The sequence below is a fragment of the Bombina bombina genome, chromosome 3 (genome assembly GCF_027579735.1).
Source record: "Bombina bombina isolate aBomBom1 chromosome 3, aBomBom1.pri, whole genome shotgun sequence".
In the NCBI taxonomy this organism is placed as follows: domain Eukaryota; kingdom Metazoa; phylum Chordata; class Amphibia; order Anura; family Bombinatoridae; genus Bombina; species Bombina bombina.
Window position 1 is genome coordinate 602,015,511 of NC_069501.1, and position 72,089 is coordinate 602,087,599.

At 38.5% G+C, this 72,089-nt stretch overlaps 1 protein-coding gene across 1 annotated transcript; it reads right to left on the minus strand.

The window, feature by feature from the left end:
- Nucleotides 1-5,565: 5,565 nt before the first annotated feature.
- On the minus strand, nucleotides 5,566-54,169 carry LOC128653736 (cell cycle control protein 50B-like). The gene is made up of 8 exons (XM_053707202.1): nucleotides 54,069-54,169; nucleotides 44,097-44,319; nucleotides 43,063-43,176; nucleotides 40,007-40,114; nucleotides 39,708-39,798; nucleotides 28,774-28,917; nucleotides 27,492-27,695; nucleotides 5,566-7,914 (listed from the first exon to the last, which is right to left on the minus strand). The coding sequence occupies exons 2-8, from the start codon at nucleotides 44,301-44,303 to the stop codon at nucleotides 7,727-7,729; spliced, it is 1,056 nt and encodes a 351-aa protein (XP_053563177.1). The 5' UTR covers nucleotides 44,304-44,319; nucleotides 54,069-54,169; the 3' UTR covers nucleotides 5,566-7,726.
- Nucleotides 54,170-72,089: the final 17,920 nt, after the last annotated feature.

A 72,089-nucleotide genomic window follows, 5' to 3' on the forward strand; every position in this document is an offset into this window, starting at 1 on the left:
TGGGGGAGGGAGGTAGTGTCACTGATGACGAGTTCAGGCTCCAGTCTCCAGACTGACGAATCAACAGGTAGGTGTGTCACTGCTCCAGTAACGGAATCCACAGAGGAAAAGAAACAACCGTTAACTCCTCAGACGCCAGGGTAAATCAGTACAGCTGGATAACGATCTGTCCTTGCTGATGAAACATATAGTAAAACAAGAGGAGGGAAAGTTTGTAATTAAAAAGCAATACTTTATTCCAAAAATGGATTAACAACAGGAACAAGCACAAAGTGGAGGCTGAGTGGGTGTAGCGCCTATACACCAATATAGGTGCTACACCCACTCAGCCTCCACTTTGTGCTTGTTCCTGTTTTTAATCCATTTTTGGAATAAAGTATTGCTTTTTAATTATGAACTGTCCGCTCCTCTTGTTGAACAATATCGGAACTCTGAAAAGTATAAGCATGCATACTGTATGTACTCAGTACTTGGTTTGGGCCCCTTTTGCAGCAATTACTGCCTCAATGCGGCGTGGCATGGAAGCTATCAGCCTGTGGCACTGCTGAGGTGTTATGGAAGACCAAGATGCTTCAATAGCACCAAGATGCTTCAATAGTGGCCCTCAGCTCTTCTGCATTGTTCGGTCTCATGTCTCTCATCTTTCTCTTGGCAATGCCCAGATTCTCTATGGGGTTCAGGTCAGGCGAGTTTGCTGGCCAATCAAGCACAGTAATCCCACGGTCATTGAACCAGGTTTTGGTGCTTTTGGCAGTGTGGGCAGGTGCCAAGTCCTGCCGGAAAATGAAGTCAGCATCCCCATAGAGCTCGTCTGCGGAAGGAGGCATTAAGTGCTCCAAAATCTCCTGGTAGATGGCTGCGTTGACCCTGGACTTAATGAAGCACAGTTGTCCAACACCAGGATGACATGGCTCCCCAAATCAACACAGACTGTGGAAACTTCACACTGGACTTCAAGCATCTTGCAGTGTGTGCCTCTCTATTCTTCCTCCATACGCTGGGTCCTTGGTTTCCAAATGAGATGCAAAATTTGCTCTCATCAGAAAAGAGGACTTTGGACCACTGAGCAACAGACCAGGTCTGTTTTTCTTTAGCCCAGGTAAGAAGCTTCTGACGTTGTTTGTTGTTCAGGAGTGGCTTGACAAGAGGAATACAACATTTGAAGCCCATATCCAGCATCCGTCTGTGTGTGGTGGCTCTTGTGAAAGTCCCCAACACTTTTGAATGGCTTTTTCCTGACAATCCTCTCCAGGCTGCGGTCATCCCTGCTGCTTGTGCACATTTTTCTTCCACATTTTTCCCTTCCACATAACTTTCTATTAATGCGCTTTGATACAGCACTTTGGAACATCCAACTTCTTTTGCAATTCCATTTTGAGGCTTTCCCTCCTTATGGAGGGTGTCAATGATGGTTTTCTGCACAACTGTCAGGTCAGCAGTCTTCCCCATGATTGTGATTTCTACTGAACCAGACAGAGACCATTTAAAGGCCCAGGAACCCTTTGCAGGTGCTATGGTTTAATTATCTGATTAGAGTGGGACACTTTGAGCCTAGAATATTGAACCTTTTCACAATATTCTAATTTTCTGAGATTGTGGATATGGGGTTTTCATAAGCTGTAAGTCATAATCATCACAATTATGACAAATCACGGCTTGAACTATCTTGCTTTGCATGTAATGAATCTATCTCATATATTAGTTTCACCTTTTAAGTTGCATTAGTGAAATAAATGAACTTTTGCCCGATATTCTAATTTTTCGAGTTTCATATGTATGTTTTATTACTATAAGAAACAACCCCTCCCTCTTTTTCCTGAAGATCTTGACCAAATTAAGGAGGCCCAGATTGTCACAAAGATAGATTTCTGCGAGGCTTACAAACTTAATGAGGATTATGGAGAGGGACAAATGGAAAACAATGTTCTGAACTTATGGGCATTTAAAATATATAGTGGTAATGCCTGTTTGCATTATGCAATGCCCCAGCTTCTTTCCAACAATTTCTCAACAACATTTATAGGGATTTGGTACATTTCTTGTTATCTACCTAGATGGCAGCCTCCTTATATTTTCTTCCTCTTCAGCTATCCACACTGAAAATGTATGGTTGTACTCTCCAATCTGTTTACTCAGTTTTTGCCAAGCTAGAAAAGTGCCAATTGTTAGTTTACACTGTGGAGTGTTTGGGGTCCTGCCACGTAGACATACAGCCATGAACCAAAAAAAGGTTGCTGCTGTCCTGAATGGGCCCGCTCTGTCCAATAAAAGTCAGTCCAGAGATTAATCAGCACATTTTTACAGGATTTTCATACACAACACCTATGCCATTTGTGTCCTTTTAATCTGCCTCACGCACCCCCAGGCTCCTTTTACCTGGACACCTTCAACTCAGATGGCATTTTATAAACTCAAGCACTTATTTACCATATCAACTATTCTAATTAAACCAGAAATTAAATTGGCACTTCTTTTTAGAGGTAGATGCCTCCAATACATCTATAGGGGACAATTCTCTCTCAATGAACGGCACCAAAGGAACTGATATATCACATTTTATTCTTCTTTAGGTGCCTGTCCCCTGCTGAGAGGAGCAATGATGTAGGGTATTGAGAGCTGCTAGTCATTAAAATGTGCATTGGAGAAATGGTGCCACCTACTCAATGGCACTTCTCAACCCATCACAATTTTTACAGACCATAGAAACTTGGAATATCTTAAGACTGCCAAAAACATTCACCCCCATCAAGAGCTATGGGCCTTATTTTTTTCACAAAATGTAAATTTGTCATCACATATTACCCTGATTCCAGAAATAAAAAAAAAAAGTTGATGCCCTGTCTAGTCTTCCTAAAACCGATGTTTCTTCTCATGATATATCCAAAACTATACTTGGTCAGGGTACTCAAACCTCACTCACAAAATAAAGTCTGCCTGTTCATCTACCCTGATTCTGACAAAGCCTTTAATGTCCTTTGATGGTCAGTTCTTCCACAAGGTCCGGATTTATGTGCCTCACTCCCTCTGTTTGGAAGTGCTAAAGGATCACCATGCCTCCCCATATGCTGCAAATGGGGGTATCAAACAAATGTTGGAAGAGGTCTCTTGCTCCTTTTGATGGCCCAAGCTCCCTACTGAAGTCTGTAATCCCTTCATATGAAGTATGTGCCTGTGCTACCACATTACCAAATTTAACCCCCAGGAAGAGGATAGAATAAGGAGATGCTTAGGTGTTAAGTCCAGCGCTCTAAACACAACCCCCTTTTTTGCACACATTACTATGGGTCCTGATGGTCCTCTCTAAACTTTGCCTGTTCCTGAAAGACTTTGGTCTACACATTACCTCGTGGAAATGGATGAATTAACTAAGCTTCATCACTTTATTCCTGTAAAGGGACTTCCTTCTGCTTTGACTACAGCTGCACTGAGAGAAGTCTTTTGGCTCCTTATTCTTCCCCAAAATGTATTGTTGGACAGAGGCTCCCAGTTTACATCACAATTCTGAAAGCATTTCTGTTCACTCCTTCTCATTACCTGTGTTCTCACATCAGGATACTACCCGCAAGTGAAGGGGCAAACAAAGAACCAACCAGAATTTGGAACAGTTCCTACACTGCTTTTGCTCCTATCTGGATGATGATTGGATTGCCTTACTGCCCACGACTGAATTACATATTATAACCATGTGCATCAGTTCCTAAAGATGTCCCTTTTCTACACTGCTTATGGGATTTCACTCCCAGCCCCTTCCAAATGTGCCTCTTACCACTTCACTTCCTGATTTGGCTCAAAAGGTTGTCACCCTCAGATTTCCATCTTTTCCAGCAGCCCTTACTGTAGATCTAGGGTCGGCAGAAGTTCTACACCATCAAGACTTTGTTACCTGCCCCCACTTACAGTTGTGGGGACCAAATAAGACTTTCTACAGTGAATCTGTGACTAACAAGTCACACAAAGAAGCTGGGTCCTTCCTATGTAGGCCCCATTCCCAATGGATGCTATGCTTGCTACTGATCAAACAAGTGTAAAGATCCTAGTAACTTCTGTTCCTGTTTGTTCTGCTTGGCTTGATCTTGAACTAATAATTAGACTTTGTCTTTTGCCTCAACCCTTGTCTATACACCTGATCCGTATGGGGTACCTGGTTTATGAACGTTGGCTCACAAAATACGGTTATACTTTTGTATTATCCTTGGGCACCTTTGCTTCTATACTATCTGATCTACTAGCTATAGACCTCAGTTTGCTCCTGAGAAAAAGGTAAATTTGTATTTATCATTACACTAGCACTACTGCCTATACAAAGAAGCAAAACAAGACAGACAATCACAACTAGAAATCATGTGGGTGTGAAAATACTACTGTGTGTGCTACTGGATATGAAAGGGAAATAAAGCGCTGCTTTGTGCGTTACTGGCAGGGATAAAATCATCAGTAGTAAAAATGATATATGGTGAGGCCTAATGTAGAGCTTTGGGGAGGGGGCATTGTGTGTCCCCAACTACCACTAGTTGTCCAGTATTTTGTGGAGGACAGCTTGCAACCCTAGTGAACCCTGCAGGCCAGTGTGAAGCATTGTAGCAGGACACTGTACACCTGGAGGACTCCCTCTGTTTCTCACATTCCCTCCTAGCACTGGCCTAAGAAAATTTTTGAAACAGCCCTTAAAAAGGGACACTGAACCCAAATTTTTTCTTTCATGATTCAGATAGAAAGTTGCTTAAAATTGCATGCTCTAATTTACTCCTATTATCAATTTTTCTTTGTTCTCTTGCTATCTTTATTTCAAAAAGAAGGCATCTAAGCTAAGGAGCCAGCCAATATTTGGTTCAGATCCTGGACAGCACTTGTTTATTGGTGGGTGAATTTATCCACCAAACAGCAAGAACAACCCAGGTTGTGAACAAAAAATGGGCCAGCTTCTACACTTACATTCTTGCTTTTCAAATAAAGATACCAAGAGAATGAAGAATTGATAATAGAAGTAAATTAGAAAGTTGCTTACAATTGCATTCTCCATCTGAATCATGAAAGAAAAAAATTGGGTTCAGTGTCCCTTAATACCTGCATTTTTCATTTTGTTGTATTGTCAGTTCTTTGATAGAGGTTGTGGCTGAGATTTACTTGATCTGTTTCAAACAATATTGTCTATGTATAGTTCCTGCTTTTAACGTTGATTTCAAATTAGAAGTCCGTCACTACTACTGTATAAGCATGAGAATATTTTTGTGATTTAATGATGCTTACATGTGAGCCAATGTGTACAAATATATAGAATCACAATGTGATTCATCGATTGTGTGATGGGTTGGGTATATGGCTTAGTTGGGTTAAGGCTTTGGAGGGGTTAATATCAATTAGTTGGGGCAGGGCACCAAATATGCCCCTAGCCCTTTTGCTTTCTAGCAATACCCTTGGGCTTTAATAATAAAGTCATTTTCAACATATATGGACTGCAGTAGAAATCACAGAGAAAGATTCTATAGAAGCTTACTACAGACCCATCTATTAGCAAACCAGGGCGTGGTGTGTGCCTGTCTGGTTCAGTAAATGCAACACAAAATATTTTATTCAGGTCTGTATAAATAATTTTTATTTTCTTAAAAATTCAGAAATACTAATCAGGTGACAATGAGAAAAAAAAATGTATTAGCAGAGACTGGAAACTATTTTTTTTATCATTAAATGACACATAAGGCAAGTAACACAATCATATAGTGTCAACAACCTAATGTGTAGAAGCATCAAAACAGTTTTATGTAAACAAATAATCGTAATGAAAATAAGCTGTAAACAGAATAGCTTTTAATTATCACAGTAGAGATTGCCTTAGAGGACATTAAAAGCGAAAGCAAAGTCAAAATTGAACATTCATGATTCAGATAGGGCATGCAATTTTTAACAGCTTTCAAATATTATCCTATTTGCTTTATTCTCTTGGAATCCTTTGTTGAGAATTATACCTGGGTAGGCTGAGGAGCAGCAATGCAGTACTGGGAGATAAATGCTGATTGGTGGCTGCACATGTATGCCTTGTATTTGGCTCAAAATATATAGTAAGCTTGTTCCCAGTAGTGCATTGCTGGTCCTTAAAAAAAAAAAAAAAAAAAAGATACAAAAAAAAAGAAAGAAACACAATTCATAATGAATTAATTTGTTCAAAATTGCATGGTTTATCTCACTCTGAAGTAGAATTTGGACTTTACTGTCAGTAAAGGAACAGTAAACAAGACTGAAATATAAAATGCTTAAAAGGGACATGAAACTCAACATTTTCTTTCATTATTTAGATAGAATATACAACTTTTAAGCAGTTTACTTTTATTATCAAAATATGCTTCTTTCTCTTGGTATCATTTTTTGAAAGAGCAGCAATGCACTACTGGTTTCTAACTGAACACATGGGGTGAACCAATGACAATCAATATATATGCAGCCACCAATCAGCAGCTAACACACAGGTTCTTTGCTACTCCTTAGCATACCTAGATAAATCCTAACAAGAGAAGGAAGCAATTAAATAATAGAAGTAAAATGGATAGTTGTTTAAAAGTTTATCATAGCTGTCTAAAATTATGACATTACTGTCCCTTTAATTATGGATAGTAATACAACATTGCAATAAATTTTATTTTGCCATCTTTTCCTAAAATTAAAGTCTTAACATTATGGATATTCCAGTCCTTAAAAAAAACAAAACAAGAACATGGCAGGCTTCATTAGCCTAACAGTGGTACATATGTCGCATTAGTTTATAGTTTTGTATCTAATTTCTATTGAAGACAATCAATTGAGATTTTGCTAACTGTACTATCTTCTTCAAATTCGAGTCCACATTGGATCCTCCAAATAAGGAAGTTTGAAGGTGGATTTTGACCATTGAAAAGCAGTTTGAGAAAACAGTGTTAATCTATTCTAATAATGTTCGGACTCTGCTATTACGTTAATCTATTGGAAGACTGAAGAAAAGATTGTAATTATTAGGCTTTACTGTCCCTTTAAACCGTGTGAGATTGTTACCCTAAACGCTGTCCCTAACTAGGCTCAGCAAATGATAAGGAGAACAGGGTTTTAAAAGTTGCACCAAGGCTGCATTCAATACATTAGGAATACTAAAACGTAGCACATATTTATTATGGTAAGACATACCCATATCCTTCAGTCAAAACTACATTTTATTATTAAAGGGTCATTATAGTGCAAAAAATGAATTAATCTAATTTGTTAGGGCACATCATTTTAGCATGAGTGACGCAGCATGGGTCTTTTATTGGTTATAGAACCGTTTTCCCCCCTTTTACAAAGTGGATTTTATAGCTGAATACCAGCAACAAAAAGTACATTTTTTTATATCTTTATTTAAAAGAACAAAATTAACCAGAGAGTCCAACTCCTAATGCCTACAAAGTTACACATTCACTAGAAAAAAAAAAAAAAAAAAAAAAAGGAAAATGTATATAATATTGTTCCTTACAATTACACAGCTCTAAGTCTGTGAGTTTGTGTCATACAGGATATATATATATATATATATATATATATATATATATATATATATATATTTTATGATATGATCACATAAAACTGTTGCATCACATTTATGAGATTTACTGTTTGAAATGCATGCGTTGTAGTAAGGGTATAAAAAAACAAAACAAAAAAACAAGAAACAAAAAACAGATGAGGCGAAGAAAATTATTATGTCACATTCCAGTGTAGGAGACGTTCATAGATTAATGTCATTGCTTTTTTCCTGGTACTTTATGTATACGATTAGCATAATAAATGAAACAAAAGTACATAGTGATCCAAATACAAGATATGCAATGCCTAAAAATGGATTCTTTCCACCCATCCAAGATACACTGCTGAATACAACTTTTTTTCGTCCACCGAAACTTAACACAGGATAATCTGTTACGCTTGAGTTAAGGTTACTGTTTCGCATAGTAATAGGGAGTAGGTTGAGGACAGAAATAGCAATCAGTTTAGAGGGTATTAAACAGCAGTATTATTAGTTTTCCCACAAAAGGAGTCAATTCAAGGGCTGGTAAGTTGAGATGAGAATATTTATCAAATTAAAAAAAAAAATTTGCATTGTGGAATGAAGCACTCTAATAATTCATACCAAACATACTATTCAGGTTTGTTTTTTCACATTCTTTAAACTCTACATTAAAAGGGACATGAAACCCAAACATTTTCTTTCATGATTCAGACAGAGAATACAATTTTAAACAACTTTCTAATTTACTTCTATTATCTAATCTGTTTAATTCTTTTGGTATCATTTGTTGAAGGAGCAGCAATGCACTACTGGTTTCTAATTGAACACATGGGTGAGCCAATGACAATCGAGATATATATGCAGCCACCAATCAACGGCTAGAACCTAGTTTCTCTGCTGCTCATGAACTTGCCTAGATAAACCTTTCATCAAATGATAACAAGAGAAGGAAGCAAATTAAATAATAGAAGTAAATTGGAAAGTTGTTTAAAATCGTATTCTCTATCGGAATCATGAAAGAATTTTTTTGGATATCATGTCCCTTTAACCAAACATTCTATAGATTAACCTATGAAAATGTAAAGTAATAGGAAAGTCAATAATAAACTTGCATAATTCTTATATAGCATGTAATTTTAAGACACTTTTTAAATTCACTTCTATTTTCAAATAAACCTTGTTCTTTTGGTATCCCTTGTTGAAAAAGAATATGAACATATCTTACATAAGTGGGTATTAGCTGCCGATTAGTGCCTGCACATATTTGTCTATTGTGATTGGCTCACTAGATGTGTTTAGCTAGCTCTCAGTAGTGCTTTTCTGCAAAAGGATACCAATAGAATTAAGCAAATGTGATAAAGTAATTGGGAAAGTTGTTTAAAATTGTATCTTCTATCTAAATCATGAAAGAAAAAATTGGGGTTTCATGTCTCTAAGAGAAATGCAGTGAAGTCAGATGTCTAAATGTAACGGAACATAAAAGTGTAAGAAGAAAATGCTTTTAAGGGCTAGATTTATTAACGCCCTACGGCTGCAAGTTCTCATAAGAACTTGCTCGCCATATTTATCAAGCAGCGGTCACCAGACCACCGCTTCTCTAACCTATTCACCACCTCTAAGGTGGTGAAATTCAATCTCCTTGGTCTAGTCAGACCGAGGAGATTGACAGCTCCTGCCTGCGCTTGATTGGCTGTGCGCGGGCAGGGGGCGGGATTGCATGCAAGCGCAAAATTGCGCTCGTGCACAATAGCGAATACCTGCGGGTAATTTCGCCCCGCCACAGGTGAGCTGAGGCGTACAGGGGCGCGTATACGTGCCCCTGTACGCCTCACCTTTAATAAATCTAGCCCTATGTGTTCTATGCAAGCAATAGTGCAATAATACTAAAATGCATAGAATCAGTTTCAGAGCAACAATCTACTACTGGGGGCTAGTTGAGCTAAATGACAATGCATATATGTGCAGCCACTAACAAAATACATTTGATAATAGATGTAAAGTGATGTAAATCTCTAAAACAAACATAGAATAATTAGTAGAGATGTGCAATCATTTCATCAAAAAATTTGATTTTCGTTTTACAAAAACAAAAATCTGAATACATGCACCAAAAGAAAACAAAACAATACGGACGAAAAATAGTCAGTATTTGGTTTCCTTTATTTTTTTATAAAAGGAGTTATTACCTTAACGTGCTTTGGAGAGCATACTAACCCGCTCCTCTTCTTACCAGTGCCCCGGCTGCTCTAACGGGAGGCTTAGCACACTCGGCTATCAGGAACTACACTAAAGTTAGTGCAGGTCCTGGGAACGGAGAGCATTAATAAGACTGTCGTTAGCGGGGCTGGGGCTCTAGCATGAAGAAGAACGGGTTAGTGCACTCTCCAGAGAATGTTAAGGTAAGTATTGTTACTAGTGTAGCTAAAAGGTGAAATTTCTTTCCTAAGATACAGTGAGTCCACGGCTTGAGTAATTACTGTTGGGAAAATCACTCTTGACTAGCAGGAGTAGGCAAAGAGCACCACAGTTAAACTGCTAAGTATCACTTCCTTACCCACAACCCCTAGTCATTCTCTTTGCCTTCAGTGCATGGAGGTGATGAAGTTAGGGTGTCTGAAGATTTTTTTTTTTAAATTTCATCTACAAGCAAGTTTTGGGGTATAGCCGTATTCTACGTCATTCCTTGCAGTCGAGTAGTGGTGGCTTTAAAGCAGTTAGGAACTTGTAAAGAGGTACTTAGTGAGTTTTCCTAACAATTGCTGCTCTAGTTTAGAAAGCCAAGTTGGCTACTCTGTTCTTTCTTTTTCAAAGGGCTCTGTGAAGAACTGTCTTCTCATACCTTGTAACTACTGTCTACATGCCGGACAGCGGAGCACGTAAATGCTTTTTCTTCCAGCTGGGGAGACCATGCACTTAAATTAAAAGACACTGCTTTTTTATTGGGACATAGATAATCCTGTTGTATGGGTTACACTGGGGCATGAAGCAGGCACTGTAGCATGTGTGAGACTAACATTTAAACACTTTTTTTAAAAAAAGAAAAGGGTAAAATGTTTTTAGTAGGCTTTATTTTTGACACATTTACTTGTTAAAACAATACAGGTTTAAACTGAAAGTAAGGCTGAATTTTCTATTTCAGCATCTTATACATTTCCCCTTTGCTTTAAAATAAAACAATGCAATATTTTAAACTCTCCGGTTTGAAAAAAAAACGGTTATTTCTGGTACTCAGTGTACCAGGAAGCTATTTTTAGTGCCTCTGTGTCGCAGCAGTAATTTGAGTTCGGCAGTTGTGGTCACATGACCGGCTTTAATTCATAATGTTTCTGAGGAAAAAGTTGTTCTCCATTTCTGGGTGATCCGGTCTTAATTGGTAGCGGTAAGGCACCTCAGTAATTGAGGTGTGGGGTTGCCTGAGGGGTATTTTAGAAGTTTATTTGATGTTATTTCTTAACTTTTCTCACATAATTTTAGCTGGGGGTCGATCCTAATTTGGGATAAAATTTAAAGTTAATTTTTTCCTTTTCTTATTTTAATTGAATATTTAAATCTTTGAAACTTATGTGTACAAGTTTATTTACTGTTTCACATGTCTGATATGGAGCAAGAGCCTGCTCTCATGAATTCATGCTTATTATGTTTAGGTGAACAAATTGCAGCTCCTATGCAATTTTGTTCTTCATGTGTCAAGAAAACTTGCAAAATAAAACGGTAATTTTTTTTTAGCCTAATGTCTCTCAGGATGATGCTGTTAAAATAATTTTTTTATTATATTATATATATTTATTGTTTAATTGAGGTTAGGATGGTTGAATATACAAATATATATATATATATATATATATATATACATTTTTCCTTGGATTAAGATATCCATGGGAGCATATGTAGGATTATTGCCTAGCTGTTTAAGACTCCTTATCATCATATATGTACTATATATACCCCTATTTGCTATGGTCTGTCTATTTACCAATTCTTAAATCTGAATTATATCATTGATATGTAGTATACATTACATTTTGTTTAACATGATCACTGCATTGTACTTTATATTCTTTATATTCTTTGTATCAGGACTGTGGCCAGTAACAGGCACCTTAAATGTAATTAGCACTTTAAGAGGAGTGACTTTGTTTTAAACTCCCCTTTGTTTTACTGACGTCACTTTAATCAATATGTGTATAAATTGCACCTGGAGTAGGCTCACCTATGCTATGATTACGGCTTACAGCCGAAACGCGTAAGCAAGCCTATCCCTTGGTGCTTATGTGTGCGCTCTAAACATACACTTTTTGCTCTTTGACCATCTGTTTTTAAAGATTTTTTTCTAATAAAGGACTTTTATTTCACTGAACTTCAGCCGTCCGCTTTTGCTTTTTTACTGTGGTAAGGTTTTCTATAGCCTGATACTAGCGGAACGGCTCCCTGCCAAGTCCCTTCTCCACTGCGATGAATAGGCTCCTGGACTGAGAGGAATTTTGGTAGTTTCCTACAATACATAATACGCTATATATATGGAACTTGGATTTGCCCCTCTTGTGAGAATCGGAGTGGTTTGAACATTGCATTATAAGCCTTTGACCATTACAACTCACAGCAATTCATCTGTCCGGGAAGGATCCCCTGTGACATCAGAATACAGCGAAAGAAGCTGTCATCTTTACTGCATGCAAGTGATACACCCCCTGCCACCTGGATTGGCCCTCTGATTGGAGCAGTGTGAGAGATTGATCCGTGACGTATTGACGTCAGCGTGTAGACAACACGCCTCCCGACCTGGTTTGGGAGCCGATCGAAGTCACCACTGCTACACAGCCTGGTCCTGTGGATTCCTATTCGATTGAGGTACGGAGTGCCCGGAACTTGCAGTAAGTCTATGCGGACTCTTGCTTAGGTGGTGAGACACCTTTTTCTGCTGTTAAGGAGTTACTACTGTCTACCTTTCTGAGTGTGAAGTATTATCCTGCGGGAAACTACATATAGATGGTCGGTCCTAATAACATCCTATTCACTCTAAGGAAAGTTACCCCTCTCTCCAGTGTGCACTATAGGGTAAACGTATACCCATAGTCTCAGAGCCAGGACTTTAATTCATTTATTTATTCATTTTTCAGTGTGGAATCCACCCACTCTCTCTTTGCTGGTTTTGTATTATTAGGTGTAATCAGGCTACACCTGTGGGGAGATTCCATCATGCAGGGAAACCAAGGTGGTCAATTAGTACAGTTTTATTCGTTACTACCTTCAGAGACTGTTACTGATCCAGGTCCTGAATTATCAAGGATTTTTTCAACAGACAAGTCCTTCTCTACTTTGAGTGAGCTATTTGATGACATTGAAAGACTTAAAATAAAGGAAATTAAACTGCAGTGGGATATCTGGTCTTTGAGCAAATATATTGAAATACAGATCATACCACGTGGCCTGAGGGTTAATAAGTTCCCTACCTTTGATACAGAAGATAAAGATTTTATGGAGGCCTGGAATGACATACTGTCGGACTGCTCTTTAAGACTTATGGCTTTACTATGTGATTTTAAAACCAAGCTCCTTAGTCTGGTTAGAGAAGAGATAGGTTTGTTACAGTTAGAGTTGAACTCTAGACAAAATGAGGTTGATTATGGCAAATTTGATATTGTACTAAGAGATGTGATGATTAGTATCAAGAAACAGGTAATTGATATCAAACACGCTAAGTACATACGTGACCAAACTGATTATAACACCAACTCAGTATACATATGGAATAAAAGTAAACGTTCTCTCAATAGGAGATTACAAAACAGAAATAGGGGAAATAGGGGCCGCAGAAATAGAAGGGGACCACAGGTTAGATTCTCTGACACAGAGGCTGAATCAGGGGATGATGGGTCAGGTACCAGTGGGGATGAGGCAGCTTCCACTAGTGGGGTAAAAAGTATACTTAAAAATACCCCTACAGCATACCCTGTCGTTCAAAATGTAATCAGCCATGGGGAGATTGTTAGACCTAATATTACACCTATACAGACATCTAACATAAATGTGGCGAGTAAATATTGTCCAAGTAATGTACCGACTACCTCAATAGAACCAAGGGCCACTAATGGTAGTGGCCCACCTCCCACACTTGAAGGGGAACAATCACAGTTGGAGCAGGTTTTTTCCTTGCCCCAGACCAACCCGGACAGAGGGGGGAAGACAAGACAGGGGAGGCAGGGGTACAAGCTAAGGGACAACAGACAAACAAAATACAAATGAGTTGTGTTATTAATCTTTCAGACTGAGTTGTCTGAAGCCCAATTACGGGTGCTTGGACTCGGATTGGGATTTGTTCCTACAACTGACTTCAATTTATTTAAAACCATCATTGATGTAAACCGGCTTATCCGAAACATCACTTTGAAAGGTCATTTTTCAGACACTGACACTACCACACTAGAGAACCCTACTCCTAGAAAATGGGTGAACACTGACCTTAACACTGATCTTCCATTTGTGGAATCCTGTGATCTTATTTCTCTCAACAACCTAATGAAAGAAAGCACTAGGTCAAATGACCTGGAATGTGTTACTCGTGTAAAAGGGCTAAAGAGGCCCTCCAAGTTCTACCCCATACACAGTAGGGGTGGTATCTTGGAGGTCTTCTTTGGAAGGGTTGAAAGAGATCTAACAGCTCTAGCTAGATCCAGTAAAAGGAATGAACAAAATCTGAGCAAAGTAGAAAGAACAGCACTTGAACAACTGTCTAACAATAGAGATATTGTAGTGCGTAATGCTGATAAGGGTGGCTCAGTGGTGGTATTAAATAAGGTTGATTACATAAATGAAGCTCTAAGACAACTAAACGATGTTGATTCTTATATGATACTCTCCAGCAACCCCACTAAACGTTTTCAAAGGGAGTTGAAAGACCTTCTGGATGATGGGGTGGAACAAGGTTTCTTGGATCAGGAAACAGCAGCATACATATCCGTGGGATGCCCGGTCATCCCGGTGTTCCACCATCTCCCGAAGGTCCACAAGTCCCTTGAAAATGTCCAAGGCCGCCCCATAGTCAGTGGGATTGGGTCTCTTTTTGAGCACCTCTCCCAGTGGTTGGATATGGTACTCAATCCCTTTGTTGAAGCTTTGCCTAGCTTTTTGAGAGACACTAAACACTTGATCAATTTGATTGACGATATAAAGTGGGATAGTGACTTGTATAGCTGGGTGACTATTGATGTCACGGCCCTATACTCCTCTATCCCTCATGATAGAGGACTAGAGGCCATTGCATTTTTTCTACAGGAGTGGTCTGACCTCTCTGAAGATTTTCAGGCCTTTGTGTTGAGAGTTACCCGCTTCCTTTTGACCCACAATTTCTTTGAGTTTGAGGGCACGTTCTATCTCCAAAGGCGGGGGACAGCTATGGGGGCCAAGTTTGCCCCCTCCTATGCCAACCTGTTTATGGGTTGGTGGGAGCTGTCCCACGTCTTTGGAGATAGAAATGCCCATAAGTCCCAGATTATATTCTTTCGTCGTTTTATTGACGACTTGATTTTTATCTGGAGTGGAAATGAGGCTGCTATGACAGATCTCATACTAAACATTAACTCCAACACGATAGGCCTCAAATTCACGTATGAGATCCAAAAGGCTAAGATTAATTTCCTGGACATAACCCTCAGTGGTAGTAGGGAAGGTAGAATCTATTCTAGCCTGTATAGGAAACCAATCTCTAGCAACTCCTTGCTACACGCAAGTAGTTGCCACCCTAGACATGTTCCATATGCCATTGCCAAAGGCCAGCTCATCAGGGCGAAAAGAAATTGTACTGATGAAATGGAGGGTCAAGTCCAGATGAAGGAGGTTCACAAGCGCCTCTTGCAGAGAGGGTACCAACGAAAAACTGTGAATAGGGCCTTTAATGATGTTTCCAAATTACATAGATCAGATCTACTACAAAATAGATCTAAAACTGCAGAGACACATAAAGGTGTTACTTTTGTAACTGATTACAGTTTACAATATGTAGATGTATGTAAAATTGTGAAACATCATTTTAAGATGCTCATAGCAGACGAGAGACTATTAGGATGTGTACAGGAAGGTGTGAGATGCTCCTATCGGAGGAACCGCACATTAGGCAATATATTGTCACCTACAGTCCTTAAGAAATCGCCGTCCCAGGCTAGCTCATGGCTCACAAGCAAAGGCTCCTACAGATGTGGAAGCTCCAGATGTGGTGCATGTGACTATTTGATTATATCGGATACCTTTAGGTCCTCTGTTACAGGGAAGGTATATGACATTAATTTCTGCCTTAACTGTACATCTACATATGTTGTGTACTGCATCACTTGCACTCGATGCGGTAAGCAATATGTAGGACTCACAACCAGGGATGTTAGATCACGAATGAGGGAACACCTTTCCACTATACGTGTTGGCAAAGCAAGCACCCCGTTGGTGAATCACTTTGCAGTAGTACATAACCAATATCTTACCTGCTTCTCCTGGCAACCCATTGACATGATCCCCTACCCTAAGAGAGGAGGTGATAGGGATTTGATGTTGGGGAAAAGAGAGATGCTGTGGATCTTCAAACTAGAGACTAGAGTCCCCCATGGACTTAACTCCGAATTTGACCTCATCAACTATTGGGAGTAGGGGTTAGACTGTCCTAGATGAGGGGAACCATAGCGCCTAAAGCCCTTAAATAACAACATAAAAACAACATCAATACTAATACTAACATGTGTCATGATGTCTGTGTTCACACTGTAATATGTTTGTGCACACATGTACATCAACATTTCCCTTTAATTACACAACTATACTACTAACTATACTTGGTGTTGTATATGAGTATGTACTTTGTATAATCCACCTCATGACTTTTATTAACAGGTTGAAACAATTGGATGTCCATTGATTCTTATTGGGGTATTATATTATATATATTTATTGTTTAATTGAGGTTAGGATGGTTGAATATACAACTATATATATATATATATATATATACACATTTTTCCTTGGATTAAGATATCCATGGGAGCATATGTAGGATTATTGCCTAGCTGTTTACGACTCCTTATCATCATATATGTACTATATATACCCCTATTTGCTATGGTCTGTCTATTTACCAATTCTTAAATCTGAATTATATCATTGATATGTAGTATACATTACATTTTGTTTAACATGATCACTGCATTGTACTTTATATTCTTTGTATCAGGACTGTGGCCAGTAACAGGCACCTTAAATGTAATTAGCACTTTAAGAGGAGTGACTTTGTTTTAAACTCCCCTTTGTTTTACTGACGTCACTTTAATCAATATGTGTATAAATTGCACCTGGAGTAGGCTCACCTATGCTATGATTACGGCTTACAGCCGAAACGCGTAAGCAAGCCTATCCCTTGGTGCTTATGTGTGCGCTCTGAACATACACTTTTTGCTCTTTGACCATCTGTTTTTAAAGATTTTTTTCTAATAAAGGACTTTTATTTCACTGAACTTCAGCCGTCCGCTTTTGCTTTTTTACTGTGGTAAGGTTTTCTATAGCCTGATACTAGCGGAACGGCTCCCTGCCAAGTCCCTTCTCCTCTGCGATGAATAGGCTCCTGGACTGAGAGGAATTTTGGTAGTTTCCTACAATACATAATACGCTATATATATGGAACTTGGATTTGCCCCTCTTGTGAGAATCGGAGTGGTTTGAACATTGCATTATAAGCCTTTGACCATTACAACTCACAGCAATTCATCTGTCCGGGAAGGATCCCCTGTGACATCAGAATACAGCGAAAGAAGCTGTCATCTTTACTGCATGCAAGTGATACACCCCCTGCCACCTGGATTGGCCCTCTGATTGGAGCAGTGTGAGAGATTGATCCGTGACGTATTGACGTCAGCGTGTAGACAACACGCCTCCCGACCTGGTTTGGGAGCCGATCTAAGTCACCACTGCTACACAGCCTGGTCCTGTGGATTCCTATTCGATTGAGGTACGGAGTGCCCGGAAATTGCAGTAAGTCTATGCGGACTCTTGCTTAGGTGGTGAGACACCTTTTTCTGCTGTTAAGGAGTTACTACTGTCTACCTTTCTGAGTGTGAAGTATTATCCTGCGGGAAACTACATATAGATGGTCGGTCCTAATAACATCCTATTCACTCTAAGGAAAGTTACCCCTCTCTCCAGTGTGCACTATAGGGTAAACGTATACCCATAGTCTCAGAGCCAGGACTTTAATTCATTTATTTATTCATTTTTCAGTGTGGAATCCACCCACTCTCTCTTTGCTGGTTTTGTGCTGTTAAAATAATACCTCAGCTTTCTCCTGCTACGTTCCAAGCCTCAAATGGCATCACATGCAGTGCCCATGTATCTTCAGCGGTATCTGCAGCATTAACTGCCATTCCGAGATTACAGGGAAAACGCAAGAGGAAGTCTAGAAATTCAGAAAGTAAGGTGCCTGTCCTCAGTTATGCTTCCCAAGGCGCCCTTTCATACAAGTCGGTTGAGGAAGATACATTGGGACTTTGAGGGTGAAATCTCAGATTCGGACAGCATAATTCCTTCTTCTGAGACTGAGGCGGTATTCTTCAGATTTAAGCTTGAACACCTTTGTGTATTGTTAAAGGAGGTTTTAGCTACTTTAGATGACTCCGATACCCCTGTCGTCACTCCTAAGAAATCTAGTAAACTTAATAGTTTCTTTGATGAATCTTCCACTTTTGAGGTTTTTCCTGTGCCAAACCGTGCTAGGGAGAATATCTCACAGAAATGGGAAAAACCATTTCCCTGTCTCCTATTTTTAAGAAAATGTTTCCTGTCGAGGACTCTATCAAAGACCCTTGATATACTGTACCCAAAGTTGTATGGGCCATTTCTACTCTGGCTAAGAGAACCACTATTCCTATTGAGGATAGCTGCTCTTTTAAGGATCCGATGGACAAGAAGCTGGAGGCTTATTTGAAAAAGATGTATGTTTATCAAGGTCTCCAATGGCAACCTGCAATGTGTATTGCCACCATGACTAGTGCGGCATCTTATTGGTTCGATGCCTTGTCTGATTCTCTTCAAAATAGAGATTTCTTTGGATGAAATTCAGGATAGGATTAAAGCTCTTAAGTTGGCCAATTCATTTATTGTAGATGACATTTTACAGGTTGTTAGACTAGGAGCTAAAACTTCTAGATTCGCTGTCCTAGCCCTCAGGGCGTTATGGTTGAAATCCTGGTCTGCAGACATTTCCTCTAAAGTCAAGCTTCTGGCGATTCCTTACAATGGCAAAACCTTGTTTGGACCCGGTTTGGCAGAAATTATCTCTGATATTACAGGTGGAAAAGGACGTCAGAGTCATTTTCGTAACTTCAGAGGAACGCCTTCCTCTTCTTCTTCCAAGCAGGAACAATCCAAGTCTTCTTGGAAACCCAATCAGTCTTGGAACAAGGGGAAACACTAAAAGAAACCTGCTGCTGATTCCAAATCAGCATGAAGGGTTTGCCCCCCCTCCCCGATCCAGGATCGGATCAGGTGGGGGCAGACTTTCTCAGTTCTCTCAAGCCTCGATACGAGATGTCCCAGATCCCTGGACTGTGGGCATAGTATCCCAGGGTTACAAATTGGAATTCAAGCCTTTTCCTCCCAGATACAGATTCCTTCTCTCAAGATTATCTGCAGACCAGATAGAGAGAGAGAGAGAGAGAGGCGTTCTTGAAAATGTATACAACATATTTTCTCCCTGGGAGTGATAGTTCAATTGCAGGAACAGGGTTTCGGGTTCTACTCCAACCTATTTGTGGTTCCCAAAAGAGAGGGAACTTTCCGTACCTATCTAGACTTGAAGTGTCTAAACAAGTTTTTCAAAGTTCCATCCTTCCTTTAGTATAAGACAGTCAGTTCATGACAACCATAGACCTAAAGGATGTGTATCTTTATGTTCCTATTCACAGGGACCATCACAAATTCCTGGACAAACATTTCCAGTTCATGGCCCTTCCATTTGGTCTAGCCACGGCTCCCAGAATTTTTTCAAAGGTTCTGGGGGCTCTTTTGGCAGTGATCCATTCTCGTAGAATTGCTGTGGCGCCCTACCTGGACGACATTGGTTCAGGTGCCATATTTTCAACAAGCAAACTCTCATACAGAGATCTTGTTGTCATTTTTACATTCTCATGGATGGAAAGTGAATCTGGAGAAGAGTTCCCTTGTTTCAGCTACAAGGGTGTTTTTCTTAGAACCATAATAGATTCCCTATCTATGAAAAATTTTCTGACAGAGGTCAGAAAATCCAAGATTCTTTCCTCTTGCCTCTCTCTTCAGTCTATTTTTCGGCCGTCAGTAATCTCACAGAGATATTGTTGTCTTTTCTTCATTCCCACGGATGGAATGTGAATCTGGATAAAAGCTCCCTTTCCCCTGCTACAAGAGTATTGTTCTTAGGGACCATAATAGATTCTCTATTGATGAAGATTTTTCTGACAGAGGTCAGGAAAAACAAAAAATAGTTTCCTCTTGCCTCTCTCTTCAGGCTACTGCTCATCCTTCAGTGGCTCAATGTATGGAGGTAATCAGTCTGATGGTGGCTTCCATGGACATCATTACTTTTGCTCAATTCCATTTGAGAGCTCTCCAGATGTGCATGCTCAGACAATGGAATGGAGACCATGTGGATCTATCTCAGAGAATAGAGTTAGATCAGTCATCAAGGGATTCTCTCCCGTGGTGGATTTCTCAGGAACATCTGTCTCAGGGCACATGCTTTAAGAGATCTTCCTGGGTGATCGTCACCATGGACGCCAGCCTGCTGGGCAGTAGTCTGGAACTAGTTAAAAGCTCAGGGCCTTTGGACTCGGGAGGAGTCTGCTCTTACCATCAATGTCTTGGAATTGAGGGCGATTTACAATGCTCTATTGGCTTGGCCTCAGCCCAGTTTATCAGGTTCCAGTCAGACAACATAACCTCTGTGGCTTACATCAATCACCAGGGAGGAACTCGGAGTTCCTTAGCCATGAAGGAGGTTACTCAGATTCTAATAAATTGTTGTTCCCTCTCTGTGTCTTACTCCTCCTTATTCCAAAGAAAGTTTGTCACACAATTTGGATGTTGTACGTGCTCTTTAATTCTACTTACAAGCGACTAAGGATTTTCGCCAGTCCTCTGGGAAACAAAGGTCAGAAAACTACTGCTACTACTCTTTATTTTTGGTTACAAAGTATAATTTGTTTGGCTTATGAGACTGCTGGACAGCAGCCTCCTGAGAGAATTACGGCTCATTCCACAAGAGCCGTTTCCTCTTCTTGGGCTTTCAAAAAACATAATTTATGTAAGAACTTACCTGATAAATTCATTTCTTTCATATTGGCAGGAGTCCATGAGCTAGTGACATATGGGATATACAATCCTACCAGGAGGGGCAAAGTTTCCCAAACCTCAAAATGCCTATAAATACACCCACCACCACACCCACAATTCAGTTTAACGAATAGCCAAGCAGTGGGGTGATAAAGAAAGGAGTAGAAAGCATCAACAAAGGAAATTTGGAAATAATTGTGCTTTATACAAAAAAACATAACCACCATAAAAAGGGTGGGCCTCATGGACTCTTGCCAATATGAAAGAAATGAATTTATCAGGTAAGTTCTTACATAAATTATGTTTTCCTTCATGTAATTGGCAAGAGTCCATGAGCTAGTGACATATGGGATATCAATACCCAAGATGTGGAGTCTTCCACTCAAGAGTCACTAGAGAGGGAGGGAATAAAACAAAAACAGCCATATTCCACTGAAAAAATAATCCACAACCCAAAAATAAGTTTATTTTCACTTTTGAAAGAAAAAAAGTTAAATCAAAAAGCAGAAGAATCAAACTGAAACAGCTGCCTGAAGAACTTTTCTACCAAAAACTGCTTCCGAAGAAGCAAACACATCAAAATGGTAGAATTTAGTAAATGTATGCAAAGAGGACCAAGTGGCTGCTTTGAAATCTGATCAACTGAAGCTTCATTCTTAAAAGCCAATGAAGTGGAGACTGATCTAGTAGAATGAGCTGTAATTCTGTGAGGCAGGGTTTGACCCGACTCCAAATAAGCTTGATGAATCAAAAGTTTCAACCAAGAAGCCAAGGAAATAGCAGAAGCTTTCTGACCTTTCCTAGGACCAGAAAATAAAACAAATAGACTGGAAGTCTTCCTGAAAATGTTAGTAGCTTCCACATAATATTTCAAAGCTCTTACCACATCCAAAGAATGTAAGGATCTCTCCAAAGAATTCTTAGTAATAGGACATAAAGAAGGGACAACAATTTCTCTACTAATGTTGTTAGAATTCACAACCTTAGGTAAAAATTGAAAAGAAGTCTGCAAAACTGCCTTATCCTGATGAAAAATCAGAAAAGGAGACTCACAAGAAAGAGCAGATAGCTCAGAAACTCTTCTAGCAGAAGAAATAGCCAAAAGTAACAACACTTTCCAAACAAGTAGTTTAATGTCCAAAGAATGCATAGGTTCAAATGGAGGAGCCTGTAAAGCCCTCAGAACCAAATTAAGACTCCAAGGAGGAGAAATTGACTTAATGACAGGCTAAATACGAACTAAAGCCTGTACAAAACAGTGTATATCAGGAAGTATAGCAATCTTTCTGTGAAATAAAACAGAAAGAGCGGAGATTTGTCCTTTCAAGGAACTTGCAGACAAACCCTTATCCAAACCATCCTGAAGAAACTGCAAAATTCTAGGAACTCTAAAAGAATGCCAGGAGAATTTATGAGAAGAACACCATGAAATGTAAGTCTTCTAAACTCTATAATAAATCTTTCTAGAGACAGATTTACGAGCTTGTAACATAGTATTAATCACTGAATCAGAGAAACCTCTATGACTTAGAACTAAGCGTTCAATTTCCATACCTTCAAATTTAATGATTTGAGATCCTGATGGAAAAACGGACCTTGAGATAGTAGGTCCGGCTATAAACGGAAGTGGCCAAGGCGGGCAACTGGACATCCAAACCAGATCCGCATACCAAAACCTGTGTGGCCATGCTGGAGCCACCAGCAACACAAAAGACTGTTCCATGATGATTTTGGAGATCACTCTTGGAAGGAGAACTAGAGGCGGGAAGATGTAAGCAGGTTGATAACACCAAGGAAGTGTCAGCGCATCCACTGCTTCCGCCTGAACATCCCTGGACCTGGACAGGTATCTGGGAAGTTTCTTGTTTAGATGAGAGGCCATGAGATCTATCTCTGGAAGCCCCCACATCTGAACAATCTGAGAAAAAACACATCTGGATGGAGAGACCACTCCCCTGGATGTAAAGTCTGGTGGCTGAGATAATCCGCCTCCCAATTGTCTACACCTGGGATATGCACCGCAGAGATTAGACAGGAGCTGGATTCTGCCCAAGCAAGTATCCGAGATACTTCTTTCATAGCTTGGGGACTGTGAGTCCCACCCCGATATTCGACATATGCCACTGTTGTGATATTGTCTGTCTGAAAACAAATGAACGGTTCTCTCTTTAGCAGAGGCCAGAACTGAAGAGCCCTGAGAATTGCAAGGAGTTCTAAAATATTTATTGGTAATCTCGCCTCTTGTGATTTCCAAACCCCTTGTGCTGTCAGAGACTCCCAAACAGCTCCCCAACCTGAAAGACTCACATCTGTTGTGATCACAGTCCAGATTTGGCGAACAAAAGAAGCCCCTTGAACCAAACGATGGTGATCTATCCACCATGTCAGAGAGTGTCGTACATTGGGATTCAAGGATATTAATTGTGATATATTTGTATAATCCCTGCACCATTGATTCAGCAAGCAAAGCTGTAGAGGTCTCATGTGAAAACGAGCAAAGGGGATTGCGTCCGATGCTGCAGTCATGAGACCTAAAACTTCCATGCACATAGCCACTGAAGGGAATGACGGAGACTGAAGGAGCCGACATGCTGCAACCAATTTTAAACGTTTGTCTGTTAGAGACAGAGTCATGGACACTGAATCTATCTGGAAGCCTAAAAAGGTGACCCTTGTCTGAGGAATCAAGAAACTTTTTGGTAAATTGATCCTCCAACCATGTTTCAGAAGAAACAACACTAGTTGATTCGTGTGAGATTCTGCAATATGTAAAGACTGAGCTAGTACCAAGATATCATCCAAATAAGGAAACACTGCAATACCCTGTTCTCTGATTACAGATAGTAGGGCACCCAGAACCTTTGAAAAGATTCTTAGAGCTGTTGCTAGGCCAAATGGAAGAAGAGCAACAAATTGGTAATGCTCGTCTGGAAAAGAGAATCTCAGAAACTGATAGTGTTCTGGATGAATCGGAATATGAAAGGTATGCATCCTGCAAGTCTATTGTGGACATATAATGTCCTTGCTGAACAAAAGGCAGAATAGTCCTTATAGTCACCATCTTGAAAGTTGGTACTCTTACATAACTATTCAAAATTTTCAGATCAGGAACTGGTCTGAACAAATTTTCTTTCTTTGGTACAATGAATAGGTTTGAATAAAACCCCAAACCTTGTTCCTGAGGAGGGACTGGCATGATTACCCCTGAAGACTCCAGGTCTGAAACACATTTCAGAAAAGCTTGAGCTTTTACTGGATTTACAGGAATGTGTGAGAAAAAATCTTCTCACAGGAGGTCTTACTTTGAATCCTATTCGATACCCTTGAGAGACAATGCTCTGAATCCAATGATTTTGGACAGATTTTATCCAAAAATCCTTGAAAAACCTTCATCTGCCCCTACCAGCTGAGCTGGAATGAGGGCCGCACCTTCATGCGGACTTAGGGGCAGACTTTGGTTTCCTAAATGGCTTGGATTTATTCCAATTTGAGGAAGGCTTCCAACAGGAAGCAGATTCCTTGGGAGGAGGATTGAGTTTTTGTTCCTTATTCTGATGAAAGGAACGAAAATGGTTAGAAGCCTTAGCTTTACCCTTAGGTTTTTTATCCCGAGGCAAAAAAACTCCTTTTCCTCCAGTGATAGTTGAAATAATAGAATCCAACTGAGAACCAAATAAATTATTACCTTGGAAAGAAAGAGATAGTAGTCTAGATTTAGATGTCATATCAGCATTCCAAGATTTAAGCCACAAAGCTCTTCTAGCTAATACAGCTAAAGACATGGATCTAACATCAATTTTGATAATATAAAAAATGGCATCACAAATAAAATGATTAGCATGTTGCAGTAAGCGAACAATGCTAGATATGTCAGAATCCAATTCATGTTGCGCTAAATGTTCCAACCAGAAAGTTGATGCAGGCGCAACATCACCCAAAGAAATAGCAGGTCTGAGAAGATGACCTGAATATAAATAGGCCTTCCTTAGATAAGATTCAAGCTTCCTATCTAAAGGATCCTTAAAGGAAGTGCTATCTTCCATAGGAATAGTGGTACGTTTAGCAAGAGTAGAAATAGCCCCATCAACTTTGGGAATCATTTCCCAAAACTCTATAGATTTTGCTGGTAAAGGATACAATCTCTTAAACCTTGAAGAAGGAATAAAGGAAGTACCTGGCTTATTCCATTCCCTTCCCTAGAAATCATATCAGAAATAGCCTCAGGAATGGGAAAAACACCTGGGGAAACCACAGGAGGTTTAAAAACAGCATTTAAACGTTTATTAGACTGAACGTCAATAGGACTGGTTACCTCAATATCCAAAGTAATTAACACTTCTTTTAATAAAGAACGCATATACTCCATTTTAAATAAATAAGTAGATTTGTCAGTGTCAATATCTGAGGAAGGATCTTCTGTTTCAGATAGATCCTCATCAGAAGAGGATGAATTATTATGTTGTTGGTCATTTGAAATTTCATCAGCTAAATGAGAAGTTTTAAAAAAACCTTTTACGTTTATTAGAAGGTGGAAATGCAGACAAAGCCTTCATAATAGAATCAGAAACAAATTCTTTAAAATTTACAGGTATATCATGCACCTTAGAAGTTGAAGGAACTGCAACTGGCAATGTACTAATACTGATAGAAACACTATCTGCATGTAAAAGTTTATCATGACAACTATTACAAATGACATTCGGTGGAATAATTTCTACAATTTTACAATAAATGTACTTAGCTTTGGTAGAACCGATGTCAGGCAGCAATGTTCCAGCAGAAACTTCAGAGACAGGATCAGATTGGGACATCTTGCTCAATGTAAGAGAAAAAACAACATATAAAGCAAAATTATCTATTTCCTTAAATGACAGTTTCAGGAATGGGAAAAAATGCAAAAGCATAGGCCTCTTGATAGAGAAGAAATCAGGAGGCAAACATCAATGGGGTATTGAAATAATGAAAAAAAGACTAAACCCCAGGTAAGAAATAAATTTCTTAAAGTGTTTACATTCCCAAATATGAAACTGACAGTCTGCAGAAGGAAATACATGAACCTGACTCATGGCAAATATAAGTACAATACATATATTTAGAACTTTATATAATTGCATAAAGTGCCAAACCATAGCCAAGAGTGTCTTAAGTAATAAAAACATACTTACCAAACAACACCCATCCACATATAGCAGATAGCCAAACCAGTACTAAAACAGTTATCAGTAGAGGTAATGGTAAATTGAGAGTATATCGTCGATCTGAAAAGGGAGGTAGGAGATGAATCTCTACAACCGATAACAGAGAACCTATGAAATAGACCCCCATTAGGGAAATCATTGTATTCAAATTAGTGATACTCCCTTCACGTCCCTCTGACATTCGCTGTACTCAGAGGAATCGGGCTTCAACAATGCTGAGAAGCGCATATCAACGTAGAAATCTTAGCACAAACTTACTTCACCACCTCCATAGGAGGCAAAGTTTGTAAAACTGAATTGTGGGTGTGGTGAGGGGTGTATTTATAGGCATTTTGAGGTTTAGGAAACTTTGCCCCTCCTGGTAGGATTGTATATCCCATATGTCACTAGCTCATGGACTCTTGCCAATTACATGAAAGAAATGAAGCTTCTGTGGAACAAATTTGCAAGGCTGCAATTTGGTCTTTACGTACTTTTTACAAATTTGATACTTTTGCCTCAGCTGAGGCTTCTTTTGGGTGAAAGGTTCTTCAAGCGGTGGTGCCTTCTGTTTAGGACTGCCTTTCGTGTCCCTCCCTTTTTATCCGTGTCCTCTAGCTTGGGTATTGGTTCCCAACAGTAATTACTCAAGCCGTGGACTCACCATATCTTAGGAAAGAAAAACAAAAATGTATGCTTACCTGATCAATTTCTTTCTTTTTGGATATGGCGAGTCCATGGCCCCACCCTTTATTTTAAGATAGTTGTTCTTTTGACTATAACCTCAGGCACCCCTACACATTGTGTTACTCCTTTTTCCTTCAAGCGAATGACTGGGGCCTGGGGCTGTGGGTAAGGGAGTGATACTTAGCAGTTTAACTGTGGTGCTCTTTGCCTCCTTCTGCTGGCCAGGAGTGATATTCCCAACAGTAATTACTCAAGCCGTGGAATCACCTTCACCATATCCAGAAAGAAAGAAATTTATCAGGTAAGCATACATTTTGTTTTTTCACCTGTAGCTTTGAAACATTTACATACGTTGTAACTAAAAAGAATGTAAAGGTTTAATTAAAATTCAGTATTTGTTTTGTTTTCAACTAAACAAATACTGAATAGTGCAGCCACCACATTTCTGGGGAAATTAAATTCCCTCAATATTCAGAATGAAAATTTCGTCCGAAACGAAAACATTTCCTTGTTTCACCTCTCTAATAATTAGTACCATGTGAAAACTTACAAACACATAACTAAATAAGTGATTTACTCAGCTGGTATTTTTCCATCCACGTTTACAGCCTAAGACTAAGGCAGGCCCTTTATATTCTACCAGATTGTGACAATGCACTTATTTTAATAATATGTTTAGGAATCAAGATTCACTTCTCTTTCCTAAAAGGTTTATGTTCCTACTGCTTTTAAAATAAACATAAAACTATATGAAACATAAAAGTAAAAAAACATAAAAAGGATACTGTAATTAATTTTTAGTATATATTCTCCAGGAAGGAGGCCTGAGGTAAAGTTTCCAGTCTCGATTCTTCTGTATAACTTTCGAAAAGTTGGCAATGCTGCTGTACGCATCCAAACAATGAAGTCTTCATTTATAAAACCATTGTTAAAGGGATCATCTGAGAGATCGTATGCTGCCTTCATCCAATTCAAAGGTTTTGCTGTACCTGTAAATATAGATTATTAAATAGGATTTAGGAGGAGTGTTTTGCATTTTTTCTGTTTGATTTATTAAACCATTCTGATATATTATACTTGGCTAATCTACTCACAGTTTGTACACACTGCCCCAAAGAACTCTCTTCAAACAGTAATGAAGTAAACTGAGTAAAAAGTACTTTTTGTCACAAAATGTTTCAATTAGAAGAAAGAAAATTGTAACGCTCTCCTCATTTAGCATGATGCCTCTTTAAATGCCCACCACAAAGGTCAAAAATTGAACCCCATGTTAGAGCCATTAAATTCAAAATGTAATTCCCCACAAAGGCTTAGATTACAAGTGTAGTGTGTTAGGATTAGCTAGCAAAATTATATTACAAGTTAAATGGTAAAGAAAAATTACCAGAGAATGTTTAGTGTGGCCGATATACCTTTAGTGTGCCCTTTACTTTAAATGGATATTGTGACCACTCTCAACCTTGCTCATATTACAAGCTGGAGCTCAACACATAACAGCACTAAAAAATTTAGCGCAACTTGAGACCTGAAGTGTTAGGGATATTATAATCACAAAGCAAATGAAAAATAGATTAAAATAAAAAAAGTATTACATTTTATATTTAATATGTATAAATAATTGTAAAAAGTGTTTAAAAAGGGATGTGGCATATGTCATGGTGTTTGACTGGGAAGGTTTCATAAATATATTTAGGCCAGTGCCTAATTGACTGTGCACCTCAGCAATGGTTTGCTACCTATATCTCCCAGAAACCCTGGGTTTCTATAGCTGTAGGCAGCCCTACATGAGTGCTGCAGAAGGGCCACATGATAACCAAGACGTTGCTAGCTATGCAGCGCAGCAGTAAATCTGGAAACCTATAACAGTAAAACAGTATTACTTTAATATTTCTTATGCGTTTTTCTTCAGCAGTTTTTCCATATAATATGAAATATAACATTTTAAAAGGGGTGGGCAGCTATACCTGAGACACTGGGTTGTACTAGCCCCCTGGGCCAAAAACTGCCAGCCCTCCTGTACCACCTTTTGCATTTGTTAGTCTGCAGCAGCAGCAACATTGAGCATACCTTGAAAAATTTCACTGAGTGTCTGGTTGCCATTGGTTGGATTTCGGAATTTTACATTGTAATCTGTCCACCATGAAATTCCTTTTCCTACTAATGGGACATCAACTTCTTTTCCATTGTCCTTATAGTAAAGCTTGAAGGAGTCTAACATAGATAAAGCAAATACATGGTGTGAGATGGAGTTATGGTATATAGATCTACAAATAATAACAAAATTATAGTAGTGCCATATCTGCGTCTGTTTAAAAGGAGGATAATATGAATGTTCAATATATTTAATTAAAAGGGCATGAAACACATTTTTTATTCACATAGAGCATACATTTTATGCATGTTTTCAATTCCTCCATATTTGCATAATTCTCTTGGTATCCCTGGTTGAACGATCACTAATGGCAGCTAGTTGAGCTAATGATAAATGGCATATTTGTGCAAACACCAATCAGCAGCTACCTCCCATTAGTACATTACTGCTCGTAGCCTACAAAGGATAACCAGGGAACAAAGCAAATTAGATAATGGAAGTAAAAGGAAAAGTTGTTAAAAATTGCATGCTCTATCTGAATCGTGCAAGTTTAAGTTGACTTTGTTTTTGCAGTAGTTATCTTATAAATCCAATTAGGGACAAATATGAAGCAGATTGCCCTGAGAAGCAGCAGGGTGCATTTGAAGTTCTGAGAATTAAAAGAATTGCTTAATTTTAACCCTTTGAGTGCTAAGCACTTTCCCACCTGGGTGCTAAGCTGTTTAAAGGTTTTTTTTATTTTTTTAAATATTTTTTGTTTTTTTTTCAGATCCCCAAGACTTACGCTGTTGAAAAGTTTAGGCAATTTCCTTTCCAACGATAGGTCTTGGGGGTCTGTAGCTGCTTGGATGCCTGAGATACAGGCTTCTTAGCAGCATGCCCCCTTTTCCTATTAACATTGTTTTTTTTAAATAAAGTTGTGCGGTGACATCCTCACGTCATTGCATGTGACGTCACTGAGCATAACGTGAAGCCCCGCTGATGCCTGTCACTATACAGGCCCGAACGCAGGGGTAAGAGCGGGCGATCGGGCCTGCGACGGCTCAGAGCCATCGTTAGCACTGAAAGGGTTAAAAGCTAAATTGCATGAAAAAATAATGAAAATATTTTGCAACATTATTTTATTATGCATAACTAAACATTTTATATAAAAATCAAGAATTACAAAATAAGCAAACTTTTTAAAAGGCTGTACATGAAGCTTGTAGAGAAAGTAGTTATATAGATGTAGATAGTGCTAAGAATTCCACATTAGGAACTCTGCTGGGAGATATATGTAAAATTATACACATACATTAAAAAGTTATTGATCTGCCCCAGTCCGAGACAATACTGTCTAATTTTTTTTATACATCTTAACAAAATGTATTATTGCACTTTCTTTATTTCTTGACTATTTCATTACTACAGGCTTGTTTCTATTGAGCCAGAAAAAAAGAATTGGTGCCGTAAGCTAAAAGTAATTTATGGCTCCATTTTAGTACCAGGTTTCCACTGACATATTTTGTTCAGTGTGGGCACTCACTTTTTTCATGTAGGTGCAAGTTAACGTTGCGTTAACGCTTCCATCCAACGTCTTTTTTCGAAAATAGTGCCATAACAAGTTAGTTGCTATGGTAACCCGACCTTACAGTATACAATTTTAAGTTTGACTGCGTTCCTTACCTGTGATCACCTCTAAAAGAAAAAAATAATATGTATTATAAATAAGTATCTTTGTTTTTGTTTCTAACTATAAGAAAATACTGCTTTTTTTTATAATTAAATGTTCTACTTTATTAATATATGTAATATTGTAAGGGTTACTGTGCCTTTAAGACATTCCTTTTTGTCTATTGGATAAATCCTCTTTAAATAGCAAGAACAACTAAGCAACATTGCTTAGTTATTCTGATTCGTTTCTACGAACACCTGAGTGCCAAGCCTCATTTCCAAACCTGCAAGGAGAAACTTTCATCTCTGCACGAGTAAGCTGTGTGAACTGACAGCTCCTAAAACAGGACCGGATTCCTTTTGAAACCTTCCTTCGTCTCACCTTACTGTGGACTAAAGACTCGATCTGACAAAGCTGAACTTACATCCACATTCATTTATTCAGCAAGTATTACTCTTACCGCACTGTTTATTTTTTCCTCGCAGAGCTGGACTACATTTCCCAGATGCGCTCTGGAGTGAAACCGGAACTTCCGGTATAGCGCATATTCAGTGTTTTCGGCTCAGCTCAATATCGGAGTGCTGTGAGGTAACGGGGATAACAGTCTACCTGAAATTAAGGTACCTAAGTGGTAATATAACAAGCTGTGAATCTGATAAACAAATCAATCATTCTGCCTATATCTTTGTTGCCTGAGCTAACTTCCACAGTGAATAGCTAGGTTACTTATCCTCTCACTTCATCCTGCTCACTATTATAATTCTCATAAGAACAATACTTCATATGAGCTTAATCTTCTTTTTCCACTAACTCACTATCTGTACCATATAAGTTTGGTTCTGAACAATAAATCATTCTAGATTAATTTCACTGCTGTATTAGGTTGCCTTAGAGAAATTGGGTAATCACATTACTAGTAGTGATACAAACTAATTATTTCTTATATCTGTATCTTGTGTTCCTTTACTGGATATTCCTTACATAATAACTAAGCCTAAAGATGGAACTGGAACCAACAGATATCCCTCAAATTGTATATAACTTATCACAGAAAGTAGATCAACTAGCACAAGCAGTCCATGATGTACAAATAGAGAATCAGTCATTAAGAGCAATAATAAGGGATTCTATAAACCTCAGATCATCACAACAGGATAATACCCCAGAACCCCAAGTTATGTTACCAGAACCCTTTTCTGGAAACCGTAAGCTCTATACACAGTTCAAAAATTCCTGTCAACTTTTGTTTCAATTAAAACCCAGAACATACCCAACTGAGAGGGTTAAGGTTCTGAGTATCATTTCATTCATGAAAGGTGAACCCCGTACATGGGCGGATAATTTATGTGAGACAGAGGATCCTCTATTAGGGTCACTAGAAGAATTTTTTTAAGCTCTTGATGACTTATATCAAGACAAAGATGTGCAACTAACTTCAGAATCCTCCATGAGGAATCTAAAACAGGGTAAGAGGCCAGTCGAGGACTATGTTGCAGATTTTAAGTTATATGCATCTGACTCCCAATGGAGCCAAGTTGCACTTCGCAACCAGTTCAGACTTGGACTTGCTGATAGTCTCAAGGATGAGCTTGCCAGAGTCGAATTACCAAAATCTCTGGATGCATTAATGAGGACGGCCAAACTGTTAGATCGCAGACTGCGCGAAAGACGTGCCGAACGTTTTAACTCTGACGTTCGTCCAAAAACTTATACGGGGCAAAGCTCATGTGAAAGTCCTACAACCTCAAAATCGGCTGAACAACCTATGGAGATAGGAATAGCCCGAGGTCCACTTACACCTGAAGAAAGACTTCGTTGAAGGATTAAGTCCTTATGTATGTACTGTGCTAACCCACTACATACCGTCCAGGATTGCTCTATCCTCCGAAAGAATAAACGAAGTAAGTCTGGCTATACTTGTACTACAATATTAAATGTACATAACCCAGCTTATTTCACTCTGTCCCTTTTTCTACAGTGGGATCAAAGTCACCTGACGATTAACAGGATCATAGATTCTGGAGCCTACGGCAACTTTATTGATTTGCAAATTGTTAAGTCAAATAAAATACCTCTTATTCGCATAACAAAACCTATCTGTGTCCGTGTGATTGATGGTTCACCCATAACAACGGGTCCTATTACTCATCAAACCATACCTATTCACATGTCTATATTTGGTCATAGCGAATTTATTTATTTTTATGTTTTACCCTCTCCTAACTATCCCGTAGTATTAGGAATTAACTGGTTACAACAACACAATCCACTTATACATTGGTTACCAGCACATATTAAGTTTCTCACAATTCTGTATTGAACATTGTACCAAAAAACATACTTGTTTAAAGATCGAGACATCAGAACATCCAATTCCTATGGAGTATACTAATTTCCAGGATGTGTTTAGCAAGGCAGAAGCTGAAAATCTGCCACCCCACAGACAGTACGACTGTCCCATCGATTTACAGCCTGGAGCAGCGATCCCATTTGGTCACCTTTATCCACTCAGTCAGCCGGAACTTGAACACCTTAAGGCTTATCTGGAAGAAAACCTCAGGAAGGGTTTTATCAGACCATCTACTTCCCCAGCAGGAGCTGGCATTTTCTTTGTGCGTAATAAAGATTCTACTATCAGACCCATCATCGAATACCGACAATTGAATAAAGTAACGATCAAAAATCGCTATCCGCTACCGCTGATACCGGAACTCATTGAACGTCTATCAGAAGCCACCATATACACCAAATTAGACTTAAGAGGAGCCTACAACCTCATTAGAATTAAAGAAGGGCATGAGTGGCTTACTGCTTTTAGAACCAGGTATGGCTTATATGAGTACCTGGTTATGCCGTTTGGGTTGTGTAATGCCCCTGCCACTTTCCAGCACTTCATTAATGATATCTTCCACGATTTATTAGATACCAGTGTTGTTATATATTTGGACGACATTTTAATCTATTCAAAAAATTATACTGACCACATTGAACATGTGACAGAAGTACTCCGACGATTAAGATCACATAAGCTATACGCTAAACCAGAAAAATGTTTATTCCACACAGACAAAGTAACTTTCCTTGGATATAACTTATCTCCAACTGGCATAGAAATGCAACAAGAAAAGGTTGAGGCTGTTTCCATTTGGGCAATACCTAAGACCAGTAAGGGCCTTCAGAGATTCCTGGGTTTTTCAAATTATTACAGGAAGTTCATTAGAGATTTTTCAAAAGTTGCAAAACCTCTAACAAGGTTGACTAGTATCTCTATCCCATTTCAATGGACTACAGAAGCCGATTCAGCGTTTAAAACCTTAAAGGGTCTTTTTACTACAGCACCCATTTTGAAATTCCCAAATCCTTCATTCTACTATATCTTAGAAGTCGACTCTTCAGATTTCGCAATTGGGGCTGGGTTATCAAAACAAAAAGGATCTAAACAGTCCCATACACCCCATCTCTTACTACTCCAAAGTAATGACTCCTGCAGAAAGGAATTATCCTATCGGAGACAAAGAACTTCTAGTTATAAAACAGGCACTTGAATACTGGAGACATCTTTTAGAAGGTACAACACATCCAATCAAGATTTACACTGACCATAAAAATCTCCAATATTTACAATCTAACAAAACATTATCTGCAAGACAAGTCCATTGGAGACTCTACTTCTCTAGATTCTCTTTCAACATTATTTATAGAACAGCGAACCAAAATGGGAAGGCAGACGCTCTTTCACGATTACCAGAGAAACCAGACTCTCAATTCTATCCAACAGAGATTATACCTAAACATCGTTTCATTGGTCTCACCGACTCTTTTATGTCAGACTTAAAAAGGCATACCAGTCAAGAGACCGATCAAGATCACTCTGCACATCAAAAAAAATCTGGGATTTACTATCACAAAGGGAAGATCTATGTACCTACTTCAATGAGACCTACTCTTCTACAGAACCACCAGGATACTCCCCTTTCGGGACACCCTGGAATACAACGCACTCTGGGATTACTCAAGAGGTCGTTTTGGTGGCCAAAAATGAGAGAGAGCGTTCAACAATACATTCAAACTTGCATAATATGCAACACTTCCAAACCAGAGAGAAAACCCCCTTATGGATTACTCATGTCACTTCCTATACCCACGAAACCATGGCAACATCTATCGATTGATTTCATTGTAGACTTACCTCCATCAAAAAATCAAACTACAATTTTTGTGGTTGTAGATATTTTCATGAAAATGGCTCATTTCCTACCTTTTCACAAACTGCCGACCTCTGCCGAGACATCTCAACTATTCCTAGACAATATAGTAAAACTTCACGGAATTCCTTCTATCCTCACAACAGATAGAGGTACACAGTTCACCTCCAGGTTTTGGTCAAAATTATGTAATCTCACCCAAATAGATCATAGATTCTCTACTTCTTTCCACCCACAGACAAATGGCCAGGCAGAACGCGTAAATCAGTGGTTGGAGCAATACATACAGTGTTTTTGCTCTTTCCATCAAAACAATTGGGTTGATTTCATATCTACCGCTGAGTTCGCTTACAATAACTCTGTAAATTCATCAACCAAACTCACACCGTTTTTTTGCTAACTATGGATACCATCCCACCTTCCTACTGGACTCAAATGACGACTTAAATTTCCCTCTAGTGGATGAGTTCACTGATTGACAATTTCAACTTCATTCGTCAGAATATTGAAAACTCGCAAGCTGCACAAAAAAGGTATTATGACTTACGCAGAAGAACCCCACCAAACTACTCCATTGGTGAGAAGGTTTGGCTATCTACTAGAAACCTGAAACTACAATTACCCAGCAAAAAGTTAGCGAGTCTTTTCATCGGTCCCTACCGCATTAAAGGTATAGTGAATCAAAACGCTGTCACTCTAGATCTTCCGGATAGCCTTCGTATTCACCCAACGATACATGTATCACTTTTAAAGCCCTATACGGATCAGAGAGTTACCAACATTCTTCTACCTCCTCCACCACTTCTCCTTGATCCTGATGAGTTTGAAGTCCATTCCATTATGGATTCCAGATTGCGTCGGGGTACCCTGCAGTATCTTATTCGGTGGAAGAATTTCTCTTCCGATGAGGATTCTTGGGAACCTGCTTCTAATATTAAGGCTCCCAAATTGATCTCTTTTCATTGCCGTCACCCAGACAGACCTCGTCCTACCGCTGTGGAACAGCGTCCTTGAGTGGGGGGACCTGTAAGGGTTACTGTGCCTTTAAGACATTCCTTTTTGTCTATTGGATAAATCCCCTTTAAATAGCAAGAAACAAGCAAGAACAACTAAGCAACATTGCTTAGTTATTCTGATTTGTTTCTACGAACACCTGAGTGCCAAGCCTCATTTCCAAACCTGCAAGGAGAAACTTTCATCTCTGCACGAGTAAGCTGTGTGAACTGACAGCTCCTAAAACAGGACCGGATTCCTTTTGAAACCTTCCTTCATCTCACCTTACTGTGGACTAAAGACTCGATCTGGCAAAGCTGAACTTACATCCACATTCATATATTCAGCAAGTATTACTCTTACCGCACTGTTTATTTTTTCCTCGCAGAGCTGGACTACATTTCCCAGATGCGCTCTGGAGTGAAACCGGAACTGCCGGTATAGCGCATATTCAGTGTTTTCGGCTCAGCTCAATATCGGAGTGCTGTGAGGTAACGGGGATAACAGTCTACCTGAAATGAAGGTACCTAAGTGGTAATATAACAAGCTGTGAATCTGTTGAACAAAACAATCACTCTGCCTAAAACGTTGTATTGTGAATCTGATAAACAAAATCAATCATTCTGCCTATATCTTTGTTGCCTGAGCTAATTTCCACAGTGAATAGCTAGGTTACTTATCCTCTCATTTCATCCTGTTCACTATTATAATTCTCATAAGAACAATACTTCATATGAGCTTAATCTTCTTTTTCCACTAACTCACTATCTGTACCATATAAGTTTGGTTCTGAACAATAAATTATTCTAGATTAATTTCACTGCTGTATTAGGTTGCCTTAGAGAAATTGGGTAATCACATTACTAGTAGTGATACAAACTAATTATTTCTTATATCTGTATCTTGTGTTCCTTTACTGGATATTCCTTACAAATATTTATGTAATATTTCACTCACTAAGCATAGGTCTAGTTTAAATTTTGTAGATATGTGTTTGCATATATTTTTATATGTAAATACATATATAGATATTTCCCTAAGAACATAAATGCAACTATTCATTGCTTGAGGAAGCAAGGTTGTTTGTGAAACACGTCAAGAATTTATATGGTTTTTAAATAAAATTTTATATCCAAGTTAAGCTTGGTTTATTGATCCAGCCCATCATTAATCCTGTATGGTATATTGTGTTTACTGTGGGATGTGGTGATTGATTGGCTGCTGACTGTGACCGGTAGTGAGCTAGCTGGGGAGCTCTTAAGGACCCAGACTGCACTATCTTGCACTTTCTGATAAGTGCTGTGAATTTGTGAGTACTCTGCACACTAGGGGTTTATTCATTTGTGGGGATACCACCTTGAGTTACGCCATTGGAGCGCCTTCTTTTCTTTCTTGTTTCTGCATCCAGATATTTGAAATTTGTTGAAGTGTTGACTGTGACATCTAAACTTCTGGGAGTTTCATCTGCCTGAGAAGTGGCGCCTCTGTGATACTTGGTATCATTGGTTTTGCAGTGGTACTGAGTATTTTATTCTTATACTGTACATGGGTCAACAATAAATATTACTACATTTAAACATTATTTGCAAGTTTTAAAATTTCAATGGGAACTAGGCCTCAAAAAGCTAGTTTTTCCTCTTTTTTACCTAGTGGTGTAGATGGGTGTAATTTTATTCAATGCAACTACCGCCTCTGACAGTGTATTAACTGTTTGTGCTTTCATTGGAAACCTGGTGTAAATTAGCACTTAACGGCTTCTAGTACTTTCTATAGTACGCAAAAAGAATTTTGGCAGCCATTGTGCACCATTGAATGCAGTCGATACACAAAAATGCTTCCAACAGTATAATTTATCAGTTTGCAACCTCACAAACCTAAATTACGGCTCAATGGAAACAAGCCCTAAGCCTGTCATCACTCTCTCACTGGGCACCCATCTTTTTTAGAATATTTACCGTTTTAAATTCAACTAGAAACAGAAAACTGGTTAAGGATCTCCCCATTATTTTCCAGATATCTTTTAATAAATTTGTCATTTTTCTTCATTTTCAGAAAACATTCTTCCACGTTCAACACCTACATATTGAACAGGGCTGTTTTAAGGGGCAGGCCTGCTCTTTGGGCAGGGTGAGAGGGGCACCAGCCAAGGGCGCCCGCTATGTCAGCAGTGAGATTTTGAGATGTGCAATGTATATGTTGTATCATACAATTTATCACACACAAAAAGAGGCGGTACAGCCATCTCCGATGTCGAATTACAGACTACGCTCACATGCCTCTTTATTTACTGTGTACCATTCTCACACATGCAAAGTCAGCTTCTCTAGCAGGTGTACAGCAGAAGCAGGCAAGTGCTCTCTGACCATTCTACATTAGTGAGTAGAAGCCTTTGATTGGCTGTATTGCCCAAATTAGAAAACATTTATTGCTGCTTCTGAGTCAACCTAGGTATTCTCTACCAAGCGAAAAAAAGCAAAATTTTATAATATAAATTAAATTGTAAAGTTAATTTCAAATAGCATGAAAGATTAATTTTACTGTCATGTTTAATCTCTGTTTTGTGGTGATTGCTACTACTACTACTACTACTGAAGAACCAAAATGGTCATTGTATTTCAGTGTTCTGATAGAATGAAAATAAGGTATTTAAAAGGGACAGTCTACACCTTTGTCATCTTACATTCTTACTTTAGGTTAAGCTGCAAATATCCTCATGCACCCTTTCTATATCATGCAGCAGTAACAGTAAAAAAGTTATTTTAAAACGACTATTGATTCTGGTCTGCTAAATAGCATTGCCAATCTGTTGAATCCAATTAGTGAGCGTCTTATAACTAGTGAAGCCTTTAATGCAGCCCAGATCCTCATGTCATTAGTGTGCAGAGCTTGGAAGCCTTTTCAAAAGTGACCAGAAACAATTTTAAAATAATCTTTTTACTATTGCTGCTGACTGATATAGAAAGGGGTGCAGGAGAATATTTGCAGCTTAATCTAAAGTAAGACTTAAAGATGACTAAGGTGTAGACTGTCCCTTTAAGAAAAAATAAATTTGAACATAAAAACTAGACACACATTTGCACATACCCTCTACCTGTTGTGTCATAATTATGCCATAGGACTTGACCTTTAAGCTTAAAAGAGAAAAAAAGTCAAAATTTAACTTAGATTGGATAGAGCATGGGATTTTAAAGAACTTTTCAATTTACTTCTGTTATCAATTTTGCTTAGTTCTCTTGGTATCCTCACTTAAAGGGACATAGTACTCATATGCTAAATCACTTGAAACTGATGCAGTATAACTGTAAAAAGCTGACAGGAAAATATCACCTGAGCATCTCTATGTAAAAAAGGAAGATATTTTACCTCACAATTTCCTCAGCTCAGCAGAGTAAGTTCTGTGTAAAAAGTTATACTCAGCTGCTGCCCAAATGAAGAAATGAACAGCAGCCAAACAGCATCAGAAGTGCTGATGTCATGAACTCTTTTACTGTGATCTCATGAGATTTCATTGTAAACTTCCTTACACTGAATAGGGAAATAACATGAGAGTGCATGAGGCTCATCCCTTCAGCTGTCCCGGGACAGACATACAGATTTGCTGCTTAGAAGTCCTTTACAATGGAATGTGGCTACTGAGAAACTTTTGAGGTAAAATATCTTTCTTTTTTACATAGAGATATTCAGGTGATATTTTCTAGTCAGCTTTTTACAGCTATACTGCATCACTTTCAAGTGTTTAAACACTTGGATATTATGGCCCTTTAAAGAGTAATCCTGTGTGAGCTCAGGAGTGTGCACATGCCTCTAACCATCTGGTAGTGCAACATTGTTTATAGCAATGATATACATAGACTTGTAAAGACACTTGCACACTCCTGATTTCCAAGCAGCCTCTCTAGCTTACCCTTAAATAATATCAAGAGAACAAAGTAAAATGAATAGAAACAAATTGGAAAGTTTGAAAATTGAAAATCACATGCTCTGAATGATGAAAGTTTAATTTTGACTTTACTGTTTCTTTAAATATAATCTGATATTACAACACTAAAAATCTTACCGTTAAACATGCTGTTTGCAATAACACCACAAGGAGCAAATGGTTTCCCAGCAAAGTCAAACAGATATGGTGAACATTCATTAGCAGGATTCTGTAATGAAAGTATGTATCAAATATTAACATCATATTATAATATAAAAAGAAAAAAAAGGTTTACATTGAATAGTGTAAGAAGTAGAATTTGCACACCAGACTGCAGAAACCTCTCCCTTTGTTCACCATTTTCCTTATTTTACAATAAACGTCAAGGTGTGGGCTAAATTAACATTTAAAAGAATCAAAATGCGCAGTTACAGTACCTTTAGATTGTACAGGATTCCACCTAGTTGCTTATCATCCTTGGATATCATGTATCGATAGTGGTTCTGGTAAAAATTACTTAGTTCATAATACATAAAAACAGGACCCTAAACAAAAAAAAAAAATAGATATTATTATTCAAGGAAGAGGAGAGAGATAGAGATTTAGAATGTTTTAGAGCACAGGTACAGCAACAGCTGTTCCTAATTGGCTGACAGGTAATGTTCTGCTCAGGAACTTCAAGCATTATCTTATTTCTAGAAAACCATATATTTCTTTTTGTTATCAAGTAGCTGAGATTCATAGGATCATTAATAAACCGCGGGACTCCCCATAATTGCTGGGAAAATTATCAGCCTACATGGATTAATTTTTACAAAAACATGAATATATGTTAGACTCATATATAATGGGATACAACAGATTTATTGGTTACGTCTGTCCTTAAGAAAGAGGATGATTGCATTTGAATGACATGTGACATCAATGTTTTATATTCCAATATTCCACAGAAATTTGAAATGAAAGCGGTAAAAGAACATTTGGAAATTGACATAATATATGCCCCAAAACAACAATTATACAATTTGAATTTAATTAGATTTTTGTTATTTAGGTTCTTATACTTTTACAGATCAAAGGAATGGCCATGTATACCAGATTCACGCCTAGTTTTACAAATGTATATATGGGAAAATTGAGAGAAACAGTACATTTATAATAGTCAATGGGGAGGGAGAATTGTTTCTAGTATAGTTGGGCATCCAATTTGTCATTGGTTGTTATAGGTTTAAATAATCATTGGTGATCTCTACACATCCAACATGTTAATGCAACACAAAACGTGCCAGGGTGTCTGTCCATTTACCTCTGCATGTTTGGCTTTTTAAACAGTTTCCAATAAAACGTAAGTGTTTTTTTTTTTTAGACCCTACACCTCTGGAGTGCAATCAATTTCTTTTCTTGGGGGGAATCTAGTATTCTTTGGCCATTAAATAATTTGAAGAAATAGAAATGTGATAAATGTGTCGAGTATTTGAACAATAAAATGGGTATCACAGTATAACATACATTAGAATAGTATTGATTTTTTGTATGCTATTAGATACTCAAGGAAATATAGGACTTAAAACATGTTTCAAAATTGTAGATAGTAACAATTTCTTGGATTTTAGGAGTTGTCACCTCATAGGTTGGAAAAATGAATATTCAATTAAGTCAATTCAGCAGAATGAGACGCAACTAATTATCAATTGAAACCTAAGCTGAACAAAGTACTTTATTGAAAGAAAGATTCATTGAAAAGGGTTATCCTCATTCATTAGTAGAAAGTAGCTTTAGAAGAGCTAGAGAGTTGGGTATGTATCTTATTTTATCTGGGAATTCCTCCAAAACAATTTTTTTTTTTTTTTTTTAAATAAAAGGTTTGTCTATAACAAATTATAATAGGCACCTTAATATTTGCATTCATTTTTCTTGATTCTGATTAATTTATTTTTTGGATAAGGGTGGTATTTTCTTTATTATATTTGCATTTTTCAAGGTAGTATTCTTTTCGGTGAGGTAGGTGGAGGTTTTCTAGCTATGCCCAGGGTGGGTGGAGTATCACTAGTTTATTTATTTTGCTATATAGAGGGTTGTTTTAGAGAGCGTCACCTATGTTATTTTTAGTATTCCACAACAGATAGATGATATCTATTTGAATATATTATATTGGGAGTTTCTATTTTTTTATATTATATAAAAGTCACTCTAGAAGGGCGACTATAGCATTACACACTAGTGATGTTGCTATCTTTATAGGATATTGAGGCATTGTGTGGTGTGATCTTAGAAGTACTTTGGATTAACCCTAAGCAGCTGCCCCTTTTTCCTAGTCTTAACATTGTTATTTTTAAATAAAGTTGTGCGGTGACGTCATCACGTCATTGAGCAGGACGTCACCACACATAACGTGAAGCCCCAGCGATGGCCATCACTATACAGGCCCAATCACCAGGGTAGGAGTGGGTGGGAGCCCCCAGATCTCCCTCAAGCTGGGAGAGTGCTAGCGACAGCTCTGAGCCATCGTTAGCACCTGAGTGGGAAACTCTGCGATGGCTCAGAGCCATTGTTAGCACTGAAAGGGTTAAGGATTTGGTGGGTAGTTACTAGTGAGTGATGTTAGTTTTCTTCACCCGACTGATTAAGGGTCAATGACGGGGGTATTTCTGGTCTTGCTATTATGGGTTGATGATGTGCTGAAAAATATATTATACCGAGTGTAATTCACTTTGTTACATCACATTCTATTTTAGTGGTGTTATTAGATTATACATTAGTGAGGAGATTCAATTATTTATTAGGTTATGAATGAAGTATTCCCCAGAGCACTTAGAGTTAATGGGGGGAGGGGTACTTTTTAATATATCATTGGATGAGATAGAGATATATATATATATATATAAAAACATATTTGATTGTTTTAATATGCCTGATGAAACTGTTGAATGCTACACATTTCTCAGCAGTCAACCCAAGATTTCATTTTTTGCTGCTACCTATACTCCTTTTGTGATGACCGACATCTTGAGCGGTAAAGCGCCTGGCTGTTCCTGTTTTGAGAGGATCAGTGAACTGGCCCGCTGCCAATAGTCCAGTCTGCGTCTACTAACACAGCTGAGTGCTATTTTCCTTGTAAATATATATGTTCGATAGTTTATACTCACTTTCTATATGGATTGCGCCTTGTTGTTTTATAGGAAAATCCTTTGGTGATTGTCGCTGGGAAAGAAAGAAGAGCTGCCAGTACTTGGATAGTGACTTCTTTAGGGACTTTTTGCTTATTGAATTTTGTATTTTCTACATTTAGATAGGACTTTTGAATTGCAGCTATTGAGCAGGACACTCAGCTAATGTGTTTTACCTTTTTACAATGCTAAAAACAAGATGTTGTAGTAACTTTTACTAAAACATATCTATAAAAAGGATCTTTTTTATGCTATTTGAGTATGCTCCTTTAACATATTTTCTATGAGTTGTATTAATTAGTGACAGAGTTTCTCTGTGATCTTACCTTAAACTGTTGTGTTATATTCAATGTGATGTTGCAAGAACAAGGATTTGAAGCATTTAAAGTACTGGCACATTCAAAGCAGCTGTCTCCGGACTGAGCACCTGTATAATCATACTAAACAATGAAGGATAATTACAAATGCAGCCATGGTAGTAACAAGTAATCATGGTAAATAAAAAAATAAAAAAGCAATAGATAAAATAATAAATTGGACTCTCTAACCTTAATATTGGACCACAGGAAAAATGCTAAAATCCCCTGTGTGTATATGAGAGAAAATGGTTTAAAAATATTGTGCTAGAGAGTGCAGGTGTTTTGTGGTTCATGTGAGAAACCTGAGAATTTCATACGTTCATATGCAGAATAGCCTTGACAAGATACTACTGAAGCAAGAGAATACTTTGACCAGCCCAGATGTAATATGAAAGTTATTTTCCTAACAACATTTATCTTTGTCAAGTATTTGTTCTTAATGTACCAGCGTTTTCTGGAATCTGATGTAAATACTTGTTAATTTTTATAAATTATTTAAAGAAAAAAAAAAAAAAAAAAAAAAAAAGGAGGAAGGGTTTACATGTGACAAGATTCAAAGACAAAGATTTTACGTGCTTGGCCTTCTAGCATTTTAAGGTTTTAAGATCAGATATTAGAGGTCTCCTGTGTCATGCTGATAAACTGTTCATTAAACTGCAGAGATATTACTGGAGCAAAGTAACTCTTAATTATCCAATTGTATAGTTAGATTATCCAATTATTTAATTCCCTGGTTATTTTTTCATAAATGCTGTATGCTATAATTAAGTGAATTAATGAGTAAGTTTCCAGTCATTTACCAATCTAAATGGATGCTTTGGTTTTGTTGTAGTGTAGCTGCCATGGCTGAAAGAACCAGGGTTAAAAAACAAAACAAAAAAAACAACACACCTTTTGAGGCCCATATGTGGGCCCATATGTGTGAGGAGCTTCTACTGCTAGAGTGAAGGCAGTAACCCAACATTATATGTAATCTTCTAAGTTTCTACTATCTAACTTACCTCACATTCTGTAATATTGTTTGAAGAATAATTCAGTCCAATGCCAATTCCTATAAAAGCCAAACCTGCTAAGAAAACAAAGGGCAGAACGAGGCCAGCAGAAAGCAGTGGTGTCCATGCAGGAAGCCTTTGCTGCGTGAAGGCTGTATTGTCAGGTCTTTGTGATGAAAGACGTTCAGGTTTATTTGTAACCTCATCAAAGGACATCTTTTCAGAAGAGCTCCTAGAAAATATATGGGAAATTAATCGACTTCCAAACAGACCAGATAGCAGTATTATATATTTCTAGAGATAGATATAGATATATATAAAATACACACACACAGTCAGATTATAATTTACACCCAAACCTATGTGCTGTTTTTTGATTGGACCATCAACAAAAGTGCTCATATGGAGCTGTTAATTCATTTTATGACTCTTACTATATAACTATTTTGTCACTATGAACTGGTTAACACACACAAGGCTGTTCATTATGAAAGTCTGGACTTTTAAATGATGTTGGTTTAATATTACAAACAAATAATGAATGGAGCTGTTTAATAACACTTAAGTTTTGTTCATTCAATCTCAGTATAGTTCTTGTTGATGTATGTTTATCTTATGAACACCACTGACACAATCAAGTTCACCCTCCTTATTCCTGGTCACTAGTTGTCATCACGTGGAGGGATTCCTTAAAACGCGAGTGATAGCGACAAAAGTACACAGAGGTAACAGGGACAAGAGTCCATAAAAGCAGGAGCAGACGACAAGCCACAAGCAATAACAGATAGGTCAAGGTGAGAATACAAGCAGAGAAGTAGCAGGACAAGGTCAAGAGGATGTCAGAGGTCAGGGCAGATGACTGGCAAGGCAAGATCACAAGACTGTCCGAGGTCAGGCAGAAAAAATAAATCTACTAATCATTTGAAATTCAAACTAAGTGCTTTTGCATTCTCTTTTTATTTATGCAATTGTTGATAAGGCAATTCCACCGTGTTTAATGGTCCATTAATATCTCTTGGGTCATTTCAAAGCTTCTGCTGCCTGCTTCCCCTGGACCTGCATTTGAAATGCGCACTGTGCAGTTTAATACAGGACACCAGGCAATTACTTATGTTTGCTTCACATATATTTCTTACAGCGTATTAGTTGATCCACCTCTTTCCTGCCAATCACACAGATAAGTGATAACCCTAGAGAAGAAGTGCTAGGATGCCAAACTGCCCCTTATTAACTACCAGACATAGGACCCCATTTATTAACGGGACAGTATACACTCATTTTCATATAACTGCATGCTACTATAAAGAACAAGATGGCCAGATACGGATATAAAAATACATGATAAAGCGGTTTAAAGACTTACTTAGAAGCTCTCAGTTTAGCTATGTTGAAAAGCTAGTTGGAAAGCCCACTGCAAGTGGGAAATAAGACACTCCCCACTCCCCTGCATATGAAAAGACCCTTTACACAAACAGGAGATAGCTGGAGAAGGTAGCTGATGGTATTCACATCAAACTTTGGGGCTTGGTTAGGAGTCAGAAAATCACAGCAATGTTATTTAAAAATAAGCAAAACTATACATTTTTATTTTATTATGGCCTATATAAATAGATTATCTACAAAACATATATGCAAAGAAAAAAAAATGTGTATAATGTCCCTTTAATGGGTGGGCAGACACAGTTTTGCTGCTATAAACTTATTGGCCTTGCGGGTGAGTGTGCAGCATACGCTACCCACATTCAATATTGCACAAGTCGCTGCATGTGCAGTGCAATTGGATTGGGATGATTTCACTCCACCACACTTTAGCTGGCAGAGAGGTTAAGTAGCAGCGGTCTTAAAGCGACAGTATACTATAAAATAGTTATTCCCTTAATGTGTTCCCAATTACTTTTTTTTACCAGCTGCAGAGTATAAAATGTATGAGATTTGCTTTTTAAGGCTTATTTGTGTATATTAATGAGCTGATTTTGTGTTTTGAAGCCGCAACTAATAAAATGGGTTGAGCTTGTAGGTATAATCAGATCTCATTACTTTATCACATTGTGTACATATAAGTGCTTCTTTATCTTATATCTGTCCATAAACTAAATCACCAATACTTGAGAGAACAATGGAAAATTAAAATGTTATTTATTACCTTATCTCTTCTATAACCCACTGGGAGTTTAATTTTTTTTACTGGCTGTGTTAAAACAGCTTGGCCTTTGAGGCCAAAAACTTTTAGAGTAGGTGGGGATACCACAGGCTAAATAAACTAATATAAATGACAATATAAGGTTAAATGAAATACTTGTAAACAATTTACTACACTCCAGCAGGTAAAGTGGATAATTGGAAACAAATTAAAGGGGAGAAACATTTTGAGTAAACTGTCCCTTTAATACCGCAGCTACTTTACTAGCGTTTCAAGCGAGCCTAGGCCAGTATATCAAGAGAAATTATTTAAAACATATGGTCAATTTTATTGGAGAGCACAATAGGAAACTATTAGGAGATTCATTGGTGTAACTGCAGTAGAGGCATTAGGAGAAAGTGGGCAGGCATTGATTTGAATGTGGTGATCAATGCAGAAAGTAGGAGAGAGTAAAAATTGGAAGAGCAGGCACCTGGTAAAAAAAAAAAAATATATATATATATATATATATATATATATATATATATATATATATAAAATACAAAAAAGCACTTGAAAACTTAAAAAGGGAGTTCAGTCAAAAATTAAACTTTATATATTCAGATATGGCATGCAATTTTAAATAACTTTCCAATTTACTTTCAGCATCAAGTTTTCTTTGCTCTCTTGGTATTCTATGTTAAAAGCTAAATCTCATGGGCGAGATTACATATACGGCGCAGGCTTCAGCGCAATAGCTGCAACCAGCGCCACCCGTAATTTCACCTTGCACATAGGGGTATTACATAAACCCTGCTGGCAGTTCATAAAGTGCCAGTGACTTACAGCACTTTAGAAACTGTCGGCGCCTAAGAAAAAAACGGAAAAAAACCAAACAAACAAAAAAACACACACACGTCTAACCCGCCTCCCAAAAATAAACCTGACACATAAAATCCCTATATCCCTCATCAAACCCACATCGGCACTAATAAAAGTATTAACCACTAAACCGACAACCCCCCACAACGCAATATGCCTAATTAAATTATTAACCCCTATATCCGCCATCAAACCCACATCGCAAGTAATAACTAAATTATTAACCCCTATATCCGCCAACCCCAACATTGCAAACTACCTAATGTATTAGACCACATCGCAAAGTCCCTATTAAAACTTAACCCCTAAACCGCCATCCCCCACAACGCAAATAATTAAAGGGACACTGAACCCAAATGTTTTCGTTAGTGATTCAGATAGAGCATAGCATTTTAAGCAACTTTCTAATTTACTCATATTATCAATTTATCTTTGTTCTCTTGCTATCTTTATTTGAAAAAGAATGCATCTAAGCTTTTTTTTCAGCACTCTGGACAGCACTTTTTTTTTTTATTGGTGGATGCATTTATCCACCAATCAGCAAGAACAACCCAGGTTGTTCACTAAAAATGGGCCGGCATCTAAACTTACATTTAAAATAAAGATACCAAGAGAATGAATAACATTTCATAATACGAGTAAATTAGAAAGTTGCTTAAAATTCCATGCTCTGAGTCACGAAAGAAATTTTTTGGGTTCAGTGTCCCTTTAAATTACTAAGCCCCTTAACCTAACACCCCCTAAATTAACCCAAATTACCTAAATTCAAAAAATATTAAAAAAGTTACTAACTATTAAAATAAAAAAAACATTAAACTAAATTTAAATTAAGCTAACATTACGGAAAATAAAAAAAATCTAATATTACAGAAAATAATAAATAAATGATCAAACATTAAAAATATTAAACCTAATCCCTATGAAAATAAAAAGCCCCCCCAAATCTAATGCTAAACTACCAATAGCCCTTAAAAGGGCTTTTACTTAAAAAATAAAAACAAAAAACAAATTCCCCCCTAACAGTAAAAAAAATAAAAAAAAATATAACACTTATAAACCTAATCTACCCATTGCCCTGAAAACGGTATTTGTATGGGCATTGCCTTTAAAAGGGCATTTAGCTCTTTTGCTGCCCATCCCTAATCTAATTAAAAATATATTCACGGTTCCTGAAGTCTGGTGAAGAAGGTCCTGTTCCAGGCAGTAAAGTCTTCTTCCAAGCGGCGACCTCTTCTTTCTTCTTCCAGGAACAAGCCGGCGCGGAGAGGAAGGCGGAACTTAAGAATGGCGACGCAGAGCGTGGAGGATCCTCTTCGTACGATCTCCGCTGTACACTGAATTCAAGTTACAGGATTAAAGATGGCGTCCCTTGCATTTCTATTGGCTGATTTGATTCTTCAAATCAAGCAATAGGATGACAGCTACTGAAATCCTATTGGCTGATTTGAATAGCCAATAGGATTTCCGTAGCTCTCATCCTATTGGCTGATTTGAATTTGAAGAATCAAATCAGCCAATAGGAATTCAAGGAACACCATCTTTAATCGCGTTCCTTGAATTCAATATTCAGTGTACAGCGGAGATCGTACGAAGAGGATCCTCCACGCTCCATGGCTCCGCGGTCGCCGGTCTTCAGTTCCGCCCTCAGCTCCGGCTTGTTCCTGAAAGAAGAGGTTGCCGCTTGGAAGAAAACTTCACCGCCTGGAACAGGACCTTCTTCGCCAGACTTCAGGAACCGTGAGTACCAACTTGGGGGTTAGGCTTAGGTATTTCATTTAGGTTTAGGGATGGGCAGCAAAAGAGCTAAATGCCATTTTAAGGGCAATCCCCATACAAATGCCCCTTTTAGTGCAATAGGGAGATTAGGTTTATTAGTGTTAGTTTTTTTTTTATTTTGGGGGGGGGGGGGGTTTGGGGGGTGGAGGATTTTACTGTTAGGGGGGACTGTTAAGTTTTAATGAAAAAGAGCTGTTTAACTTACGGCAATGCCCTGCAAAAAGCCCTTTTAAGGGCTATTGGTAGTTTAGCATTAGATGGGGGAGTTTTTATTTTGGGGGGGCTTTTTTATTTTCATAGGTATTAGGTTTAATTTTTTTAATGTTTGATAATTTGTTTATTATTTTCTGTAATATTAGATTTTTTTATTTTCCGTAATATTAGCTTAATTTAAAAACTTCGTTTTTTGTTTTTTTTTAAAAGCAATGTTAGTTTTTTTTATTTTAATAGTTAGTAACTTTAGTATTTTTTAATTTAGGTTAATTTAGGGGGTGTTAGGTTAGGAGGAGTTAGCTTAGGGGGCTTAGTAATTTAATTATTTATTTGCATTGGGGGTTAATGGCGGTTTAGGGGTTAATAGTTTTACTAGGGACTTTGCGATGTGGGTTAATGGCGGTTTGTGGGTTAATGGCGGTTTAGGGGTTAATACATTAGGTAGTTTGCGATCTTGGAGTTAGCAGATATAGGGGTTAATAATGTAATTATTACTTGCGGTGTGGGTTTGATGGCGGATATAGGGGTTAATATACTTTATTAGTTATTGCGGTGGGCGATTGTGGTTGACAGGTAGATAGATATTGCGCATGCATTAGGTGTTAGTTTATATTTTCTGGCAGTTACGGTGCTCCCATACTCAGCGCAAGGCTTGCTGCGGCTGCCTTTGTGTGGCAAGGTGAAAATGGAGTAATTGGATACCAAAACCGCGTAAAAACCGACGTCAGCAGCTTTTGCGGGCGATGCCGCATATGTAATGTAGCCCTATATGTTAATTTGTAAGCCCTCGAAGGCCGCCTCTTAAGTATGTGCATTTTGACAGTTTTTTCAGTTAGACAGCACTAGTTTGTGTGTGCCATATAGATATTATGCTCGCCCCTGGAGTTATGAGTCAGCACTGATTGGCGAAAATGCAAGTCTGTCAGAAGCACTGAGATAAAGGAGCAGACTGCAGAGGCTTAGATACAAGGTAGTCACAGAGGTAAAAGGTGTATTAATATAACAGATAAGGGGCAGTCTGCAGAGGCTTATATACAAGGTAGTTACAGAGGTAAAAAGTGTATTAACATAACTGAGATAAGGGGGCAGTCTGCAGAGGCTTAGATACAAGGTAGTTACAGAGGTAAAAAGTGTATTAATATAACTGAGATAAGGGGGCAGTCTGCAGAGGCTTAGATACAAGGTAGTCAGAGGTAAAAGGTGTATTAAATTAACTGTGTTGGTTATGCAAAACTGGGGAATGGGTAGTAAAAGGAATTATCTTTCTTTTTAAACAAACATTTTCAAGTAGACTGTGCCTATAAAAAGGACATTAAACACTAGGTACATTTTAGAAGCACAGTATTTATCATTTCCTGTCTCCCTCTAGTCATGGGTGCCACAATGTTGAAATCCAGCTTTCACTTCATTTCAGTGCTGACATAGGTTTGCTTTGCACATGTTCAGCAATTCTCCTTTAGATACCTTTAGTGAGACCTAGGTTCCAAAATGGCAGAATGTAACATTAGAGGAAGGTGCATGAATTGTATTTAGTGGTTAATGTTCCTTTAACATGCAAAAATGGTATAAAAGCAGAGAACACATATGTGAGAAGTAGGGGGACGTCAATATAGGACTAGGCTGGCATGATTTAAGAAATATATAGCCTCAAATAAGCAGAGTGAATCAGACAAGCATGGGCTAAACCCAGGGAGAGTCAGAGAGTGTGGCAGCAGAAGAGATGCTTTCTAGCTATTGAAAACAGAGCAAGAGTTGGTGTGTGCCAGTTGCATCATGCCCTGGGGCTTGCAGATTTATATTGTACAGACTTGTGGTAACAGAACCTAGATGTTGATTAATGACAAATAGAAAAGGTTTTTAAAAAAGGTGCATTAAACTCATAGCATCTACATTGCATTGAAAAAGAAAGGTTTAAAAATGACTGTCTTAGTACAATTTAAAAAGGTTTTGCAAATCAATAGCAGTTCAGAAATACACTTCTTAAAAAGCCTGATCTTTGCTGTGGCCAAGGGGGCAGATATAAAATTAGTTTGTGCTCTGAAAACCTAACATTTTCCTTTCATGATTCAGATAGAGCAATTTTTAACAACTTTCCACTTTACTTTTATTATCATATTTGTTTCTTTCCCTTCATATTCGTTGTTGAAGGAGAAACAATGTACTACCGGGAGCTAGCTGAACACATAAGAGGAGCCAATTACAAAATGCATATTGGTGCAGCTAGGTCCCAGTAGCACATTGCTGAGCCTTCCTAGGTATCCTTTATAACAAAAGGATACCAAGAGACCAAAGCAAATAAAATAGAAGTAATTGGAAGGTGGTTTAAAATTGCATGCTCATTGAGGTGTTTCATACTAATGTTAAATGAGCTTTAGTAGGAAGTGCCTATTAACTAATGAGCATTAATATGAAGTACCTATTAGCTGCATTATTCCTTTAAAGGGATATGAAAGTCAAAATTAAACTTGCCCAATACAAACAGAGCATTCAATTTTAATAGACTTTTCAGTTCACTTATATTATCAAATACAATTGTTATTGTGGTATTCTTTGTTCAAACGTATACCTAGATATGCCCAGGAGCAGCAATACACAGCTGGGAGCTAGATGGTAATTGGAGCAGACTTAAAGGGATACTGAACCCAGATTTTCTCTTTTGTGATTTAGATAGAGCATGCAATTTTAAGCAACTTTCTAATTTACTCCTATTATCAATTTTTCTTCGTTTTCTTGCTATATTTATTTGAAAAAAAGGCATCTAAGTTTTTTGGTTCAGCACTCTTGACAGCACTTTTTTTGGTGGATGAATTTATCCACCAATAACAACCCAAGTTGTTCACCAAAATTGGGCTGGCATCTAAACTTGCATTTCAAATAAAGATACCAAAAGAATGAAGAAAATTTGATAATAGGAGTAAATTAGAAAGTTGCTTAAAATTGCATGCTCTATCTGAATCACAAAAGAAAACATGTGGGTTCAGTGTCCCTTTAAAAGGGCAGTTTCCAACATCTTTCCGATTAACTTAGCAGTTTTTGAAACTATGTATAACATTGCTATGAACAAAGTTGTAAACACTGCTGCCAGATGGCTAAAGACACGGCCACGCTCCTTAGCTCTCCTATAATTACTCTTTAACAAAGGATATTAAGAGATTTAAGCAAAATTGAAAAGCTGTTTAAAAAAAGGTCATGCTCTATCCAATCTAAGTTTAATTTAGATTTTACTGTATTCTATAGTAGCAAGACCAAAAGAGCATGTGTGGGTCTACAAGCATCTTTATTCAGATGCAGGGTATATATTGGGCTAGAAAACTAAAACAATAACACAAAAATGATTTACCCTTAGACTGTGGATTAAACAGCACAGAATTTGGATTATTAAAATATAATATGGCCTAAATTTCAAGTTTAGTTCAAAACCATTAGTGCTGTTGATTGCCAACACCACAAGTAACATTTAAAGTGCTTCTATTCTTGGGGTCATATTACAAGTTGAAAGTAAAGTTTTTGCTTGAGCGAAAGCCTCAGGTGTGCAGGAGGTCGGATAGAGGGCTGTGCCAACTCCCTTTCCCCATAGGCTTTTTTAGGGAGCACTACATAAGCCTGTTTTGCTATCCTGCACTGTCAATAACAATCCACTTGTAATCTAGGCCAATGTAGGGTTATCCAAATTGAGCTACTGAAAACCTCAAAAAGGCCAAGAACGTATAATCTTTCCATTAGAGCACAGGTACAGTAATTGGTTACATTGCACCAAGCAACATTTAAATCCTGACTGGTCTGCTGCCCTTGAAGACTCAATTTGTTCATCACTGAGTTAGCATAAAGCCATTAACTTAAAGGGACAGTAAATCCATTACAATTTTTATATAAAATGTGCAATAAAACAAATTTGCAATTTATTTTCATGATTTATTTTGCCCATTTTTGTATAATTTAGCTGAAAATAGAGCAATTTCTAACTCTCAGAGCATGAAATGCACCCTACTGACTTATCAAGGTTAACTCTGCGGTGTGTTCTTGAACTGATAACAACTGTAAAACAATAGACTTTAAACTAACTTTACAACAGTGACTAGCCTTGTTGTCTGTGGACTAATGCCCAGATTGGCTCTTCCAAATAAGGCAAATGATGGGTGTAGTTTGGCTATAGAAAAATAATTGCTGTAAAATGGATGTTAAGTAAGTGTTGCTATATTATTCTATAGCAGCACAACAGAAATGTCTTGTAATTACAGTTTATTGCCCCTTTTAATGCATATCTAGCATGTGTTTAAAGATTCATCATAGTATATCCAACATTATTACTTTTTAGATTCAAGGAGACATTTAAATCTCATTTAAAAAGCAAAACTTCTAATTACAGGATCGGTTAAAGAGACATTAAACAAACAAAAAAAAAATTGTATCATACAGGATTCAGTGCACTGACCCTGCAACATGCTTCACAGTGATTGCTTGATCAGCGAAGGAGTGAATTTATATATTTGCATGAATGGTCACAGTAGAAAGAGATAAACATTCTTTAAGATACCCCGAACAGAAAATAACATTTATTTTGTAAGCAAATCTTTTTTAACACAGTGTTTCATTGCAAATATATAATAGGCAAACATAAGCGCCTCTCTGACTCCGGTCTATGCGAATTCCTTTACAACAGAAGGAGGGGTGGGACAACAATAGTTTTAACACAGTGACATCATCCAGCAACACAACATTATTCTGATCTATGAACCCTACGTTTACCTATGGAGGACTGGATACAAATTCTAAGAAATTCAGGTTTAAAATACAAGACAGACAAGCTTTAAATAATAAAAAAATAATCGTTTAAAAATAAAAAATTGCTTTTATATATTGTATGATATATTTTGTAATTACTAAAAAGCCAAAACATGTCATTTGCCTAAAGCCTTATGTTACACATAAATATCTCATGGTTTACCCAGGAGCTGAATATATTAACTTAAACAAAATAAACGTTTACTTACCAGAGACACTATCAGGAGATGGCTTTTTTCTTACCACACAAACACCGGACCTTAGGTCCTAAAACTTCATCAGTCTAACAAAGCCACACCTCTACTCAAAGCCAGACAAACCTGTTATCCTACTGCTGTTTTACAGCCTGTAAGTTTTATTCTCTCCTAACAGCTCACTTCACACAAATGTTATGTATGTAAGTGATACAATAGTTTAGTACTGACTCAACCCGTTTTAACTCCTTACATTCAGCTGTGTATAATTGCTACTTTTCATGTAAATAGTTCATCCTTAAAGGGACAGTACACTGTAAAATTGTTTTTATATGAATGTATTCTCAATGACTTGTTATACCAGCTGCAGAGTATAAAATATTTGAGAAAATGCATTTTCATGCTTATATGTGTATGAAGTAGCTAGTTTTGTGCTTTTAACCCACAGCTTATTACAATGGGTTGAGCTTCAGGTAATATCAAATCTCATTATGTTATCACTTTAATGTACACAGACTTGCTTCCTTATCATATATTTGTCTGGAACACCAAAGCTCAATACATAGAGAGAACAATGGAAAATTATCATTTTATTACTTAACTATCATGCCCCCCACTGAGTGTAATCTCTTCTGCTGGCTGTGTTTACTTAGGCTATTCAATAGAATATACTCCAGTATAGAAACTTTCAGTATATGTTGGGATACCACAGGCTAAATCTGCTATTTCAAATGCCAAAATAGGGGTAAAGGAGCTACTTGTAAACAATTTAAAACACTCCAGCAGGTAAAATGAATCATTGGGAACAATTTAAAGGGACACTGAACCCAATTTTTTTCTTTTGTGATATAGATAGAGCATGAAATTTTAAGCATTTTTCTAATTTATTCCTATTATAAAATGTTCTTCATTCTCTTGGCATCTTTATTTGAAATGCAAGAATGTAAGTTTAGATGCCGGCCCATTTTTGGTGAACAACCTGGGTTGTCCAGAGTACTGAACCTAAAAAATAGAGTTTAGATGCCTTCTTTTTCAAATAAAGATATCAAGAGAACGAAGAAAAATTGATAATAGGAGTAAATTAGAAAGTTGCTTAAAATGGCATGTTCTATCTGAATCACAAAAGAAAAAAATTGGGTTCAGTGTCCCTTTAAGGGGAGACATTTTTTGGGTGAGCTGTCCCTTTAAAGAGACATTGCTCTTTTATTTTTCACATACAGGTTTTTTTTTAATTATTATAATGAATAAGCCAGCATTTTTGTCTGATTGTGGATGATTTTGCCTGTTTTAACCACTACCTACTAAAAACATCAGTCCTTCAGGATTAGCTGTAAGAAAGCTATGTAAAAAGAGGCAGCAGCAGAAGGCATTATTCTCCCATTGGAAGAGTGAAAGAGAGAATTCAGCCCATTTGAAAGAGTGTTCTAAAAATTAGGGATTTTATCATTTTGAAAGCTGGTGGTGTACATGGCAGGCTTTACAAAATTAACCCTACTACATATCTGTCCCTAATTAACTTCAGCAGAAATTATAAGGCCAACAAAACTAGGGAGAGATTGCTAACATAATGAACATTGCTACCAGTGCCTATTCCAGTAACAAGTTTGCATAGGTTCCTCCAAATAAGACAAGTATTGGGTGGAGTTTCACTTTTAAAAACAATTGCAGCAAATAAATTAATTATGTAATCCAAACACTTCAAAGCACACCATGTAAGTGTATTACAAGTCTGCATTAAAATCTTTAATTTTAAGGTGTTTACTGTCCCTTTCAGTGGGTCTAATTTTGCAAAACTGTTGCTTATTTGCTGTTTTGTTCATATTTTGGACTTCAAGGTTTATGTAGTTTGTTTCTAATATTAAAGACATGTAAACATTTTTTTATTTACATCATATGAATTAGCAATTAAACATTACAGGTTTGATCACAATATATAACTTGATAATTATCTTCATGTTAGATGCTGATGAGCCATTTTTTCTTTGTTATCGCTATCACAAAAAAATTCTGAATGTAACACTGGTTTTGCACAGGGATGATAATAGAACGCAATGCCACAGCCATATTGGATGTTGTCAGGAAGCAATGTCAACAAACAGATACAAAAACTACCTATTCAATCAATTGAAGTTACAAAATATTAATAAGTATTTTAACATTAATAAAATGTAGCCAAAACTGGGGGGGGGGGGGGCATATCCGGTTGTTGGCAATGATAAGACACATCTCTTGAACATCTTAGTAAGGGCATTGAGCAATTTGGAATGACCTAAGCAATTGGATTTGGCACTTTTCTGCCATTATTTTATAGTGGGGCACTCATATGGGACCCTTGAAATGTATCAGCGGTGTGGGGGTTACACCACCTTTAGTTTAGTTGCCACCTTTAGTTCAGTTCAAATCCAAACACTCTTGTGCCATACACAGCACAGCAAATTGCACACACTACATATAATAGCACATAAATACAAACTCTCACTTAGATATTTATCTCTCAAACACTCACACTAACGCACACATTTGCTCTCTTACACAAACTCTTACACACACACAAAGACACTGGCACTCTCTCATACACACACTCTCACAAACTAACATATACACTCTTACACACTCTCACAAACTAACATATACACTCACACACTCTTTCACACAAAGACACTCACTCTTTTACACACAGACTCACATACGCACAAAGACACACACACACACACACACACACTCTCACTCCAAAGCTAAGCATCATATAGGGGCTGTTATTCAGTAAGAAGATGGAAACCCGGACAGGTGGCAACCCTACCACCAGAAGAAGTCAGCAGATGAGGACATGTTATCTTGGCGAGCCGGTGTGGGCTGAGGCTGCAATATCATTGATTGACCTTTTCTGTATGTTTTTGTTGTCACATTTTATTGATATGGCCCTTACTTACCTTTTAAAGGGACAGTCACCACCCGACTTTTTGTTGTTTTAAAAGATAATCTCTTAATTACCAATTCCTCAGTTTTGCATAATGAACACAGTTATAATTATACACGTTTTACCTCTGTAATTACCTTGTATCTAAGCCTCAGCAGACTGCCCCCTTATTTCAGTTCTTTTGACAGACTTGTATTTTAGCCAATCAGAGCTGACTCCATAGTAAATTCACGTGCATGAGCTCAATGTTATCTATATGAAACACGTGAACTAATGCCCTCTATTGGTGAACAACTATCAAAATGCATTTATATAAGAGAAGGCCTTCAAGGTCTAAGAAATTAGCATATGAACCTCCTAGGTTTAGCTTTCAACTAATACCAAGAGAACAAAGCAAAATTGGTGATAAAAGTAAATTGGAAAGTTGTTTAAAATTACATGCCCTATCTGAATCATAAATGTTTTTTTGGGACTTGACTGTCCCTTTGAGTCTGCAATTGGTCACCTTATTTTGTCTTCTTTGGCTACTCTTGTGGCCTATTCTACTGACTGAGAGGTGACAATGCCAATGCAAAAGGACACTCTGTACACAGGCCTCTCAGAGATTAAATAATCAAGAGTACTAAAGTGGGGAGATCATACCTCCGTGATCTATAATATTGGTACCTTAAGGCTGTAATTGTAGTATGATCTCAACAAAAGTTGGACTATTCCTTTTGGGCTTCCTTGTATACAGTAAAGTACAATACCTTTTCATATCACCTACAGAATATTTAAGACTTTTGAGATTCCTTACACTTGAAGTTATCATTCTTAAGAGTAAGTTATTCTGTCAGCTTAAAGGGTACTACTTATAGTACGATTACTACAATGTGTGATTTTGATATATGTAAATATTTCTTCCTATACAATTTTAGGCATGTGCATTAATAGCGGAGCCTGATCTTTCTTTATATGTTGGTCTATCTATATATCCCAGATACATTTCTTGTTTAGTTGTCTATATGAGTAAGAGGATAAGGTCTGCAGTGTGCATTTCCAGATCGGAGAATTAGAAAATCCACTATTTTCAAAGTTTAATTACATGAAGGGGGGGCAAAATAAATAATGAAAGATTGTTGTAAATCATTTTTTCTATGAATAACTTTGCCCCCTTTTCATGTTTAGCTGAGGAAATTGTGTGTTTTCTAATTTTCAGAACTAGGAATACAAACTACAGACATCTCAAGGCTAAACCTGCTACATCGATTTCCCTATTAGCTTCAGCAGATAGCAACTGCAAAACTATGAATACCATACAAACATAATGGCAGTGGCTAGCCTTGTCTTCTCCAGAAGAAAGCCCAGATTTGCTCCTCAAAACAAGGCATCTGGTGGGTGGAGCTTAGTTACTAAAAACATTTCCATCAAACAAGATTTTAAAGAGACTTTGTACTGTAATATTTTTTTTTTTTTTATTGTGTGATCCCGTTTACATTTTTTGCTGGAGAGTGCTAAATTGTTTACAAATATCTCCTTTACCTTCGTTTTGCTGTTTTTGCCTGTTGATACTGCAACCTACAGTGAAAATCTGAATAGTATATACTAGAGTATTATTTATATAAACGCTATTTAAACACCAAAAAAGATGCAGCGGCAGAAATCAACCTTCCAATCAGGTTGTAAAGAGAAAAAGGTTAGCCCATTTAGGGTCAGATAACAAGTGACACTCTAACTATTGCACGCAATCAATATTGGGTTTATCGGGGCTGTTTGCACACATCTGTATTAGTGCACGTATTACAAGTTAAAAGTAAGAAGTTGCACAAAACACATCAAAATTACATTAAAAAGTAGTTACACTCATAATAACACCATCTAATAAAAAATATTTATTCCTAAGATATGGAGAGTCCACAACGTCACTCAATTACTAGTGGGATTATCACTCCTGGCCAGCAGCAGGAGGAGGCATAGAGCACCACAGCAAAGCTGTTAAGTTTCACTCCCCTACCCATAATGCCCAGTCATTCTCTTTGCCTCTGTCAATGGAGGAGGTGAAGTTTGGTGTCTGAAGAAATGAATTCCTTTTTCGGGTACTTTTCCCTGCAAGCAAGGATTTGGGTTTAGCTGAGTCCACGTCAATCTCTTCAGTAGAGTAGTGGTGGCTTTTAAGCATTTAGGAAGTTGTGGGGTAGTCCTTGTTTTGTTTCCTAACACATTGCTGCCCATGGTACAGAAAGCCAGAGTTGGTTACTCTGTTCTTTCTTTTTCTACAGGTCTCTGTAAGGAGTATGTGTCCTTTCATGCTTTGTGAGCTGTCTTCCTGCCGGACAGCTAGACTGCAGGTAAGTGCTTTTGTCTTCAAGGTCTTGGAGACTTGCACTTTAGAAGAATATTTCATATGCAGTAGATGGGGACATTTTTAATATCCTTTATACAGGATTCTCTTTGGCAGTGGGCAGGCACATTATATATGTTGAGCCTAGGGGTTAATCTTCCCTTTATTGGGACGTTTTTCCTCTTTGGGCTAATTCTGTTGAAATACTTTATTAGTATGTGTGAGGCTTATGTTTTATACAGTGATTTATGTATAAACTTAAAATTTGGCAGTTGGTTTTCTTTGCTTACTTAGCTAGAACAGGCTAACTGACAGACTGATTGAGCGTTTGTGTAAATTTAGCTCCAGTGTTGTAGGCAGAGGGAAACGCGTGCCTTTCACTTACTGCGTAGTTTCCGCTCTCTGCCGGTCATATGACTTCTCTCTGCTGTTGGATATTCATGGAGCGGCGTCATTGAATTTCAGTCTCTTCAGTGTAGATCTGCTATACGATCGTTTTAGAGACTTCTGGCAGCCAAATTGTGTATACGTTTTACGGTAAGGCACATCAGCCTGTCTGAGGTGTAGGGGGCCTGATTGGTTTATTATTTTAAATAATTTTTGCATAACATTAAGCGGCTGTGGTATTAAAAATTCCTAAAGTGACAGTGTATTTAAAAAATTTCTACAATTTGGGGAATTTTTTATTTAGTATTATGGATATGGACATGGAAGACTCTGTATCTTTTGACAAATGCTTGTTATGCTTAGAGGCACAAATTGTTTTGCCTATGCAATTCTGTGCTGCATGCTCAGCAAGAACACTTCAATTTAAAGATAAATTGTTGCCCACTGAACCCAATGTCTCAGGATGATGCTGTTCAGGCAATGCCACAGCTTTCTCCTCAAACGTCCCAAGCCTCTATGGCATCACATGCAGTGCCCTGCATTTCCTCTCAGCCTCCTGGAGGAGTTTATTTGCCTGCAGATTTTGCTGCACAGGTTTCTTCTGCGGTATCTGCTGCATTATCTGCTTTTCCTATGCTGGGAAAACGCAAGAGGAAAATTAGGCATGCAGATAGTAAGGTTTCTGTTCCACTTACTGCTACACAGGTTGCCCTCCCTCATAAGTCTGATGAGGAGGATACGTCAGTAGCCTCTGAGGGTGAAATCTCAGATTCGGACAGTATTATTCCTTCATCTGATACTGAAGAAGTAAACTTCAAATTTAAGCTTGAACACCTTTGTGTACTGTTAAAGGAGGTATTGGCTACTTTGGACAACTCTGATACTTCTGTTATTGTCAACCCTAAGAAGTCTAGTAAACTTAATAAATGCTATGATGTTCTTTCCTCTGTGGAAGTTTTTCCTGTCCCAGACCATGTGACGGAGATTATTTAACAGCAATGGGAGAAGCCAGGGGTTCCTTTCTCCCCATCTCCCATATTTAAAAAGATGTTTCCTGTTGCTGACTCCATTAAAGATTCTTTGCGCACGGTGCCTAAATTAGAAGGGGCTATTTCTACTTTGGCTAAGAGAACTACGATCCCTATAGAGGATAGCTGCTCCATTAAGGATCCCATGGACAAAAAGCTGGAAGCTTATTTGAAGAAGATGTATGTTCATCAAGGTCTTCAATGGCAACCTGCAGTTTGTATTGCCACAGTAGCAAGTGCCGCATCTTATTAGTGTGATGCCTTGTCTGAATAAATTTTAGTAGAGACTCTGTTGGAGGAGATCCAAGATAGGATTAAGGCTCTCAAATTAGCCAATTCCTTTATTTCTGATGCTAACATGCAAGTTATTAGACTGGGAGCCAAGATGTCTGGCTTCACTATCCTAGCCCGCAGGGCATTGTGGCTAAAAATCCTGGTCAGCTGATGTTACCTCTAAGTCCAAGCTTCTGGCGCTTCCTTACAAGGGTCATTTCTGATATTAAAGGTGGAAAATCTCTAGATTTCAACTTTTCTTCTGTTAAGTGTGATCAGTCCACGGGTCATCATTACTTCTGGGATATTACTCCTCCCCAACAGGAAGTGCAAGAGGATTCACCCAGCAGAGCTGCATATAGCTCCTCCCCTCTACGTCACTCCCAGTCATTCTCTTGCACCCAACGACTAGATAGGATGTGTGAGAGGACTATGGTGATTATACTTAGTTTTATATCTTCAATCAAAAGTTTGTTATTTTAAAATAGCACCGGAGTGTGTTATTATCTCTCTGGCAGAGTTTGAAGAAGAATCTACCAGAGTTTTTGCTATGATTTTAGCCGGAGTAGTTAAGATCATATTGCTGTTTCTCGGCCATCTGAGGAGAGGTAAACTTCAGATCAGGGGACAGCGGGCAGATGAATCTGCATAGAGGTATGTAGCAGCTTTTATTTTCTGACAATGGAATTGATGAGAAAATCCTGCCATACCGATATAATGTCATGTATGTATACTTTACACTTCAGTATTCTGGGGAATGGTACTTCACTAGAATTACACTGTAAGAAGTACATAAAGCTGTTTAATAACTAGAAATTATGTTTAACGTTTTTGCTGGAATGTAAAATCGTTTTCATTTGCTGAGGTACTGAGTGAATAAATGTTTGGGCACTATTTTTCCACTTGGCAGTTGCTTAATCTTTTTTCTGACAGTTTCTGTTCTCTCTCACTACTGTGTGTGAGGGGGAGGGGCCGTTTTTTTGGCGCTTTTGCTACGCATCAGATATTTCAGTCAGCAACTCATTGTATTTCCTGCATGATCCGGTTCATCTCTACAGAGCTCAGGGGTCTTCAAAACTTATTTTGAGGGAGGTAATTTCTCTCAGCAGAGCTGTGAGAATTATAGTTGACTGAGATAAAAAACGTTTATTCTGTAATTTGTTTCCTGCTTTCAGAATTTGTTATCTTTGCTAATGGGATTAAACCTTTGCTAAAGTTGTGTTGTTTACAAGGATTGAGGCTATAACTGTTTCAATTTATTAATTTTCAACTGTCATAGATCTTCTGTGCTTCTTAAAGGCACAGTACGTTTTTAATATTATTCTAATTGAATTGTATTTCCAAGTTGCAAGTTTATTTGCTAGTGTGTTAAACATGTCTGATTCAGAGGATGATACCTGTGTCATTTGTTGCAATGCCAAAGTGGAGCCCAATAGAAATTTATGTACTAACTGTATTGATGCTACTTTAAATAAAAGTCAATCTGTACAAATTGAACAAATTTCACCAAACAACGAGGGGAGAGTTATGCCGACTAACTCGCCTCACGTGTCAGTACCTGCATCTCCCGCTCAGAGGGAGGTGCGTGATATTGTAGCGCCGAGTACATCTGGGCGGCCATTACAAATCACATTACAGGATATGGCTACTGTTATGACTGAAGTTTTGGCTAAATTACCAGAACTAAGAGGTAAGCGTGATCACTCTGGGGTGAGAACAGAGTGCGCTGATAATATTAGGGCCATGTCAGACACTGCGTCACAGGTGGCAGAACATGAGGACGGAGAACTTCATTCTGTGGGTGACGGTTCTGATCCAAACAGACTGGATTCAGATATTTCAAATTTTAAATTTAAACTGGAAAACCTCCGTGTATTACTAGGGGAGGTGTTAGCGGCTCTGAATGATTGTAACACAGTTGCAATACCAGAGAAAATGTGTAGGTTGGATAAATATTTTGCGGTACCGACGAGTACTGAGGTTTTTCCTATACCTAAGAGACTTACTGAAATTGTTACTAAGGAGTGGGATAGACCCGGTGTGCCGTTCTCACCCCCTCCGATATTTAGAAAAATGTTTCCAATAGACGCCACCACAAGGGACTTATGGCAAACGGTCCCTAAGGTGGAGGGAGCAGTTTCTACTTTAGCTAAGCGTACCACTATCCCGGTGGAGGATAGCTGTGCTTTTTCAGATCCAATGGATAAAAAGTTAGAGGGTTACCTTAAGAAAATGTTTGTTCAACAAGGTTTTATATTGCAACCCCTTGCATGCATTGCGCCGATCACGGCTGTAGCGGCATTCTGGATTGAGTCTCTGGAAGAGAACATTAGTTCAGTTACTCTGGACGACATTACGGACAGGCTTAGAGTCCTTAAACTAGCTAATTCATTCATTTCGGAGGCCGTAGTACATCTTACTAAACTTACGGCGAAGAATTCAGGATTCGCCATTCAGGCACGCAGGGCGCTGTGGCTAAAATCCTGGTCAGCTGATGTTACTTCTAAGTCTAAATTGCTTAATATACCTTTCAAAGGGCAGACCTTATTCGGGCCCGGGTTGAAAGAGATTATCGCTGACATTACAGGAGGTAAAGGCCATGCCCTGCCTCAGGACAAAGCCAAAGCTAAGGCTAGACAGTCTAATTTTCGTTCCTTTCGTAATTTCAAAGCAGGAGCAGCATCAACTTCCTCTGCACCAAAACAGGAAGGAGCTGTTGCTCGCTACAGGCAAGGCTGGAAACCTAACCAGTCCTGGAACAAGGGCAAGCAGAACAGGAAACCTGCTGCTGCCCCTAAAACAGCATGAATTGAGGGCCCCCGATCCGGGATCGGATCTAGTGGGGGGCAGACTTTCTCTCTTCGCCCAGGCTTGGGCAAGAGATGTCCAGGATCCCTGGGCGCTAGAGATAATATCTCAGGGATACCTTCTGGACTTCAAATACTCTCCTCCAAGAGAGAGATTTCATCTGTCAAGGTTGTCAACAATCCAGACAAAGAAAGAGGCGTTTCTACGCTGCGTACAAGAGCTCTTGTTAATGGGAGTAATCCATCCAGTTCCACGATCGGAACAGGGACAGGGGTTTTACTCAAATCTGTTTGTGGTTCCCAAAAAAGAGGGAACTTTCAGACCAATCCTGGACTTAAAGATCCTAAACAAATTCCTAAGAGTTCCATCGTTCAAGATGGAGACTATTCGGACAATTTTACCTATGATCCAAGAGGGTCAGTACATGACCACTGTAGATTTAAAAGATGCTTACCTTCACATACCGATTCACAAAGATCATTACCGGTACCTAAGGTTTGCCTTCCTAGACAGGCATTACCAGTTTGTGGCTCTTCCATTCGGATTGGCTACAGCTCCAAGAATCTTCACAAAGGTTCTGGGTGCTCTTCTGGCGGTACTAAGACCGCGGGGAATCTCGGTAGCTCCATACCTAGACGACATTCTGATACAAGCTTCAAGCTTTCAAACTGCCAAGTCTCATACAGAGTTAGTACTGGCATTTCTAAGGTCACATGGATGGAAGGTGAACGAAAAGTAAAGTTCACTCGTTCCACTCACAAGAGTTCCCTTCCTGGGGACTCTTATAGATTCTGTAGAAATGAAGATTTACCTGACAGAGGACAGGCTAACAAGACTTCAAAGTGCTTGCCGCACCCTTCATTCCATTCAACACCCGTCAGTGGCTCAATGCATGGAGGTAATCGGCTTAATGGTAGCGGCAATGGACATAGTACCCTTTGCACGCTTACACCTCAGACCACTGCAACTGTGCATGCTAAGTCAGTGGAATGGGGATTACTCAGACTTATCCCCTTCTCTGAATCTGGATCAAGAGACCAGAAATTCTCTTCTATGGTGGCTTTCTCGGCCACATCTGTCCAGGGGGATGCCATTCAGCAGACCAGACTGGACAATTGTAACAACAGACGCCAGCCTTCTAGGTTGGGGTGCCGTCTGGAATTCTCTGAAGGCTCAGGGACAATGGAGTCAGGAGGAGAGTCTCCTGCCAATAAACATTCTGGAATTGAGAGCAGTTCTCAATGCCCTCCTGGCTTGGCCCCAGTTGACAACTCGGGGGTTCATCAGGTTTCAGTCGGACAACATCACGACTGTAGCTTACATCAACCATCAGGGAGGGACAAGAAGCTCCCTAGCTATGATGGAAGTATCAAAGATAATTCGCTGGGCAGAGTCTCACTCTTGCCACCTGTCAGCAATCCACATCCCAGGCGTGGAGAACTGGGAGGCGGATTTCTTAAGTCGTCAGACTTTTCATCCGGGGGAGTGGGAACTCCATCCGGAGGTCTTTGCCCAAATACTTCGACGTTGGGGCAAACCAGAGATAGATCTCATGGCGTCTCGACAGAACGCCAAGCTTCCTCGTTACGGGTCCAGATCCAGGGATCCAGGAGCAGTCCTGATAGATGCCCTGACAGCACCTTGGGACTTCAGGATGGCTTACGTGTTTCCACCCTTCCCAATGCTTCCTCGATTGATTGCCAGAATCAAACAAGAGAGAGCATCAGTGATTCTAATAGCACCTGCGTGGCCACGCAGGACTTGGTATGCAGACCTGGTGGACATGTCATCCTGTCCACCTTGGTCTCTACCTCTGAAACAGGACCTTCTGATACAGGGTCCCTTCAAACATCAAAATCTAACTTCTCTGAAGCTGACTGCTTGGAAATTGAACGCTTGATTTTATCAAGATGTGGGTTTTCTGAGTCAGTTATTGATACCTTAATACAGGCTAGGAAGCCTGTTACCAGAAAGATTTACCATAAGATATGGCGTAAATACCTATATTGGTGTGAATCCAAAGGTTACTCTTGGAGTAAGGTTAGGATTCCTAGGATATTGTCTTTTCTACAAGAAGGTTTAGAAAAGGGTTTGTCTGCTAGTTCATTAAAGGGACAGATCTCAGCTCTGTCCATTCTGTTACACAAACGTCTGTCAGAAGTTCCTGACGTCCAGGCTTTTTGTCAGGCTTTGGCCAGGATTAAGCCTGTGTTTAAAACTGTTGCTCCACCTTGGAGTTTAAACCTTGTTCTTAATGTTTTACAGGGCGTTCCGTTTGAACCCCTTCATTCCATTGATATAAAGTTGTTATCTTGGAAAGTTCTATTTTTAATGGCTATTTCCTCAGCTCGAAGAGTCTCTGAATTATCAGCCTTACATTGTGATTCTCCTTATTTGATTTTTCATTCGGATAAGGTAGTTCTGCGTACTAAACCTGGGTTCTTACCTAAGGTAGTGACTAACAGGAATATCAATCAAGAGATTGTTGTTCCTTCTTTGTGCCCAAATCCTTCTTCGAAGAAGGAACGTCTACTGCACAACCTGGATGTAGTCCGTGCTCTAAAATTTTACTTACAGGCAACTAAGGAATTTCGACAAACGTCTTCTCTGTTTGTCGTTTACTCTGGGCAGAGGAGAGGTCAAAAAGCTTCTGCTGCCTCTCTTTCTTTTTGGCTTCGTAGCATAATTCGTTTAGCTTATGAGACTGCTGGACAGCAGCCTCCTGAAAGAATTACAGCTCATTCTACTAGAGCTGTGGCTTCCACTTGGGCCTTCAAGAATGAGGCCTCTGTTGAGCAGATTTGCAAGGCTGCAACTTGGTCTTCGCTTCATACTTTTTCCAAATTTTACAAATTTGACACTTATGCTTCATCGGAGGCTATTTTTGGGAGAAAGGTTCTTCAGGCAGTGGTTCCTTCTGTATAAAGAGCCTGCCTATCCCTCCCGTCATCCGTGTACTTTTGCTTTAGTATTGGTATCCCAGAAGTAATGATGACCCGTGGACTGATCACACTTAACAGAAGAAAACATAATTTATGCTTACCTGATAAATTCCTTTCTTCTGTAGTGTGATCAGTCCACGGCCCGCCCTGTTTTTAAGGCAGGTAAATATTTTTTAATTTATACTCCAGTCACCACTTCACCCTTGGCTTTTCCTTTCTCGTTGGTCCTTGGTCGAATGACTGGGAGTGACGTAGAGGGGAGGAGCTATATGCAGCTCTGCTGGGTGAATCCTCTTGCACTTCCTGTTGGGGAGGAGTAATATCCCAGAAGTAATGATGACCCGTGGACTGATCACACTACAGAAGAAAGGAATTTATCAGGTAAGCATAAATTATGTTTTTCCAGTCTGTAGGCTTTGATAAATAAGGGGAATCAGACTCTCCACAATTACGCTGTAGAATTCCAGCGTATTTGCGGTTGACGGCTTGATAAATAGGCCTCTATGTGTTATGAATGCCACATTTTTAAGAAATGCTTTTGGACATAAAATGGTATTACCATAGAAGGCAGAAGCTACAACTCTAATAAAACAAGAAGTCCTGCAAGCTCCCTACCTCCTCTAGCTACATGTATTGAGGGTGATTAAAAAGTATTTGCAGCAAGGCAAACTCCGCATTTAACCTCATAGAAGTCTGGCACATATTCATTTGATTGGTTCAAAAGTCAAATTACTGGCCAATCAGGAATTATGTCAGCAGCTGTTCTACTACAGGCTAATTAATCATTAAACTGCTAAATGATCCATGTCTGTGAACGGTGAATTTTATTGTCTTATGGCACTCGGAGAGAGATAAGAAGTGCTATTTATACATCTGCAGTTTCCTCAATAAAACAGACTTTCCAGTTTCAGCTGTGTCACTAGTATAGATAGGTTAATATCTGCCTGAACTATTATCGATGAAGCTTCCTTTTACACAGAGTAGGCTGTGTCCCTTAGCTCTGCACTGCAAACCCCATCCTCTGGATTGGTGCTGAAGATTGCTGGAGTCTCCCTGCTGAAAACCAGTTCTTTTTAAGACCCATGAAGGCCACATTAACTGCAAAACTGATTGCTCATCCTTGGGCTACCCCCACCATGTGACACTAATCATATATAAAATGTATTTTAATATATATTTAATGGCTGTGCCTGCTTTTTAGATATGATAGGCAGGGTTAAACTAATATGGTGTCTGTATAGTGGAAAAGTATATCGGTTGATGGTTGTATGTTGCTGTGGAAATATTGATGCACACAGCCATTAACCTTTGAATAATGCCAACCCCTGCTCTAGCACAACCAAGAGCATGTCTTGTTAATCTCACTAGTAGAATGGGTCTGGGTGATGTTCATCCGCAAACTCTAAGTTAGAGGAGAGGGTTTATAAAGTGGTTCAACTGCTGTTTCATAAATATCAGTTGAATACTCAAATGAGCGAGACTGCAAATGATAGGGGCATTTTCATTGTGATAAATAAACCCCTTAGTCTAATTCTAACTTTTTTTTTTTTTTTACACAATCAGTTGTTGATCTTTTGTTTAACCGAAATATAATTTTTATATTATTGATCTACCTATGAAAATTATTTATTGTTTTTTTTCCTCTCAGATTTCTAGTTATATAATTGAGAAATTATTCATAAAGTTTAAGCAATATAAAAAAAGCAAAAATGTATCCTATTTTACACAAACATATAGGGCGAGTTTACATATACGGCGCAGTCTTCGGCGCAAGCATTGAAACCTGCGCCGACCGTAATTTCTCCTCGCACATCGGGGTATTACATATACGGTGCCGTTAGATGCTAGACTGGCATAAGTAGGACAAACTGGCGATCTTCAGAAATGTGCGCAAATAAACATTTCTGTCGTCGCAAGTAACTTACGCTAGTATTATGCCCGCCGAAAGTGTCAATAAAGAATAGTTTTATGCAAATAAGGATAACACGCATTTAAACGAAACTGAAATTGAAATAAAAATGCAAAAAGTAATTACGCTATTCAAATTCATATACAAACCCATGCGCAGTCACCATTTTCTTCAGTTTGTTTGGATTGTTCGTTGAGCTACAGCACACGGCCCAGGAGTGGAGGATTAGTGAGAGTAGAGAGAGACGCAAACATCTGTATTATATGTAGTTGCGATATAACATCCTTTAATATCACACATTCATGTACACAATGCGGAGCATGGTATTTGGCGTACTAACAAAAACATCTACAATTATACTTGACATTACTGCTACATAAAACAATGCAATTCATGATGTGAGGTGGAATAGTGCAATATTAACATGTATCAGAGTAATATAGGCCACAAGCCACATGTAGAGTTTTCATTAAATGGACACTATAGCCATCCCAATACTTTTAGCTCAATAAAGCAGGTTCTGTGCCTAGATCAGGCTAAAGTAAATTGTGTGACCATAGTGTCACTCAAAGAACACATTATTTCATCATTGACATGTACACATAACTATTGTTTGAAACACATCCCTGTATATTGCTCATATTCAAATCCCTCATAGAACAAATCACAATGTGCACATGCATGTTATAGAGTTTGACATGAGAATTAGTATAGGCCCTAGCATGTATCAATGTACATTGTATGCCCACATGGACATATATCTGACTGTACTAATCCCTCTCATCCTTTGACTCCTCCACAGAACCTCCTGTCACGAGGATACAAACAGCCATGCCACCACCACCACCACCATCACAACAACCACCACCACTAGTCTTCAGGCAACTGCACGAACAGTATGCTCCCAGGAATGAGCATGGTTGGATGACTTCAGTTGAGGACCCGGGAGTGATGCCACCGCCATTGCCATATGACCTCTGGCAAGATTCCTGGCCAGAGGAATATCCTTCCTTTGGATTTGAGGGGGAGTCAAGACAGCCACAAGGGGTCCATGTATTTACAACCCCACAACACAATCTTATGTCAGTCATGGATATTACCCACAGACTATGTCACAAGAAGTGCCAATTGTAGAGGCTGAGTGGTCACACACTGGTCATCAGTAGGACTACCAATCAACCATGAGAGCTCCACCATCCTCATCCATTGGAAGAGCTCCACCATCCTCATCCATTGGATGAGCTCCACCATCCTCATCCATTGGACGAGCTCCACCATCCTCATCCATTGGACGAGCTCCACCATCCTCCTCCATTGGACAAGCTCCACCATCCTCATCCATTGGACGAGCTCCACCATCCTCATCCATTGGACGAGCTCCACCATCTGCAGATGGCAATACAGCAGAAACTACAGCTGCCCCTAAAGCAGCAGAATATACAGCTGCCCCTCAAGCAGCAGAAGATGCAGGTGAACCTGACCCTCAAGCAGCAGAAGATGCAGGTGAACCTGCCCATCAAGCAGCAGAAGATGCAGATGAACCTGACCCTCAAGCAGCAGAAGATGCAGGTGAACCTGACCCTCAAGCAGCAGAAGATGCAGCTGAACCTGCCCCTCAAGCAGCAGAAGCTACAGTTGAACCTGCCCCTCAAGCAACTGGCAGCCCTGTTGCTCAAGAGCCTGTGGATGCATTGTATTCTCCCCTATGTGAGGAATACATTGCACTCCAGAGGAGGCTCGTGACAAGCACTGAGAGCATACAAAGAGGCCAAGAGAGGTTCTTCAGGAACCAAGAAAGGTTCATGAGGAGCCAAGAGAGGTTCTTTAGTGACCAAGAGAGGTTACACAAATGTAGCATAGAGCTGCAGAGGGACATGGCAGCATTGTTAAGTGCAAGTGTTCAAAACCAGTCACAGATGATGCGAATTCTGTCTGATATGCAGATGCAGATGGACAATAGATGGAGAGAACAAAATCAACTCTTAGGTGTGTTGGTTGAGCACTTTACACACCAGCAGGACACTGCCTCCAGCCTATCATTTGTGGCCAGCACACCAGCAGAAACACCAGAATATGCTAAAACCAGGAGAACAAGGCAATCCACTACAGGAACCTCAGCTCCCTCATCTAAGAAGCCAAAAAATAAATAAATATTATTATTATAGTTCACCATAAACATTGTCCTCTGTTATTTAACATGTAATTGTCATACACATCCATGTGAGGTGTGTTTTATTTCACTAATATTGTTAAAACATATAATATGACCTGTGTGGAAATGGCAACAAAAACAGGTAATATAAACATGTTTATGACATATTCTTGTACTATAACTCATATCCACATAGTGGTGTATAAAGGGTACATAGAGTAATATTCACTTATAAGATGTAAATCAATGTATCTCATATCCAATATAAATTGACACATGGGTATATATAATACTGATGTTACTGATAGGGTGTGCATTTTCAGGTTTTTTAAGGCTGCGGGTGAGAGGTTGTGTTTGTGATTGGTTTGACACAATTGCAGAGAAGGAATATTGATTATAATAATTAAGTGGTCAGCAAGGTTTAAAGGGACAGTTTACTCATAAATGTTCTTCCCTTTAATTTGTCTCCAATGATCAACTTTATCTGCTGGAGTGTATTAAATTATTTACAAGTATTTCCTTTACCCTTATGATTGCATTTGCAATATTTTATTTAGCCTGTGGTATCCCCACCCATCCTTAAAGAGACAGTCAACACCAGATTTTGTGTTGTTTTAAAAGATAGATAATCTCTTTATTACCCATTCCCCAGTTTTGCTTAACCAACACTGTTATATTAATATACTTTTTACCTCTGTGATTAACTTGTATTTAAGCTTCTGACAGCCCCCTGATCACATGACATTTTATTAATTATCTATTGACTTTCATTTTATCCAATTAGTGCAGTGTCTGCCACAATCCACGTGCGTGACACAATGTTATCTATATAGTTTACATGAACTAGCTCCCCCCTGTTGTTAAAAGCAAATACAAAAGCATGTGATAATAGGCGGCCTTCAAGGTCTTAGAAATTATCATATGAGCCTTCCTAGGTTTAGCTTTCAACTAAGAATACCAAGAGAACAAAGCAAATTGGTGTTAAAATTAAATTGGAAAGTTGTTTGAAATATTACATGCCCTATTTGAAACATGAAGGTTTTCTTTAGACTTGACTGTCCTTTATATATTTTGGCCTCAAGGCCAAGCTGTGTTAACACAGCCAGTACAATAAATTACACTCCCAGTGGGTTCTAGAAGAGATAAGGTAATACAATTATGATTTCCCATTGTTCTCTCCAAGTATTGGTGATTGGTTTAAGAACAAATATAAAGTAAAGAAGCAAGTCTATGTACACAATGTGATAAAGTAGTGAGATCTGATAGGTTGTAGCTTCAAAACACTAAGAGGCCAATTTAA

Coding starts and splice junctions, on each gene's coding strand:
- LOC128653736 (XM_053707202.1), bottom strand. CDS start 44,303: ATGTCCTTTGATGAGGTTACAAATAAACCTGAACGTCTTTCATCACAA. Junction 39,799..40,006: donor GAATCCTGTACAATCTAAAG/GTACTGTAACTG, acceptor CTTTCATTACAG/AATCCTGCTAATGAATGTTC. Junction 27,696..28,773: donor ACTCAGTGAAATTTTTCAAG/GTATGCTCAATG, acceptor CTATATTTACAG/GTACAGCAAAACCTTTGAAT.